This window comes from Malaya genurostris, chromosome 3 (genome assembly GCF_030247185.1).
Source record: "Malaya genurostris strain Urasoe2022 chromosome 3, Malgen_1.1, whole genome shotgun sequence".
Lineage (NCBI taxonomy): Eukaryota > Metazoa > Arthropoda > Insecta > Diptera > Culicidae > Malaya > Malaya genurostris.
Genome location: NC_080572.1, coordinates 74,981,752 through 75,053,840, shown reverse-complemented (window position 1 = coordinate 75,053,840; position 72,089 = coordinate 74,981,752). Strand labels below are relative to the sequence as shown.

Sequence of the window (72,089 nt, the reverse complement as noted above, 5' to 3'; positions counted from 1 at the left end):
ATTTTTTATTAAGGACAATAAGGCTTTCTTCAATATTAATAAATTTCCGATCTTTCCCTTCCACTAGTTTACTACGTAACCTTCACAGCATTGCTGAGATCGTTGCTTTGTTATGTAGAAAGGCATTTTGCGCGGTTTTTTTACGCGGTACGTATCCCGCCGTGTAAAAAGAGACCTCAGTGTAACTGTAATTAGTTTCAAGATGATTATTAATGCACAATTAAATAAACGAAAATGCATCTTGGAATGAACTAACCGCAAATTTTTTTATTCCATATTTATTCTATCCAGGTTTTTTCGTGAAACAGGCTTATACAGTCTGTCCGAGGATGACCGAGGATAAAATCTCAAAAATATTTAAATGAGGCTAATCAAATGACAAGAAAAAGGCATTGTCGCACTACTAGGTGGAAGGGTTTTGTAGAGCGATACTCCGGTACCGGAAGTTAAATCCAAATAATATTCACCTTTGAATCTTAGCTTGACGAAATCGATAAAGTGGTTTAAGGATTGTTTCGAAAATAACCTATCCACGCACATTTGTATTGTACGCATGTATTTGTGATGGTTTTTATGCTCAGAACACAGCATGCTGTGCGTTTGGCTGTCAGCTTTCGTTTGTTTATTTGTTTGTGCGGTTGAAATTCTGCGTTTTCAAAATGTCGCGTATTGAAAAGAAAGTGAAAATTAAGGTTCTGGACACATGGCTAAGTGAGAAGGGTATTACAATGCGAAAATTGGCGAAGCGGCTTGGAATTCATCATGCTTAACACTGGCCCATCATCAATGAGTTTGAGGAACACTATTCTTTGGATGAGCTACCAGGAAGAGGCAGAAAACCCGGTTCTTCCAAACCGATACTGGACCAGAAAGTGGTATCTCTAATCATGAAAAACAAATCAATGTCAATACGTGATTTGGCCAAAAAGCAGGAACGAGTGTCGAAATGATCCAGCGTATCAAGAGGCGAAATTACCTGAAGACCTACAAGAGCAGAAAATCTCGAAACAAAGTGTAGAACAGAAGAAACGAGCAGCAACAAAAGCACGGATATTGTATTCGCGTTTTTTGCAGTGTCCGGATGCATGCGGATACGTCCACTGTTTCGACCGGATTTATCGTCGGCTCACTATGCCAAAACCACTCTCAATTGGCTTGCGGAAAAGGGTATACATTTCGTTGAGAAAAATATCAATCCACCAAATTGCCCTAAGCTTCGACCCATCGAACGTTGCTGGGCAATCGTGAAGAGGGTCTTCAAGAAGACTGGTCCGGCAGCTTGAAACATGCATGAGTTCAAAAAAAAATTTGGGCTCAAGCGTTCAAAAAATGTGATGCAACACTTGTTCGGAACTTGATGAACAGCGTTCAATCAAAAGTTCAAAAATTCGAGAAGGAATCACTTTTTTTTTGCCCTCCACACTCCCCCGCATCAAAGAGCTCAACGTTCGGAGCCCCCTGGTAACGGACACATACAATCCTCAGCTTGGAATAAATTAAAACTTTACAAAAAAAACAACGCGATGTTAAAAAGCTGAGGGTATTACAATTAACGGTTATTACAAGCGAAGAATGCAATAAACCATTGCTACAAAGCAAGAGCACCCAGTGGAATGTACGATTCCTTTTAAGGGGCTCTTTTAAAACTAATTATAATTTACAACAAAAATTATATGCATTTATTGGAGAAGGAAAAAGCCCCCTTGAGCTGACTGTTATACCAGTACAATCTCAAAAGGGCACAAAAACCTCCTCATCTTTTCGTTACGTATGTGGAATATGTGAATAAATGGAACTTTAAGTGTTAATTAATGAGTGAGTGGATAAATAGATGAATATATAAACAAGTCAATGAATGAGTGAATGAATTAATGGTTTGATGAATGAATGTATGAATAAGTTAATGAATGAATTATGGATGAGTGAAAGTGAATGAGTTAAAGAAATAATGAACGAGAGACTTGTTTGAATACATGAATGAATAGATAAAGTTGATAATCATGAGTTTAGTAAATGCATGCGCTAGTAACACAGTTTGACATCACTACAGGTAACATAGTATAATATAATCTAATATGCATTATACGGCTGATACACTTAAACGATATAATCGGCTATCTTCGATTTCAAATGTTGTTTCAGGTTAGTTTTGAAGATGTTTATGTTTGTTATTTGTTTCAAAGTATTAGGTAGAGAATTATAGACTGTTGGGCCATGAAACATTATTCGGCTTTGAACAAAGTTAGTCGAGGCGCATGCTCGCAGTAACGAGCTAGCTTGTCTACTACTTCGATGGCGAGTTATAACCGACAGTGGTAAATTGCTGTGTGCTCCTGGTTGGTACAGTGCTTTGTGAATGAATATGATCGTTTGCATATCTCTCAGTGCCAATATGGGAAAAATGCTGTGGCTGACGTTCGAGTACAGCAAAACTGTAGGATACATATGGGGTAACCTGAATATGGTTTTTATACATCTATTTTGCAGAACCCGGATCTTTTTGAGTCTAGATTTAGACGCATGACCCCATGAAATTATGAGATATTGAATGTGAGAATCAGGCACGTACCCAGAGGGGGGGCCCAAATCGGAGTAAATTAATTTTCCCGAAATCGGAGTAAATTAATTTTCATTCCAGAATTTTTAACCACTATTTCCGGAATCTAGAACAGAAATTAGTGTTTCGGCCATCAACTAACAAGATCTGTTAGTTAGAAGATTTTACCAACCAGTTATATATATATATATATATATATATATATATATATATATATATATATATATATATATATATATATATATATATATATATATATATATATATATATATATATATATATATATATATATATTTATATATATTTTTTCCGCAATCGATATTTTTTTCGAAGCTCAAAAGTCGGTTATCACAGTGATTACAGTCAATGTCAAAATTAAAGGAAATGGTACTAGATGGCCAGAAAATGCCACAATGATTAGTACTGAGCGAAATAATCATAGTTTTAGCAAGATTCTGCGAATGAAAAAGATGTCCTGCCGCTGGATGCAGCACTTGCATACTCAGGATGAAAACGATGAACGCGAGCACACTTCGGAAGCATGTACGCCTATGCTGATGATAATGGTGTCAGTTAGTTAATGTTGATAAAGTCTAGATCCATTATTATACACCAGAGAACAGAATGATTAACCGACAATAGATTGAAATCGGCAAGAGTGCTCCAAAGCGGCCTAGGTGTGCTAAATTGGGCGGAATGGTTATGAAGTCGGTTATTTGGGTTTGTATCGGTATACTTTTCGTAGACTACGTCGAACAAAAGAAAAACACCTTCGACAGTAAATATAAGTGTGCATTATTGGAGCGATTGAAAATCGGTTTTTCAAGATAATGCACAGATACACAAGAACAGAGTGTGAGTTTCATTTTGGAGTTCTGACCGCTTCTTCCGGACCTGTTCCGAAATCGGATTCGGTTAAAGTAGCATAAAAGTCTATGAATCCATGAGAGCTTTCATTTTCTTTCATTTGTGCAAATCGTCCTAGTCATCTCTGAGAAATTTATGTGAGTTCCAGTTTTTGACCGCTACAAAGTAGATTTTTCTGTTGTTACATACTCACTCCCAATGACGAATTTAAATTTTTATACTCATCACCCTGTATAACCAAACCAGAGATGTAAACTCGAAAAAAGTCTGTGGACTTCAAGTTTTCTTCAAAGAATGATGTAAGGAATTGGTATAGTGAACCAAAATAAAAGAACGCGGCAATTTCAAAAGTCTGTAAATTTGTACAAACGTCTACAAAAAACGTGATTTTCAAAAGCCTACAAAAAAGTCTGCAACTGAAACATGTCTGCAGCTTATTTGGGACCATCTGTTCGACAAATAATCAACAAATTTTCAAACTACAAGAGCTTGAATAGTTTCAAATTATTTGCTCCGTTTTTCATCGTGAACACATAAGAACATCCTTTTTACATAAAACACACCCTTAAAATTGAAGGTTCACTCAGTTTTTCCGGATATGTGATGTGAGTACATATTTACTTGAATTTATAATTACTTGTGATCACTAAAAAAAACATACTAAATACACAAGAATCATCAGTTAGATGCATTATATCTTATTTGTGGGCCTCTCCCGAAACGAAATCCTGGGTACGGGCCTGGTGAGAATGGATACAGGCAAAATAAGAACTCATCAAAGCTTTCCTTGTAACAAAGTCGCTAACCTTTCGCAGTGCACCTGACAATGAAGTAACATTTTTTTCAATTACCTTTATATGGATATTCCAAGAGAGTGTTGAATCTAAATGTATGCCTAGATACTTAAAATCGTTGGCTTTTTCGATCACTGTCGAGCCCAGACATGGATTTGCATGATTTTGTAGTTTTTTTTCGTGGGGAATGAAACACCATGTATTTTGTTTTTGATAGATTCAAAGAAAGTAAGTTCGCATTCGATAGATTCAAAGAAAGTAAGTTCGCATAAAATTCGATAAGATTTGAAGGTCGTATTGAATCAACGAGATAACTGTATGTACGTCATTACACGGATAAAAAAGCGCAGTATCGTCAACAAAAAGCCTTGGTATACCATTCAATTTCAAATTTTCAATATCGTTGATAAAAAGTAAAAATAGTAAGGGTCCAATGTTACAGCCTTGGGGTACCCCCACATTGATTGGAAGGTAGGAGCTACAAGCGTTGCCGAGAGATACAAACTGTTTTCTGTTCGACAGGTAACTTTTAACAATGTCGTTAGCAACCCCCCTGATCCCATATCGATCTAGCTACTGTAACAGAATCTTATGGTCCAGTGTATCAAACGCTTTTCTAAGATCTAAGAACAAGACACCAACTACTTTATTCGAATCAATCTCATCAACAAGACAATTCACTAATTCGGTAATAGCTGTGGTGGTGCTACATCCCGATCTAAACCCGTACTGGGATCTATACAGGACGTTGTTAGAGTAGAAAAAGTTAAGCATTCTGTTCACCAACAGCTTTTCCAGGACCTTATTGAATACTGATAAGGTGGAAATCGGACGGTAATTGCAAGGATCATAAATATTTCCGCACTTGAAAACAGGCACAACACGAGCAACTTTTAAACAGTCGGGATAAATACCAGTGCTCAGAATTTTGTAGAAAGCTTGTGCCCAAATCCGTGCAAAAGACCATGGATTGCTTTTCAAGAGTTTAACGGGAATATTGTCAAACCCATTACTTTTGCTAGCATCTAGTTCATGTATTATGGCAATAACTTCATTTGTGGAGGGCGGACGGACAATCACTGGTTGTCTTTGTTCCATCAATAACGAGCTTAATTTGATCCGTAGGTTTAGTACGACCCATAATTTCGTTAATATTTTTCCAAACCCTCGAATGGCAAGCAGTGTTGAGTAGGTTTTCGTAGTATAACTTTTTACTTTTTCTTTTTGCAATGTCTACTTTTTTCTAATGTGCTTCAGTAACCCTTGAAGGTTTAGATCATCTGGTTTTTTTCGAACCTTTTTAAGATAATTAGATTTCTGTTGGAACAACTTAAAAAGGTCATAAGACATCCAAGGACAATAATCTTTTTTGGTATTTATTTCTTTAGCATATCTCTGGGTACATTGGAACAGCATTAAGTTATATGTTGACATTATATTTGAAATAAATGTGTTAACATCATCAATAAGCGTTAAACTGTCAGTATATTGATTGAATAAACGATTCAGTTTATTATGATTGACTATTTTTTGATAAGTACTTACTTTTGTTTATTACCGTTCAGATTTATTATAGATGCGTTTCGTAAACGCATAACGTCATCAACCTTACAAATAAAATGATCAAGGATGTTCCCACTGGCTGGTCGAGTCGGGATAGTATTTGTACACAAAAAGCCATAAGATTCTAGTAAATTACTGTAACGTGAGACAAGGTTGTTGTTTGGCATGTTCATAGGTATATTAGTATCTCACATAATGTAACATGCTTTGTTATTTTCTGCATTTGAAAGCCATGTTTCCAACAGCTCAAGAAATCGACTCGAATCGAAAGCGGGAGGCCTATAAATACCAATGATATCTGAGCTGTATCCGTTTTTGTTGATTTCAACATGGATTGTATGTAGGCCATCGACAACCTCATCTTTCAGTAAATTTTGCTCTATTTTTTTCACTGACGAACATTGCCAATCCTCCGTGTGAACTAGCCCTGCATGAGAAAATGGCAGAATAACCAGGAATCTTGTAAATTGAAGTATTGCCTTCTTTGAGCCAAGTTTCGCCAATGACGATTATATCAATAGTTGAATCGCATTGGGTCAAAAAGTATTTTGTGTTATCAAATTTATCCAGTTCGTTCATCCCCCGTATATTCCATTAAAGTATTCTCAAACATTTTTTATTGTTATCATTATAACGTGCATTAAAATCTTCTAAACTATCATGATAAATATTAACTGTGCTTTCCATTTCAAAGAGAGAGAAACAAAAATATCCCGAGGCTATGATAATGACTTAAATTTCATCCGGTTTTCATTATTCTCAAGTTTAACCTCGCACAATAAAGGATCAATTTTTAGTTTGAATGAAATATCGTTTTTTATCATAATTTGAAAGAAAAAATTGTGGATAGCTTATTTTCGATACACTCCTTGTGTGAAAATAAGGTGCACTTTTTCTTATTTTGGGCACACTTTACTCCACTATTCTGGAACCGAGAGGTCAATCCGGATAAAATTCTATAACAGGCTATGGAGCCGCTAGATAATTCATTTGAATCTAAGCTTCGCGGTCCAACAATCTCCTAGAAATTCACACACAGATATTTTGTGATCTCGATGAACTGAGTCGGTCTGTATATGAAGCTCAGCCCTCCGGGTTCTGAAGTTGATTTTCACAATGATTGCATATCGCTTCTTTATAACACCAAGAAGATTACTTTTTCGCAGTAATCAGCTGATTAGCATAAGTTACCTGCGTTTCACAAGGGTACCTCATACCTTGACCAGAAGTCACGTAAGAAATAACAGCCTTACGTTATTGCATACGTAATACACGCACGCTATTCCGGATACCAGGAAAGACATTACGCCATATTTCCCTCTGTGTGGAATGAATATTTCGGTACTGTGACAGTTATATTCGAATGTAAACATCAATGACCTGCAGCGTAAAGGCAAAGTTTCCGGTTTTTTGTTTATCGGGGTTTGCTCATTTCGGTACCGAATAAACTGAATATCGACTGTATCGGATGAGATAAAAAGAAGGTATTGCTCAAGTAAAACTTAGTACTCAATAATCGGTTGTGGAAATTGGGTTGATCTAGTTTCGTTTCAGTATCGAATGATTGAAGATTTATACTAACAAAATAAGCTCAGCATCATTTTTTCGATAAATATCTCTTTATTTGAACAAAATGACAAACCTTAGGGCCCTCAACTAAGTACCGTTGTACAAATTTTAACTGCCTGTCTACAGGACCCATTCAAACTAGGACGAATATTCATTTATCTGATGCTTGACTAGCATCTGGTGTCTTCAATAGCATCTTGTGCATCTTTGCAAAGGACGCATAACAATAAGGGTAGCATAACTCACGATTGCTTCAGCAGCACAACGAAAGCCATACAGAGATCTCAAATAGTTATAGTTTTTATGCAAAGATCGCCAGAAACAATTTAATCTTTTATTGGATGAGAATTCATTCTGATAGAAACAGATTCGACACGTCACTGCCGACTAGCACCGAGTTAGAAAAAAAGAAAATCCTGTTCAAGTATAATTGATTATATTGAATGTCCCACATTCTAGATTTTGAGTCAGTATTATAAAATCTTAGAACTTAGCCCGACCAACAGAGCTGTTTTGATATATTCAGGCCATTATCCACACAGTTGTCATCAAAACCTTAGACTCAAAACGAAAGAACGGAATAGTTTGTAGTCTACAGTAGCCTAGACGTTGGCCCCTGCTGTTCATACTAATAACCGGATGATGCCGGTCGCATGTTTTGTAGCTCTTCCGGACCACAGAAGTCACGGTACTGAATTGCATAAGGCAACAGTTCCAAACCGGTGGCAAAGCAGGGAAAACAATTTCCATTCATTTCATGTTGCATTTGAATGAAAATTTCAAAAGCATACCACTGTCGAACTGCACCGAGCAAAAAAAATCATTCCTACAATGCCCCATACACATGGTCCGTTGGAATGGGGGAAAACGCTTGCAAAAACAACGGGAAATTCCTCAAACCACACCATCATCAGAAGCCATGCACGTACATAGTCTGCTCCAAATTGAAGCTATTTTAGCATGACGTGGTTTTTTGATGATGTTTGAACTAGTTGGAAGACTGAGGTTACAACGAAAAAATAATTTCCTACACTCAGTACAGATCGCTGGAACATGACACAACTTTTAATTTATGATTATGACTTTATGAAATTGTTTTCCAGTCTGATCGCGGTGGGAAAAATTTGTAACGGATTTCCCAAGCATCGGCTAACGAAAGTAAACGAAAGCCAATAAATCGCGAAACGCGATTTGATTTTGAAACTGAATTTTCATTCTTATGTCGCGGCTGACGTTCTCTTTACCTGATATAATTTGATTTCATCAATTCTTTTTGAATCAACCTTCATCGATATGCAGAATACGTTATGGAAACATTAAAGCACGTAGTATTTCTCTTCATTTGCAAAATAAATAATATCCCACGAAACATCAAATCATTGCGTCAACCGCAGACAACTTATCCGGAAGCCGCTACAATTTGACAATATATGTGTTATTGCTGAACATTGACAAACATTGACATAAAATTCATGTGTTCGGTATTTAAAATTTACTACAATTGAAAGGTTGAAAATTACTTAGGCAAACCTGTTCTAGTATGTTTCAGTGCAAAATTCGAATAATAAGTTTAAAAGAGAGTTGTGGACCAGGACAACTTTCACTGGAAATGCCGCTGGACAAATTTCCATGTCTACCCTATGTTCTAGGTGCGTCAGCAGTTTATGTTCAACAGATAATGCCACCTAACGATTCAACGTAAACCGCTGAGCTGACGTAAAATTAAATTTTATCTTAATAAAAAGGCAAAAAAATAGTTTAATTTCACTGTTTCGATAAAAGAGAAAGCCGTTATGATACCACTAGGTGGATTAAGAAAGTTTTTTTCTTGGGTACGAGTATAGCGTGATGGGTAAGTCGACGGTTTACACGTAATCTGCATGGGTTCGAGCCCCAAACATACACGCAGAGAAATGGAACATGTTTAAAATAACAAAACTGTTAGTAGATTTTTAAATTTGATTCATAATAATTTCTAACTAGAATATAATAGTTTTTAATTAATTTAATTTTGGTCTAATCGAATGAAACAAATATTTCATACGGCTGATTTTATTTTTGTAATGAACTAACTATTTATTACATATAAACAAAAGTTGACTAGATGTTATTGGCAATGCCTATTTTGATTCAACCCTGCTATACCTTTGCATCTAAAAAAGATTTTGTTCAATTTATCTTTGGTCTGATTTGTGTAATGATACAACTAAGTTTATTGTTTAAATGAACCATATTAGTACTATTTCAGAGTGAGTATAAATCAGAGCATTTTTTCATTTTCTTTACGAAAAAATATTTGTTGCAGAGATCTTGACTAGACTGATGAAGCGCCAAACCATTGGATACTAATCAAAATACCTGAGCTTGATTGTGGTATGTGCAAAATTCGATCGTCAGTGTCAGTGTCAGTGAAATCGGCAACATCAATCGAAAGTTTGGTTTTTAAGAATTTTAAAACGAATATAAATCGATCTAGTGTTTGTATAACAGCTGATCGTGTCACACGAGTTTTAGCTTACATCAATCTACTGGAAAAAGGCACACCAGCGTATTCGTAAATAATTGAATGATTTGCGGTACGGATTAGATTACCAACCCCCGTATTTTCCAGATCTGGCCTCCAGCGATTATTACCTATTTCCAAACCTGAACAAGTTTCTCCAGAGGAGAATTTTCGTCGAATGCTAAGGTCATTGCAGAAACGTAAGCCTACTCGACCTTGAAAACAGAATATTTCAGACTTAGATTCCGCACGGTAATACCTATCCAACAAGCCATAGATTGTTAAAATCCGTCCATTTTTAACGGAAATATTGTTATTTTTGTGTAAACAACTTTTCCCCCTATTCCACCAGTAGGAGTTTGGAGCGTTGTATGAAAAAGCAATGCTTGAGAGTAACGTGAAACACGATTTTTCATACTGTTACATGCGATTGTTTCTAAGTACCCAAAATACTGTGTACAGCATACCTTTTCATGACATTTTGCCTCGGACCGATTTTAGCACGGTTCGTTTTTGGCAACATAATATTGTTCGAATATGACATATTTAAACCAGAGGCAGAATTTTCGAGTTGAAAGCAATTCCATAATTATATCGTTTTAAACTACCTACAGCAATAAATTCTAGAAGAACATATTACCCATATACCATTCGAATCAGTTCGTCGAGATCAGCGAATGCATGTGTGACATATAATTTCACTCAATTTTCTCGCAGATGACTCAACCGTTTTCTATAAACTCACATTCATACGAAAAGTCGTATGCTCCCAAACAAGGTTCTTAAATTATGTTTGGATCCGGCTTCTGGTTCCAGAATTACAGGATGATATGTGAAACGAAATTAAAATTGTGTAACTTATTTTTCTCCTAGATGGCTGAACCGATTTAAAATTCAAATGATGTCTGAGAACCACAGTCAATAACCAAATAAACTTATTTCAGTTTCATTCTAGTATCGAATCGTTTCTTAAAGCTCAATCGTTTTCTCAAAAAAGCCAATTCGAATTTCAATAACAAAAATTCAAATTAAAATAAATTTATGGTTCCATTCAAAATAATGAATTTTATACAATTCTGACATCCGATTCTGCAATTACAGGATGATGAATTTTAAAAATTCAAACCGATACAGAAGATGACAATCTCAAAAGTTTTAAACTTGGACTCAAAACTATTGCAATTCATTCGTCAAAATTATTTATGGCCATACGAATCGGTTTGGGTTATGCTGGTTCCTGAATACCGGCTCTGGAAGTACCGTAAATAATGACGAAAAACTCTAAAGTGGAATTTACTTCTCATGGAATGTTCATTCGATTGTCACACGTTTAGATTCAAATTCGATCCGATTTATAGTTTCGACATTACAGAGTAATGAGTGATTAAAATCTCAAATTGCCGATTAATACGACGGTCATTAAAATAATATCATGAGAACTAAAACACCGAAGAATATTCATGCAAAAAACACTTGCGGATTGATGAAAAAGAGGTATCATCTCACTGCTAGGTGGGTTAAGCACGTTTTTTATTATTAGACTTCTAATTTCATGTATTAGAGTTTGTTCATTTGAAACAAATTTTTCAAATTGAATTTAATGTGAAATAATTTGTCAAGAAATTGATAGAAACGCACAAGTAAAATATTTGTAATTTTTATCAAAACATTGATCGAAACAAACTAGTCCACTGAGAAAAAGTAATTATGTTTTGTGGTTTGAAGCAGTGATATTTGCTATATTAAACCAGATTTTTAATTGTCACAATTTCAATAAAAAAAATCGTTGTGTGAAGCAGAAACTTAGTTATTTTTGCCATTTTTTTCTCTGCGTCTAGAGTCAGACAGTTTTACTGGTCCAAGAATAAAAAAAGGAGGCACGAGAAAGTTTCAAAATTTCTTTTACTGTTAATCAAAAATGCAGTCGGAGATTAAAGAGGCATCATTATATGGATTGGTTGAAGAAAATAATTATAGATTCAATATTTACAGGCAGGTGAAAGGCAGTATTCAGTTCGGAAGATTTGTTATAAAACTTTTCCAGCAGTAGTAGAAAAGATATAGTGTTCAATACATGGTAATCATGATAGGAATAACATATTTAAATGCTCTAGTTGCTCAGATACGTAGCCTAGAATAAGAAGACAAAAAAATTACTCTGTTGCGAATGTGTGCTTCTATGGATATGGGCGTGAGAGAGGGTGTATAATCGTTCATCCTGGTAACGTCAACCGCATTCCAATTATTCTTTTTTTTTTGTCATTCCGGCATGCCTCAACACTTTTTCGTCTACAATTCACCACCATTGTCGCCTAAGAGTCAGCTCCAGTCGAGCATCAAAGTGAATGGCTTTTTGGATGATTTATTCGCACCTTTTGTGAAAGCTCCTACCGCCATTATGATCGCATTTTTTGCGGTTAGTTCTTCACATACGAAGTCTGAAATATGATTCCGGTGGCAGTTTCTTTGCAGAATGATTTCAAGCATACCACTATCATACCATCGCATTTTTTCAGTTCTTACAAAGATGCGCAAGCTTTCATGAAATTTTTTTAACGTGTTTGTGTTTTTTCTCTCACACTTGCATAGCTATGCAATAATTATGAATTCGGTTTCTATATCATTCGAATCTTTCATCTACATACATAGTATTAAGGTTAGTAATAGGGGTAGTTTTAATTATCAGTAATAAGTATATGACATGGTATCTGCTGGATTGTTGTGATCTTTCCCACTCCGTCTCTTCACAATCTCCATTGGAAACTAACTAGATTCGCTCGTCGAAATTAACTCAGTCGTCCCTTCTACTTTTTCTTTGTCATCCACCATCCGTTTTTTGATCACTAACCAGATCTTCATGCCGATTCTAATCCCGTCGTTTTCTCTACCTTCCATCATCTTTTTGGTCACTAATTAGATCTACATGCCGATTCTAACACCGTCGTTAGCCCACTGTCGTTTACCACCCCACCCCCTCACCAACCCTTATATAACATTGATTTAATTGTTTTAATTGTTAGTGTTAAGGCCAAATGTATCTGTTGGATCATTGTAATCTGTTGATACAAATGATGAGGAGGTTTTATGCCTGCTGGAGAGAGAGAGATTGCCAAATTTCATCTCCATCGGGCTTTTCCCTGCTCCAAAATAAATAAAATAAATACATACGTATATGCCTCAGGATTTCAGTATTTGGTTTTTGGTATGTTTGTTCTAAATAAGAATATGGTTGTTCTAGACAAATGTTTGTTGTTAGGAAATTAGAAATGTTTATTTTTACAATTTTGTTTCAGTGTGTACACACAGAATTTTTTTTTCAGAAGATTAGTCTATCAAATAAAAAAATAGTTGTTTCAACCGAGAGCGGACCATTTCGCCAAAAGTCATTTCGCCGAAAGTCGTTTCGCCGAATGCTAGATGTTCTTATTATACGGGAGGCAAAAACTTTATCTTTCGAAATATATAGGAAGCCAACCAATACAGAGCGAGTTATACCTAATATTTCTAACCATTCTCACCAACACAAAATGGCAGCATTTCACCATATGTTTCACAGAATGCTAACCTTACCCCTCAGAGATGATGCGGTAGTGAAAAAGAAAAATTTTATCTTTGAAATTGGAAAGCTCAATAGATATCCGGAGCGCTCAATCCAAACAATCCTCAATAAGAAATTAAGATCATTGAAAAAATTATCACTTACAACTTTGACCCCCCTATCGGAAAATTTGAAAAGAATATCGGTAGACTTCAACTCTAACATGGCATATCCACTTAAATCAAAATTAAAACCCTTTGGCTTGGATTTAGTGTTCAGTAGTACTAACTACCTGTTGAAAACTTTACTAGGATCTACTAAAGATCCTACTGACAAATTGAAAAAATCTGGGGTATACAAAATTTCATGTTCTCATTGTGATAAATTATACATTGGATAAACAAAGAGATCATTAGATATCCGTTTCAAGGAACACATAGCGGAAATAGGGAAAGCATCCAAGGATTTGGAACGGGGATTATCACACCATTTCAAGTCGAAAGTAGCTGAGCATGCCTTTTTCCGAAAACCATGATTTCACTACAAATGACATAAAAATCTTAAGACAAATTTCCAACCCATGGAAATTGGATTCGGCAGAAAGTCTAGAAATTTTCAAACATAATTCCACTTCTTTACTAAACAGAGACCAAGGAAATAGGTCTTCCTGGCTCTTTAAGTTACTACCTACACACAGGGGACAGACAAACATAAAAAACACTTAACCTCTCCCTACCCTGAACAAATTAGATATTTTTTTCGAGGTATTTATACCTGTTGTAGGTATCTACCTACTTCCGTTTCATATAAAAGGAACAACATTGCAGCATTCTTTCAATAATTAAAAAACCGCTAATACACTGAAGATGAATATAAATTGTATTCGAAATACGTATATGTGATGTGACGTTTATTATACATGATTTATAGTGTTGTGAGATACATAGTGAATTTGTATAGTGACGTGATATACTTATAACAGAATTAAATGGTAATATTAAATAATTTATCCTTGCACATACATTTGCCTGGTACATACACTTATGCAATTCCTTTAATGCTTAGTAGCTAATAGTCAACAAGTTCTTTATTATCTTTATCCAAGAGTACAAAAATCAATCTTTATTCAAGAAGTACAATTTTAGGTCAACAAAACGCGTGTTAACGCTATCATCTTTCATTTGTCTTTATTTTAAATCAATTCTAATTACGGTTTTAAGACGATTTCAGCATTCGGCGAAATGGCAATCGGCGAAGTGGCCCGTTCTGCGAAATATCATTCGGCGAAATAACCCTTTTGGCGAAACGGCTTTCGGCGAAATGACCCTGATCCGTTCCAAACCAATGTGCAGTAGTTTAAACCCGCAATGTGGTTGATTCAAAGGTTGACAGTTAATGAAATTTATGCAGCTAGATTGTTTCAAACAAATATTGGTTACCTAAGAAAAACATTTGGTGAGGGGGACGGGTATAGCGTGATGGGATAGTCGATGCCTTTCACGCAGCCCGCCTGGGTTCGATTCCCAACCCCGCACATAGGATCAGAAAGATTTTCTGGTCCGAAGAGGCGAATGACCTAAGATGTTAAAGCCTCTATAATTAATTGTAACAAAAAAAAATTTTGGTGATTCAAATCATAATTTTCATTGTAACAACACCATTTATGCGATTTTTTTTTCAGAGCTACCGATCAGAAAAATAAGTCCAAATGTTTTTCATAATACAATGCATCAATTGAACAACATTTTGTAAAGTTTTCGTGGAAAATTATTATAAAATAAGTCGCCGAAGAAGTATTTTAGAGGAAGCGTTTTAAAAATCATGATTTACGGTGCCCATTGTATCTCAGCGTAAAATTATCAGTTGTCAAAAATCAAAGCAACATAATTATATGGCTGATTCATCCAGTATCGAAACTATAATGATATAAATAAGGTAACCAAATGCTAATGAAAATTAAATATCATATCCACATCAAATTTTGCTTTCTTTCAATACTAAAGTTGTTGAAAGCTTGGGAATCGAAGTTGAAACCATTCATGGAATTTATTTCATCGCTGGAGCATATTTACCATTCCAAAAAAAAACTTTCATAATAGGGAACTTAAATGCAAAGCATGTCCAGTGGAATTGTAGGGAAAATAACAGTAATGGTAAAATACTTCATAATGAACTCTCTCTGGGGGGGACGGGTGTAGCGTAATGGGTAAGTCGATGCCTTTCACGCAGCCCACCTGGGTTCGATTCCCAACCCCGCACATAGGGTCAGAAAGTTTTTCTGGCCCGAAGAGGCGAATGACCTTAAGGTTAAAACCTCTATAATCGAAACAAAAAAAAGAACTCTCTGATGGGTACTATACAGCTCTTTATCCCAGTGATCCAACTTGTTTCTCTTCCGTAAAAACCCCTTCTACAATCTGGTTCTAACAGATCAAAGTCACATTTGTAGTGAACCGATTACACATGCTAACTTCGACTCAGATCATCTTCCTGTAACATTCAGGCTTTCCAACGAAGCTATAATCAATCCAATTAGTTCTATATTCAACTATCATAGAGCTAATGGGTTCGAATGCAGGTCTCACATTGAAAATCATGTGGATCATGAAATTATTTTAGAAAGTTCTGCGGACATCGACACAGAAATAGATCATTTCAATCATTACATTATCGAAGCTATTAGTTTACTTTCTTCTATCAGTAAACTTTTTGAAAAAATTATCTTGTTGAGAATGATGTCTCATATAAATGAGAATTAAATTTTTTACCAGAGCAGTTTGGATTGCGCCATGAATATTCAACTACTCATCAACTTGTAAGAGTAACGAACATGATAAAAGCAAATGTCTGATTTCCAGTTTCCTATTTGATCAAAATTATTTAACTGATCGCACTCTTCAGGTTAGCTATTCAAATTGTAAATCTGAATTGCTACCCGTACGAGCCGGTGTTCCGCAGGGTTCGATCGTAGCTCCAATGTTGTATAATATTTTCACTTCTGATCTTCCAAATCTACCCGTTGGTTGTCAGAAATCGCTATTCTGTAACGACACAAGTCTGTTAGCCACAGGTAGAAATCTAAGAGTGATCTGCAGTCGCCTACAAAGAAGTTTAAATATTTTCAGTGATTATCTGTCAAAATGGAAAATTAAACCAAATGAAGCAAAAACGCAATTAATTATCTTTCCTCATAAGCCAAGAGCTTCTTTTCCTAAACCAAACAATAATCACATTCTCAAATTGAATGGCTTGGAATTGACATGGTCTGATCAAGTAACATGCTTAGGTTTAACGTATGACAAAAAACACACTTTGAAGGATCACATTGAAGGAATCCAGACAAAGTGTAATATATAAATATCTAAAGAACAAATTAATTTATCAACAAATTTTCCGACCAGCCATGCTTTATGCAGTACCAATTTGTTCCACTAGGAAGAAAACGCTTCAAAGGATGCAGAATAAAAATATGAAAATTATTTTGAAGCGTCCTCCCTGGTTTACACAGACAAACAAATATAGAACCATTAGATGTAATGTCACATAATATTATAAGCAAATTGCGATAAAAATCGGTGTAATCTTCAATTGAATCGATCTGCTCTCTGTATTAGTTAGTAAGTTAGTATATAAGTTCCTTTTCCTCATTACACAATACAAATAGGTAATAACCAAATTATATATATATATATATATATATATATATATATATATATATATATATATATATATATATATATATATATATATATATATATATATATATATATATATATATATATATATATATATATATATATATATATATATATATATATATATATATATATATATATATATATATATATATATATATATATATATATATATATATATATATATATACACATATTAAGGCGGATTTCCGAAGCTGCGCGGTTTTTTTTACGCGGATTTAAGAACTTACACGGATTTCCGAAGTAACGCGTTTTTTTCACGTGGTTTTCTTGTTTTGTCTTAGAAATGTATGTATTTTGTTTAGTCAACTCTCTGACACTTTGTGACACTTTGAAAATTTGTGATTCGAAAAAAATTTCAGATTACGTCAGATCTGCACGTTTCATGCATTTCTAAGACTTTGTGCATCAACTAAATTATTTCTTCAATTTTGCGTTTTTTTTCTACGCGGATGTCCAAAGTAACACGGATTTCCGAAGTTACGCGGTACGTATCTTCGTAAAATGAGACCTCAGTATATTCTCTAAGCTCTAAGATCAAATAGCTGACACTTGCCGTTCTGGAAAGATAAACGTACGAATAACGTAAACTAAAAACCGCACTTTAACTATTCGCTAGATTTCATCGGAGATGGCTGTACTGATTTTTATCATATGATGCTCATTTGAAAGTTATTGATCAAATTCTGAAGCCTAGAGACGACGATTTCTGGATCCGGAGGTATCTTCTGAGTGACGTAATAGACTAACCGCACTTTCTTTTTTCCACTCCGTAGACCTGTTTTTAAAAAACCTCAAACTTGTTTGAAAACTACTGTTAGGTTATTTAAAAAGATAATATGGTCCATGGCTAATACTTCTAACATTATTCTGGAAATATAACCGTATAAATGACTGACAAACCGCGTTTCTTCCATCCGCACCATTTACTCAAAGCTAGTTAAACATATGTAGACAAATTGATCAGTAAGTCATTTCAATAAGCAAATTGAATCAAATTAATTATATTGTAACCAAAAATTAAAATTAAATTTTTCTGAGTGATTTTACGAATTCTGACCCAATAAGTGACGCAACCAACAAACTTACACTATTTTCAATCCACACAATTGGTTTAAATCTGCAATGGGTTTATTGATCAAGTTCAACCGTATTAATATATCGTAATATCTTTTAATACGTAGAAGAGCATTTAATAACGAAGTAAATGGCCAAGTTCCCCAAAAAATGCAAGCCATTATTGAAAGGTTCCTTTCAGAACCACCATTATTTTATCAAAAAGAACTATACTGGTTATTTCGTAATATTTAATTGTGTGTCAGAATGTTTAATGTAACTAATCTGTACTTTAGTTTAGGAGTATCGTTTCAAATTCTAGTAGTGAAAAAGAGGAAAGCTTGCACAATTCATACCATCGAGCAACTAATTGATATTCGAAAGTATAAAAAAAGAGTGTCAGTTTTATTCGTATTCACGACATCCAGTTATGTCTCTGACATTACACACCCGTTCTTTTTTTGGATTCGTCTTGCCGTAGGGAAACGAGTGACGTCGAAATGAGTTCAAACAGTTCATGATCCGAGAACTTATTCTCATGGTATTATTTTATTTTGCTCATATATAGGATTACAGTTTTTGCCGTACATTGATATTCTCTTTTGCCAAATTGAAAGATGAAGATGCTTCCTCTCTCTTCCTTTGTTTTAAATGGGATCATTTACGAATGAGACGATGTATGATAGTATTCTTTCATTGAAATACATAACAATTTTAAACTCTACACAGCAAGCATACACTGTTAACAGAACTAGTAATACGAGTTTCCGAAGAAGCATTGTGAGTGCATTAAAGGGCTATTCAGGACGATGAAAAATTAAATGATCGAAGATGGAACTATTTTTCCGTGAGTTCAACTAATTTAATAATCTTTTATATTTGAAACAATCCATTTCAAGCGTAGTGCTTGTGAGCCAATAAAACCCGTCATAAACTAGCCAGCTCATAAACAAAACCCGCCTAGGAAACTAATTTAGCAACTTTCCTCAAAATAAATACTTCACTCAACCAGGTGACTTTTCTTTTACCCATGCCTGTGGAAAATGAAAACCCACCTGAAACGGATAAGAGGATGAAGAATAATGGAACCAGTTACTTGGCATACCAGACGGGATGCGCTTGAAAGCTTGCCTTCCAATTCAATTAAATGGAGCGAGTTCTACCAACATTTGTGAAACGCGAGCAAGCAATTTATCGTGAAATTCAATTATGCAATTAATTAAACAAAAGAAAAGCGGAAACTAAAATTGAATCAGTTTTCAACTCTAAAAAGGCTGTAGTAAACTTACCAGATTCAATTTACACATCCAATATATTGCAACAGGTTTCCGTCAGAATGGTTTCGATTGTTTTACTCATTGCCCACGATGCATTTTCGTTGCCCACAAAAAATAAAAATTTGCAATACATCAAAACATATAAAATCATCATCATCGTATGTTGCGTGTCAGGCGCACAAATGGTTCGTTGACACGGTTGAATGTTTAAATTCGTTCGAGACGTCAGGTTAGACGTTACACTTCATGTGTACAAAAAAAAGTGTCTTGCAAATAGCATTAACTTTACGTCTGCTCAGCGGATTATGTTGATCCGGGGGTTTGCGTCAGCATAATCTGCTGACGCACTGATGAGTCGAAGACGAAACGTAAACTTAAGATGTTTAAATTCGTTTTTGTTTGTTTTTATAGTTCGCCTCCACATAGTAGATACATAACTTAATTTCAGGACTGCTGTTTTGTGTTGCGACATGGTTAGCACGAATTGTCGATATATGATAGTCGACAAAAGGTTTATGATAAAAAGAGGTTCTACATTTAAAATTTAATCTAGTTCTTCTACTAACTTTCCACATAACACATGGATCAATAAGTCCCGAGACTAACAATGGAAACAACATTTTTTTTGCAAATTTTTTTTATTCATCAACATAATCACCTTTTAGGGTGATACAATGGTTCCAACGTTTTTCCAATTTTTCAAAATAAGCTTCAGTTTCAGCGATGACCTCCTCATTTGAGCCAAATCTTTTTCCCTGGAGCATTTTTTTAAGATCAGCAAAGAGCCAGTAGTCACTGCGGGCTAAATCTGGCGAGTATGCGGGGTGGGGAAGCAGATCAAAGCCCAATTCGTTCAATTTCGCCATTGTTTTCATCGACTTGTGGCAGGGTGCATTTTGTTCCATCGAAAGCAATCGCGGCACCCACTTGGAAAAAACCTTTTTCATGCTCAATTGTTCATGAAGGATAGTAAATACACTTCAATATGATATCTGTGTCATCTCAGCAATCTCACGGAGCTTCACTTTACGATCTTTCATTATAACTTTTGTCACTTCACTCACATTTTCCGGTGTAACGGCTTCCACAGGTCTACCCGAGCGTTCCGCGTCATTTGTGTCGGTACGACCACGTTTAAACTCGGCGAACCACCGACAAATCGTTGCTTTTGATGGACAAGAGTCCGGATAACATTTTTCAATCCATTGTTTCGCTTGCACGGTATTTTTACCCATTAAAAAACAATGTTTTATCAAAACACGAAACTCGGTTTTCCATTTTTTAAACAAACTACAAAACGACTTTACTCCAACCTCGATAACTCAGCTGTTTCTGGTCGGATCGACTTAAAATTTTGACCCGTTTCAAGCAAAGGTAAGTACTCTAGAAAGACGTGGTTACTGGTTTACTATGAGCGCCATCTCTGCTTTAGTCTCGGGACTTATTGATCCATGTGTTACATAATGAAAACATTCACACAGAAAAAAATGACTTCCATTCCATTTATCACATCAACAAAAACCGAAAATCGCACGCAAAGCCGCAAATATTCCACCATCAGTAAACATTGTGAACCAATAAACTATTCCAATAAAGAATATATCTCCCGCACCCTCCCCCAATCACGTCATTGCACTACCAGCACTAAGAGACGATTGCAAAAAAAACGAGCTGCACATCCTGCCGTAAACTCAATTCGAGAAAAATCAATTTAAACGATAACGTAAATCAACATAATCACCTTTTAGGGTGATACAATGGTTCCAACGTTTTCCAATTTTTCAAAATAAGCTTCAGTTTCAGCGATGACCTCCTCATTTGAGCCAAATCTTTTTCCCTGGAGCATTTTTTAAGATCAGCAAAGAGCCAGTAGTCACTGCGGGCTAAATCTGGCGAGTATGCGGGATGGGGAAGCAGATCAAGGCCCAATTCGTTCAATTTCCCCATTGTTTTCATCGACTTTTGGCAAGGTGCATTTTGTTCCATCGAGAGCAATCGCGGCACCCACTTGGAAAAAACCTTTTTCATGCTCAATTGTTCATGAAGGATAGTAAATACACTTCCATATGATATCTGTGTCATCTCAGCAATCTCACGGAGCTTCACTTTACGATCTTTCATTATAACTTTTGTCACTTCACTCACATTTTCCGGTGTAACGGCTTCCACAGGTCTACCCGAGCGTTCCGCGTCATTTGTGTCGGTACGACCACGTTTAAACTCGGCGAACCACCGACAAATCGTTGCTTTTGATGGACAAGAGTCCGGATAACATTTTTCAATCCATTGTTTCGCTTGCACGGTGTCTTTACCCATTAAAAAACAATGTTTTATCAAAACACGAAACTCGGTTTTTCCATTTTTTAAACAAACTACAAAACGACTTTACTCCAACCTCGATAACTCAGCTGTTTCTGGTCGGATCGACTTAAAATTTTGACCCGTTTCAAGCAAAGGTAAGTATTCTAGAAAGACGTGGTTACTGGTTTACTATGAGCGCCATCTCTGCTTTAGTCTCGGGACTTATTGATCCATGTGTTACATAATGAAAACATTCACACAGAAAAAAATGACTTCCATTCCATTTATCACATCAACAAAAACCGAAAATCGCACGCAAAGCCGCAAATATTCCACCATCAGTAAACATTGTGAACCAATAAACTATTCCAATAAAGAATATATCTCCCGCACCCTCCCCCAATCACGTCATTGCACTACCAGCACTAAGAGACGATTGCAAAAAAAACGAGCTGCACATCCTGCCGTAAACTCAATTCGAGAAAAATCAATTTAAACGATAACGTAAATCAACATAATCACCTTTTAGGGTGATACAATGGTTCCAACGTTTTCCAATTTTTCAAAATAAGCTTCAGTTTCAGCGATGACCTCCTCATTTGAGCCAAATCTTTTTCCCTGGAGCATTTTTTAAGATCAGCAAAGAGCCAGTAGTCACTGCGGGCTAAATCTGGCGAGTATGCGGGATGGGGAAGCAGATCAAGGCCCAATTCGTTCAATTTCCCCATTGTTTTCATCGACTTTTGGCAAGGTGCATTTTGTTCCATCGAGAGCAATCGCGGCACCCACTTGGAAAAAACCTTTTTCATGCTCAATTGTTCATGAAGGATAGTAAATACACTTCCATATGATATCTGTGTCATCTCAGCAATCTCACGGAGCTTCACTTTACGATCTTTCATTATAACTTTTGTCACTTCACTCACATTTTCCGGTGTAACGGCTTCCACAGGTCTACCCGAGCGTTCCGCGTCATTTGTGTCGGTACGACCACGTTTAAACTCGGCGAACCACCGACAAATCGTTGCTTTTGATGGACAAGAGTCCGGATAACATTTTTCAATCCATTGTTTCGCTTGCACGGTGTCTTTACCCATTAAAAAACAATGTTTTATCAAAACACGAAACTCGGTTTTTCCATTTTTTAAACAAACTACAAAACGACTTTACTCCAACCTCGATAACTCAGCTGTTTCTGGTCGGATCGACTTAAAATTTTGACCCGTTTCAAGCAAAGGTAAGTATTCTAGAAAGACGTGGTTACTGGTTTACTATGAGCGCCATCTCTGCTTTAGTCTCGGGACTTATTGATCCATGTGTTACATAATGAAAACATTCACACAGAAAAAAATGACTTCCATTCCATTTATCACATCAACAAAAACCGAAAATCGCACGCAAAGCCGCAAATATTCCACCATCAGTAAACATTGTGAACCAATAAACTATTCCAATAAAGAATATATCTCCCGCACCCTCCCCCAATCACGTCATTGCACTACCAGCACTAAGAGACGATTGCAAAAAAAAAACGAGCTGCACATCCTGCCGTAAACTCAATTCGAGAAAAATCAATTTAAACGATAACGTGAATCTGCGTTTGGCAAATAAATTTTCAACTAGTAACCCGCAAGATCCCACCGACCTCCATGGAACAATACAACTTCAGGACCTATTTGTCACCTGCAGATCGGCTACGATTAGGGATAGAAGGTAGAAATTGTGAAAACTTTGAAATCTGTCGGAACAATGCTATGTAAAACTATGTAAATCGTTCGGCATTTGGTGAATTGGAATTGGAACTTTAGATGTTGCATTCACTTTTAGAAGGATTTTTGTGACACAAAACAATTCCTATTATGGTTCTTATATTTTCAGTATAATACGGTGTCATAGTTTAACATTTAGTCTGAATGAATATATAGAGTAGAGTTAAGTTTCCTCAAAGCAAAAGTTCGTGGTTACACACAATTCACTATGTTAATGGCATTGCCATGTTCAAATCTAAGTAGTTTTGTTCATGGATCACAAGTGCGACTACATCATATTTCAACCGCACCAACAGTTGCTTCGCGCGACAAAACGGCAAGATTTGAATTTGATGTGATTATTTCTACCATATAATAGCGAGGATTACAAAAAGATTATGTTGTAAGCTTTGCCATGGATACTTGAAGCATGTTCAATGCGAAGCACTACATAAACTTCCCCATCGCATCGCTTGGTACGATGATGCGAAAATGCATCAGACAAACTTTGTTTCCTCGAGTGCAGTTGTGAGTACTCTCGGTTGGATCTGTACGCGAAAGGAGAACAGTACTGCGTTTCCAGTTGCCACTGCATACGTATGTGCACTGCAAAACGTGGTATCCGGGTTTTGCTATGCTGACACAGCAACAGGGCACATTTACATTTAGCGAAATTCGCATGCAACTTTTGAACGACAGAAATCGCTTGGAAAGCAACAGTATTTTTGTTTCGACTATAAATTCCGCTTTAAACATTGGACACAAGAACAAAGTGACTACACAAACATGAGAGAGAACGATGTTTATATCACTGGAAAAAGTGCCACTGATCGTTATCCCTACATTATCAATGAATAATGTGGAAATAAGTTCTATGTTATCAAGGATTATTTCAGTGCATGCTTTTATGTTTCCAAATGTCTTAGAATGGACTTCGATTTACCAGTCAAGTTGATCAAAAATCATTTTACACGATTACAAGTAGGCTATGAAAAGTTAAAGCGATGATTTCATAAGTAGTAGTTTGTACTAAGTATTCAAAGCGGTTAACTCCAAGTAAAGTGCAATGAACATCTGAAATTTTCATTTCGAGTCCGCTTTCAAACCTCATTCATGACAGTCGTCACAACATACAACAAACAGTAACCGGCCGGAATGACCTAAGACAAGACCTGACAACTGGTTTCTTATTTTTCCTTCCGGATCATACTTCTCGTCATTTTCGCCCTGTGGAATAAATACCAACGCATCGGTCATATTAACAGATACTTCAATAACTTTATGCTAAGAAAAAAATAAATATTAAATTTAAATTTTTAAACTCGGTTTTTTATTTGAAATAAACATGAAAAATCTTTGGTGAATGCATTTTTTTAATATATATTTAAAATATATATATATATATATATACAAGGTGAGATGAAAAAACTGCAACCAACTTCAGACTGCTGTCATTTCTAAACCGCTCGTCCCACAGCTGTCAGATTTATTCTAGTGACAGCTCATTATATTATTTACAAGCGCACAAAAGCATTTTGGTGGGAATTTTTCAGAAAAAAAGTTATTTGTGATGGAATTCAAGTGTGATAGTGTGATTGCTTTGCATTTGGCTGGAAAACCACAAGTGGCTATCGTTAGAGCCCTCCAGCATTTAAAAGTGAATAAATCTTTTGTGTCTCGTACCATCGCTCGTTACCGTGATACTGGTAGCGTAGCCCGACGTCAAGGAAGTGGACGAAAAAAAACAGCAACATCGGCAGAAATGGTTCGAAAAGTGAAGAAGCGAATTGAACGAAATCCGCGTCGCAGTGGCCGAAAAATGGCTCGTGAGCTGAACATATCGCAATATGCCATTCGGCAAATATTGAAAAATGAGCTTGGACTAAAGCCATTGAAGTTCCAAAAAGTGCAAGATCTTACTGATGCGCAAAAAAAAGTTAGACTCGAAAAAGCTAAAGAGTTGCTTCGCTTGGCCGAAAGTGGTGAACTGCCGAATTTGGTTTTCTCCGGTGAGAAACCATTCGTTATCCAGCAGTTTGTAAACAAACAAAATGATCGTGTTTACTTGCCAGAGAGGTCAGCTGAAAATTTGCAACTTCGGTTGGCCACCAGAACTCAAAAGCCGGCCATGGTGATGGTGTGGGCCGCCATAACAGCCGATGGTCGCTCGCCGCTCGTATTCATCGACCGTGGGGTCAAAATAAATGCGCAAATCTATCGCGAAAATATTTTGGAGGGAGTTCTGAAGCCCTGGGCACGCAAACATTTCGGCCGCAGACCTTGGACATTCCAACAGGACTCAGCACCATCGCACTCAGCACGCGCCACCCAAGAATGGTTAAGAAATGAGGTTCCTCGCTTCATTTCCACCGCACAATGGCCACCAAAATCTCCGGATGCCAATCCGTTGGACTATTGTGCCTGGGGTATTTTGGAAAGCAAGGTTGGCACTAAAAAATACCAAAGTGTCGATCATCTCAAGCAAGCGCTTCGCCGAGAATGGGACAAAATACCGCAGAGCCACTTTCGGGCAGCGTGTGATGGTTTCATTGGCCGTTTGAAGGCCATAGTTCGTGCCAAAGGTGGCCAATTCGAACAAATCTAAACCGATTCTCAAATTTGATGTTATTTCCGACATTTTTTGCTTTCATTCAATAAAATTTAAAAAAAAAGAATGAAAAAATTATGGCGTTTTACTTTGTTGCAGTTTTTTCATCTCACCTTGTATATATATATATATATATATATATATATATATATATATATATATATATATATATATATATATATATATATATATATATATATATATATACTAGCTTACCCGTCGAACTTCGTCTCGTCAGAAATTATGTTTTTGAATCTATCTTCTCGAACAGCAGAACTGTCAAACGTTATTATTTTACTGATTACTTGGCCTACAATAAACGAATTACGACAAATTCACATTTAATGTATTAACCTCGGTCCGAAGGTCATCAAAAATTATTGTGAACATGTTAAAAGCTTTTGTTACGCAAAAATGAAACAAATGCACCGATCGACATCTCATCCTTCGAGTCAGTGCATTGAACAGAGATGGTAGATATCTCTCAAACTAATGGTTTCGACATGAAGCGTGGAGCAGAACTGATCAGGATGAATACATTAAATTGATGATTCTGCAAATTTCCAAAAACTGCCTTCGCGACTTGTTTGTCATTGCAAGTTAAGGCTTAATTGTAGACTGAAGACGTTTAAAAATTTAATAGTAAATCCTTGGGATTATCGGATAAAATTGTTTGGAGCGATTTTCCACCAACTGCTTCACCGCTAGTCTGATGATATTACTTAGTCGTGTTTGATGAATGTTCGTAGCATGACAATTACAGGATTAATTTTCAATTAACAATTTACCGATAAAATTAAACATTCTTCTGTCCATTCTTGTGTCCATTAACTTTTACATGAACACTGAATTCGTTTAATGATTGTATCAATAGTTGTCTCATTAGTCGAGTCACCACATCATTTTGCTTAGTACTCGATCTACAATTAACGAATGGTTGAGTTCGGTCCTGTTGAACCATATCAGACAAAATTATATGAAAAATGTGCAATTTTTCTGTTCTGGCGGAGTGAACATGAGGAGTGACTATACCAGTATTCTTCTTATCGTTCAAGCCAATGAATAAAACGTTTCTCCTTCACATTTACATTTGGTAATTGGTCAAGTAATGCAATGTTCTGAAAATGGAATGATTTGGCTTAAGCAGTTTACAAATGTAATGAATAGTATCCTAAGCAGTCCGCTTTTAAGTAACCCATCCTTGAAAATGTACCCGAAGCGACTGAATGAACTGTAGCATGCTAAATGAAAAAATCTCTATATTTTACCTCATTATTTCAACAGCAGAATCCTATCTTTGATTCGTATGATAAATCGTTCTATAATTTGATTTATTCCACTCAAGCCCACGATGGCCAACATTATTCATCTAACTGTTTACATTGCACACAATTAATCTACTGGTAAACGATATCAGAATGTTTTATCCTGCTTACGGTATAGCAAGAACAGTCATATGCGTTCCACGATTAAGTCATTTGGCAAGCAATAATTTTGGTATCCAATTAAGCAAGTGGCTCGAAATGATGGATCGCATGGATCAAACATGCAAGTCTCCACCCAAAACTGCTCATTGCGCGCCAAACGATTTCCCAATGATCTAGTATTCTTTTCTTCAACAGCGAAATACTGAGCATTTTGTTGCGCGCCAAACATCAATCAATCTAGCAATCATTGGCGACTTTTTCAGTGGAAAATTCCATTGTCCATACAAAATAACTTTATTGGTTTTTCCCACTTTTCCGGTAAGTTTTCCTAATTATTTTGATGTACGAACCCGGTGGGGGTAAAAACTGATCAAACAAAAAAAAAGCATCTCAATCCGTCCATCCGTTCTTACGTGATGCGATTACAAAGAATGATCTCTGCATTTTTATATATATAGATATATATATATATATATATATATATATATATATATATATATATATATATATATATATATATATATATATATATATATATATATATATATATATATAGTTGGAAACCGGAAAAAGTCAAGTTTGGATAGAAATGCTTAGTGCGACCACAGTGTGGAATACAACAGTTAATTCTTCTCGTAAAACTAAACACACTTTCGAGTTCACTTGGGTTCAAATGAAAAGTCTTGTAGTCCCATACAAAATTCCTGAAAATTGTTTGGATGCGACTTCCGGTTCCGGAGTTATGGGGTAAAAGGTGCAAAAAAGTACAGGTGTGTAATGTCAGAGACATAACTGGATGTCGTGAATACGAATAAAACTGACACTCTTTCTTTATACTTCCGAATATCAATTAGTTGATCGATTGTGTTAATTGTGCAAGCTTTCCCATTTTTCACAACTAGAATTTGAAACGATACACCCAAACTACAGTACAGATTAGTTACATCAAACATTCTGACACACAAATATTACAAAATAACCAGTATAGTTCTTTATGATAAAATAATTTTAATTTTCGATTTACAAAGAAGCAATCTTTATAGTTCTTTAGGTAACATTTAGAGCCGTTAGAAGGGCTAATTTTGCATAATGTTCCACATCGTTGTCCCTTTCTCGTTGTATTTTGCTTCAACGCAAACGACCACCAACAGGATGATGTAATCGATCTTCTTCGAAGGGAAACTGGCACTGCGACCTGAGCGTTTGAGGTTTTGTACAACGCTAAAGGCCTGCTTTCATTACTAGTGACTGCTGCTCTCGACGATAGAAGTCCACATGAAATCACGTTCTGAGCGTTTGACGCAGAAGGTCTGCTTTCATTGACGACTGCTCCACCTGATGGCTGAAGTCCAAATGAGAGCACGACCTGAGCATTTGAGGTTTGGTACCACGCAGAAGGGCACTCTCCGAAACTGCTGGTCCCACGACGTCTGCTTCCGTTCTACGCACAAGAATAAATAATCGATTTTTGACCACGGTTCCCCTTTTATACGCAGTCAGTTTAAGATATGGGCCTGACTACCTCAAAATCGTCGTCCTTGCGCGAAAAAGCCAAGCAAAAGTAAAGAGTTTTCCGCGTTGTGTTCAAAGTTTGAGCAAACTTAATTTTTGAGTTGTTTGTGGTTATCTCACGCCGTTCAAAATATTATCCTAAATTCCTGATCATATTTTTGATGAAATGATGAAAGAATTATGTTGCTACCGTTAATACAAGTCGAGATATTCATGATTAAGTTCTGCCCATTCTTCCATATGGCTAATTTTGAAAAGGCACCCCATAGTAAAGTAAGTCGTATTCACGACAAAAATCAAAATATGTTTTCTAGCATCTTGATCCGAATTTCTTCTGATCCGAATTCCGGATCCGGAAATACAAGGTAAGGTGTGTTAAAAATTGTATACCATCACTGAAAAGGGCGAAAACCCGTAAAAAGTTTTCTAAATCGACCTCAAATCTTCTCCAATTAATAGTTTTTATCAGTAGACGGTCAAACAAACCGATTTCGGTTATTCTTTTCAGGAATCGAAGAAAATTATTTTGAAGAATACCACAGTATTATATATGATGGTATGATTGATATGAGAAAGGCATCATTACACCACTAGGTGGATTAAAACAGGTTTTTCTTTCCACAATGTCCGGGTAACAACATCAAAATCAGCCAATTAGAAACTGGTCCACTTTGGAACAAAAGCAGCACCTCAGTTGTCAGGTCTTGTCTTAGGGAATGACAGAAGCAAAGAACAGTGTACACACTAAACTTCATTCGGTATTTTTTCATTTTTTGACGAGTTTAGAACTACCGAACATTCTCCTTCTACTGATATATCAGCACAAATAAACTATTGTTGACAGCAGTACCTTAATACCGCTGACAGACATGTGATTTCGCTGTACGCGTACAACGATGAGGTGACAGATATGTTTTGAAAATAGAATAAAACAAAAAATTGAATGGAGGAAATATGAAAGGTTTTTAGAACTAATTTTCGGAACACTAGCACTATATTTTATGCAACAAAGCTGATTTCTACCAAAAAAGTGATGAATCACCAAATTTTGTTTCTAAATCATGCCTACTTTGCAAAATCATAATTTCTTTTTTACTTGCATATTCACGATAAAAATAAGAGCGCATAAACTGTTAACAGCTCAAAAAAGAGCACATAAACTTTTGAAGCTGATTTTAAAACCTTGTTGAATTTGAAATCATTCCGAAATAGATTTGACATAAGTTTGATACTTCATTTTTCTTCATAAATCTTATGAAAAATGGTCTAGCCTACTATGATCTCATAATGGTTTTATTAGTATTTTGAGGAGTTTAAAGTTGTTATGCTATATTTATGAAGTAACACTGAAAACTACTACAACTATTTATTAAATTTAATACGTGTTCTGCTTCAATTTACCCACACTGAAAAGCATGATTTGCTGTTCTCTATTCACACTCAAAATAAGACTCTTTCTAAACAATTTAAAAACAAGTTTTCTTTCTATTAAACGGCATTCAGCTCGATGAAAGATGAAAGTAATAAGAATATTTAGAGTTCCCAGCAGTGAATATAGGGGACCTATGTGATAAATAGAATTTCGATTGGTCATCAATAAACAGGATGATTTTACCATTGGTTTATTCATGTATTGGATATTTATCGTTTATTATTACCGCATGTTCAAGTTTTTAAATCTATATCAACAATAAATTTACTTGTTATTGAATAGAAAACAATTGCTCAATAGTGCTGATTTTATTAACAAATATGAATATATTGTATTTCAAAACTTCATAAATTTAATCAACATTTCTTGGTTTGACTGCTTTTTGAAAATGTGCTAAAACGTTGATAAAGTATATGAGCTTTATGCTGCTTGTTAGCATTTTTCCGAGATATTTTTCAAAATAAAACGATGGTTGTTTATCATTTGAGGCTCAGAAGAAGGAAATATTGTTTCATGAGTTCACCATCGCTCGCCAATGGCGCTGGTAGCAGTAAACAGTGATGTGATTTTGCACAGTACAACGATAAATGACCTTAGTACGGAAATCGCCGTTGTATCATCATGCTCGCGTAATACCACCGTGATTCAGGGTGACAGACACGTGATTTCATGGTGTATAGTGATTCCGATATCACATGTCTGTCATAAGCATAAGGTACCGCTGTGATGAAATGTTATTTTTTTCTGAAAAAAACAGCTAAAAAGGATTGAACAGCTGACATCGGTAATCTACATAATTTAACAGATCGGCTGAAAAGTTCGTATCGTTTCTATGAGAGGGCGCCACTAGAATTAAATCCATACCATTTTCAGTTAGTACCAACCTTCAAAAGATACGTGTATAAATTTGACAGCTGTCTGATTATTAGTTTGTGAGATATTGCATTTTGAGTGAAGCTACTTTTGTTATTGTAAAAAAAGGGAAAAAAAGGAATTTCGTGTGTTGATGAAACACTACTTTTTGATGAAAAAAAGTGCCGCCGATACCAAAAAATGGTTTGATGAGTGTTATCCAGACTCTGCACCGGGCGAAGCAACAATTCGTAAGTGGTTTGCAAAATTTCGTACTGGTCATATGAGCACCGAAGACGATGAACGCAGTGGACGTCCAAAAGAGGCTGTTACCGATGAAAACGCGAAAAAAATCCACAAAATGATTTTCAATGACCGTAAAGTGAAGTTGATCGAGATAGCTGACACCCTAAAGATATCAAAGGAACGTGTTGGACATATTATTCACGAATATTTGGATATGAGAAAGCTTTGTGCAAAATGGGTGCCGCGTGAGTTCACAATCGATCAAAAACAACAACGAAAAACCATGCTGAAATTGAACGAATTGGGCTTCGAATTGCTCCCTCATCCACCGTATTCTCCAGATTTGGCCCCCAAAAACTTTTTCCTGTTCTCAGACCTCAAGAGAATGCTCGCTGGTAAAAAATTTAGAAGCAATGAAGAGGTAATCGCTGAAACTGAGGCCTATTTTGAGGCAAAGGATAAATCGTACTACACAAATGGTATCGAAAAGTTGGAAGGTCGCTATAATCGCTGTATCGCCCCTGATGGCAATTATATTGAATAATAAAAACGAATTTTGGCAAAAAAATGTGTGTTTCTATTAAACGATACGAAATTTTCAGCCGAACTGTTAAGTGTGTAGAATCGTGAACAATAATACAACTTCGAAATGAGCAAGACTAGAGAAAAAAAAACGTTTTTTAATAAACTTGGTGGTGCATTGATGCTTATCTCATATTACTTATATTTCCACATCTCTATAAGATTTTCTCAATATATTTTTTTTCAAACTTGAATAAAATCAAAAGTTTTCTTTGGGTATATTCTACCAAATCCATTTCAATTTGTAAACAGTTATGTCAAGTTAAAACAGATTTAAATGCGGCAACTCACGCACCCTACTAGGCGGTGCTGTTTTCTTCTTCCGTACCAGCACGTATCGATGCTTACCAGTTTTGCAGTTTTGACACTCATCGCCAACTAATTTCGGAACCGAAAGTCGAATCTGGATGAAATTGCATAGTATCTTTTAAGACAATGAAAGTTTTTATTTGAATCATGATTTGTGAAAATCGGTTTAACCGTTGCTGAGAAATCGAAGTGAGTTCCTATTACCTGCCAATTAGAAAATTAATCTAGTTTAAGTGCTTTGACTGTTTGTGAATGATAAAATTGACATTTGAGTTAGTTTATAACAATTGATTTTTTAACCCTTCCTACATTTTGACGTAGGACTAAGTCATTCTTTACTATACTCACCTGGGTGCATTTTCAAAATTTCACAACACGAAAGTGTAACGAAATTACTCCAGATTTGATTTCTCAATAACTTTTTCTCTGCTTCAGTATTCTCTCTAATTCTTTCACAAAACGAATGGAAGAAGGTGTACGATTGTAGACCAGAAATACCGTATGGCGCGTTATCAAACGGTATAAGGAAACATTGACGACGATTCGGAAGCCTCAAGCCAATCGTCGGAGTGGAACTGTCGACCGGAAACTGCGTGGTAAGATTTTGAAGACGATCATTAGGAATTCTAATCTGTCGGACCGTGATTTGGCCATAGTACCGTGAGAAGAACTCAACTCCGGAAAGGAATCGAGTCGTATCGAGCTAGCAAACAGTCAAATCGGACCATAAACAGAATAGTGTGGTCAAAATTCGTGCTCGGAAACTATATGACCAGGTGCTGACCAAGTTCGACGGGTGTCTTCTGATGGACGATGAAACCTATGTCAAGGCTGACTTCGGACAAATCCTAGGTCAAAAATTTTACTTGGCAACGACTCGGGGGGATGTTCCAGCCAAATTTAAATTTATTTTTGCCGACAAATTTACAAGAAAAATTATGATTGGCAGGGCATTTGCAGCTGTGGCAAAAGAACGAAAGTTTTCGTTACAAATAAAACAATGACATCGGAACTATACCAAAAAGAGTGTCTCCAAAAACGAATTTTGCCGTTCATTCGATCCCACGACCATCCCGTAATGTTTTGGCCAGATTTGGCAAGCTGTCATTACAGCAAAGTGGTTCAAGGATGGTATGCAGAGAAAGGGGTCCAGTTTGTTCCGAAAAACCTTAATCCACCCAACTGCCCCCAGTTCCGCCCTATTGAGAAATACTGGGCAATCATGAAGAGGAGACTCAAGGCAAAGGGAAAGGAGGTTGTCAAAGATATCAATCAGATGACGACCTGGTGGAATAAGATAGCTAAAACGAAGAAGGTGTGCGCCGCCTAATGAGCCGTGTTACAGGAAAAATTCGAGAATTCCTTCGAAACCGTGACGAATAATTTTATTCGTATTTTTTCTTAAAAGTATGAAGAAAACGCTACATTTGTATAAAAAAGATCTTGAATACAATAATAAATAACTAAAATACAGGCAATTGTCTTTGTTCCAATTCTATCTGGATAAAGCTTTATTAATGTTGCTTCTTTACAAATCGAAGGTGAAAATCATCAGTTTGGTGCAAATCTAGAATAATTTGTTTAGCTTTGTGCACTTTTCGCTGTGTGAAATTCGCGCCAACCGAGTGCAAATAAATCCAGCATTTAACTGCTTCGCATTCGAGAAAAATGCTTCGAACAGCGTTCAATAACGTAAAAAATACCACCTTTTCAAAGCCCGAAACGAATCACACGATTACATCATTCAGTTACTGGTCCGACCCGAAAAATGAAAAATGATAATCCGAAATTCTATATGTTGTTATTTTTGTAGCCGTTAGAACCGCTGTTTTGTTCTTTTGATCTACTATGTTCATCGTTCACTCCGTTCGCAGTGCGGCTTTCAAGCAGATAGTTAATTGAATTTCCTCATGTACATTAATTTGATTTTACAAAATCGAGTTTCAATCAGAATGAGTGTCGTCACTAATACGTACGACGTCCAACTTTATGGGCGCTACGATTCGGTGCGGAACGGAAGGGCATACAAGCAAGTGGCAGATTTACTTTGTGTGCCGTTCGCCAAACAAACTCTTGTCAATAGCAGTCCTACGCCAATCTCGCGTTTATGTCTCTAAGATTACCTATTAAAAGTTTTTTATTGTAAAGTTTTTGAAATATATCCTTTGACTGGAAGTAATAGATGATGACTTCAAAGTTATTTAGAAGATCAATTTTCGATACAAACAGCCTTAAGATGTAAACCTGGACAAAAAAAAAACGATTTAATTTTATAATGATAATTTTCGAGAAAGAAAACGTACAAACATTATTATTTTTATAAACAGTGAATCGATTTAAAAGAAGATCTCATATATTTTGATCGAGAAGTGTTGAATCAGTAACCGGGAACCAGTAAACTCAGTAATAGTGTAATTTGATTGATCCTTCGGGAAAAAGCGTCGATAATCTTCGGAAAAGGCGAGTAAATACTATGGCTGTTGCCATAGTATTTACTCGCACTTTCCGAAGATTATACAAGGAAGAAAACATGTGAAACAGTCCGCACAAAATAGTTTGTTACTTCCATTGATTTTTACTTTGACATACTAAGAACCACTGGATACACAACAAAAAATCCGCAATTTTGTTCCTATTGTAACATGATATTATTAATACATGAACGAATAGACGCTCGTTTTTTATGCAAATGATAATTGAACTGAAGCTGGCTGTAAACCAAGTTTTTCGAGGGTTCCTATTCAAATGATACATGTAAAATCTCAGATCACCTTATCTTAAGTTTATATTTGATACTATGTGATGTTGCATCATTTTTTATATATGTCAGTCTGTGCAATTCATTTGTTTAATTTGCATTCATTAAACTGAAGAAGCTGCTTTAAGATAACTTTCAGAATTTTATTCCGAATCTTTTGAAGCGTTTTAGTTGGTACTGCATAACGATTTATTGTTCTTGTAACACTTAGTTTGGATTTCACTTGATCAGACCATGATTTGATTTTCTAGCCATTTAATTACATTTAATTACATGATTATTTTTTGGATCAATAATAGTAGTTATGAGCCAATACTAAAAGGTATTTAATTATGTTTTTGCCATTTCTAAGAAAAAAGAAGTATCTACGATTATCTTCATAACACAACTTTGAACAGAATCCATTTACAAGTCACCATATCACTTGTAATGGACGAGTGCAGTGTCCACACGACCCCGTCAACAAATAAATCCATTTTTAAGCGTACAATATCGAAGTAATGTATTCGAACCAAGCTAGATGTAGCCCGTTCATCAACATCAACTATCGCCGAAAGTTTTAAACTGACCTGTTAGTCACCGAAATATCAAAATCTATTAGAAAATCCAGCCAACGTGGTTTGATTTATGTTTATGTAGAAATCGTAGAATGAATTTTCAAATTCGAAGAAGTGGGGTTTGGGCGCTGTTTTCAAATCTGGGAAATCCTTAGTTTTGCCTTTCTCATATAGGCTATGCAATCACTGGGAAAACCGACTTTTTAACGGAGGCCCGGAGGGCCGAATGTCATATACCATTTGATTCAGCTCGACGAACTGAGCAAATGTCTGTGTGTGTATGTGTGTGTGTGTGTGTGTGTGCGTACCATTTGATTCAGCTCGACGAACTGAGCAAATGTCTGTGTGTGTGTGTGTGTGTGTGTGTGTGTGTGTGTGTGTGTGTGTGTGTGTGTGTGTGCGTGTGTGTATGTAACAAAAATATGCACTCACTTTTCTCGGAGATAGCTGAGCCGATTTTCACAAACTAAGATTCAAATGAAAAGTCTCATGGTCCCATAGTCTGCTATTGAATTTCATCCCGATCCGACTTCCGGTTCCGGAGATATAGGATGATATGTACCAAAAAAAAGTGGAAAAAATATGAACTCACTTATCTCAAAGATGGCTGAATCGATTTTCACAATCTGAGATTCAAATAAAAGCTCTTATGGTCCCATAGCCTGCTATTGAATTTCATTTGGATCCAACTTCCGATTCCGGAATTACATGGTAATATGTGAAAATTTGAGAAAAAGTTTGCACTTAATTATCTCTGAAACAGATCAACCGATTTTCGTAAACTAAAATTAAAATGAAAGGTCTTATAGTTTTCTAAACATTCATAAACTATTTTATCTGGATCCGACTTCCGGTTCCGGAACTAAAGCGTGATAAGTGGAAAATTACCAATTTCATTAGGATTTTTTCACGAACGATGGTCAAAAACAGGTACTAATCCCTTAAAAACTATCTGATAAATTCTTCTAGTTTGCAGAGTTTGTTAGTTTGTGGGCCTTTTCCTTTTCCGGAAGCACGGAAAGTAGTGAAGAAATGCGATGCTTGAATCGATTTTCACAAATCTTGATTTCAAGCAAGATTTGTGAAAATTATTTTTCTTCTGTTGACAGAAGCGAGATAACCGTTAACAGTCCCTATCAGTCGAAATCCCATAAGCTCTGGGTCTCCTATATCGCGGTATTCCGGCAATAAGGAATCCGGTGCAAACCATTGCCGGTAAAGACGAATCCGCGTTGTACGAGACCCCACTGTAAATTTGAAACGAATTTTTCACAAACGTTGACTCGTTCGGTTTGAATCAGTCGACATCCACAAACTTCGACGCCTAAATTCTGTTTTTTCCGTTCAGCGCGAAGCAATAAATTCGGCCGGAAACTTTTGTTCTCGCCTTAAATCATACGCAAGAAAATAATAATAATAACGATGATGCACTGGTACGATATTACATACTATTTCCCCGCAGCACCGGCCGACACGCCGAACCGTTCTGTTGTCTTTCCGTTTTCAGCACATTTTTCAACGATTCACAGTTCGTTAGTTTTTGGAGCGCATCCAGTAGAGCGAGCAACTTTTTGTTCAAAAGATATTTCCCTTTTCTATCGACTTCCTTGGGAAAAAGGTGGTGGGACCAGAAATAACTGAAAAACGGGACATTCGCCTTCATTTTGTTTGCTGTGAATCAGTTTTCCAGTCATTATTTTCTTCTCACTTGATGGAACACAATTCAACAAATGCTTTCTGGTTTTATAGCAAAGCGGATACTTACCACAATCTCTTTCGGGTGGCTTTGATATTTGCGCTAAATTGTTTTGAAACAATCCTAAGCTTTTCATGTGTGAGATTTTCAAAGGATGAAATGGGTTGGGTGATTGTTGAAGCACTTTTGAGGTAAGCGACAATTTATCTTGTGTTGTGATCGACATAGAGACTGACTGCCAAAAAAAAGATCAATTGAGAAATGAACAATTTATGAGCTCATGAATTGTAAACTTACTTTGGGACGAGCGACTTTAAATAAACACCGTAAGATGGACAAACAAAATCCGCTGGCGTATTTGAATCCAATCAAGATCGCCGTATAACCAATGTCAAGTGGATTGGCCCCTGCTGCATTCACAATATTACAAAAGAAGTAAGTAAGTGGGACGCACGGAGAGACAACATACAAAAAGGTCTATGTCAAGTGATTTACTATTACCGACCAAATCATTTACATATATTTATTGACACACAGTGCACATCTTTTGGAAGGTACTACTGGCCGAATTTTGCGTGCTCAACGGTACATTCCAGGCCAAGTTGTTGCCGAGATAGGGCAGTAAGATTGGAACATACACTAGCAGAGGAAACTGCTGACGTGCCAACCAGGATTCACATGATGGACTCCGGGCTGTGCCTGCATCTTGCAAATCCTGAATATTTTTAGTCAGTTCCAAAACTTTAGCATTCAGTATTTCCATCTGTGCCATTAGCTGTTTGACATTGTATGCGGAGGCTTCACAATCACCGTGAATCGGATAAACATAGCCATTGAATGGACCGAGATTCAAACCTTGGTTTTGATCATTGCGGTTGCTGTTTGGATTCGTGGGAGCGGGAAGCTGTGGGAATCCGTTTCGATTAGATGCTGTGGGGGCAGCTATCGGTGGTATCAATGTTGTAGTTGGGCGCTGAGTAACTGGTACTGTGCTGGTTGTACGGGCAATACCCACGGTACTAATAGTACTAGGTATTGCAGGGATAATACGTACCGTTGAGGAACTCACGGTTGTCGGTCGAGCAGTCGTAGTCGTTGTCGTAAATACAGGCGTAGGTGGTGCAGTCGGATGCTGCGTTGTACTTGCTATAACGGGTGTTGATGTGGCGGTAGTAAAAATCACAGATGACGTTGGTGAACTTCGTGGCGGCGTCGCTGGACTCACAGGTTGAAATCGTGAAATGATATTACTACTGGCCGAACCTTGAGCTACACTACCATTCTTCGAAGCGTGAGTGATAGTGAGTATGTCGTTGAGCCTTCGACAGGACTCCGGTAAAAATAGGTCATTCCATGCAACAACCTTTTCGTCAAGAGTCTTACCCTTCAACTGATCGTCGAGCTTATCGCTGTAGAGAAGAAAGAGTGCAAAAAACATTAAGATTAAGATAAAACAAATTCAAACCGCATAAGAACTTAAGCAACATAATAACTAAACAAAACTCGCAACAAAAGAGTGGTGGAGAGCTCAATTTTTAGGAGTCCCTTGTCACCTCGAAGGCATGCCGGGTGACGCTAAACGAGCACCCGTAACTCCCTTCTACATAATCAATATTGATTCCTTATTTAGAGTTTATAAAGGGTGATTTTTTTGCTGGTATCTTTTTGGCAACACTGTGTTTGACAGATAACGCGTGAATCATGTCTTGCTTTTTCAGTTTGGTCTATAATTGAATCATGAATCGTCATTTGGTCTATTAATTAATCCTGAATGGGCGCTGGAAAAGTATAAGAAAGATTCAACTTTTTATCGAAAAATTGTGTTCAGCGACGAATGTGTCTGGTTGAATGGACACGTCAACAAGCAAAATTGCCGCATCTGGAGTGAAGTCCAGCCAGAAGCTACAAATACATCCCAAATAAATTACTGTTTGGTGTGGATTATATGCCGGAGGCATTATTCGTGAAATACCGACCGATATGTTAGAGAGAGAGTGCAAAAATAGGACCTTGCCATGTAAAGCGGAGCCACGGCAAACATTTGCACGAAATCAGCTTCAAATGTTAAATTATATTGATCATTCTATCGATTCCCATAAAGAATTCTTAAATTCCACTGGAAATGCTAAGCATGTCCAGTGGAATTGTAGGCAAAATAACAGTAATGGTAAAATACTTCATAATCAACTCTCAGCTGGTTACTTTACAGTTCTTCATCCCAGTAATCCTACTTGTTTCTCTTCCGTGAAAAACCCGTCTACAATTGATCTGGTTCTAACAGATCAAAGTCACATTTGTAGTTAACCGATTACTCATGCTGATTTTGACTCAGATCATCTTCCTGTAACATTCAGACTTTCCAACGAAGCTATAATTAATCCAATTAGTTCTATTTTCAACTATCATAGAGCTAATTGGTTGGATTACAGATCTCACATTGAAAATCATGTGGATCATGAAACTATATTAGAAAATTCTGCGGACATCGACACAGCAATTGATAATTTGAATCATTATATTATCGAAGCTAGAAATCTTTCAGTTCCCAAAGCTCAAACTAAATTAAATTCTCCTATCATCGATGACAATCTTCAACTGCTCATTCGGTTGAAGAATGTTCGTCGACGACAATATCAACGTTCTCGTGATCCTGCTATGAAAAACATAGTTAAAGATTTACAAAAAGAAATTAAACATAGATTTACTCTTTTGCGAAATGAAAATTTCGCTAAAGAAGTTGAACAAATTAAACCATATTCCAAAACCTTTCTGGAAACTTTCTAAGGTTCTTAAGAAACCTCAGAAACCAATTCCTGCTCTCAAGGAAGGAAATCAAATACTTCTTACAAATGGTGAAAAAGCTCAAAAGCTAGCTCAGCAGTTCGAGAGTGTCCACAATTTTAATTTAAACGTTGTGAGTCCTATTGAAAATGAAGTCTCACTGAAGTATGATCATATTTCAACCCAAGTGTTATCACACGATGACATTATTGAGACGAATTTTGATGAAATTAAATCAATTATTAGGAAACTCAAAAACATGAAGGCTCCTGGTAATGATGGAATTTTTAATATTCTTATTAAAAATCTTCCCGATGTTGCCTTGAGACTCCTGGTTAAAATTTTCAACAAGTGTTTTTCATTAGCTTACTTCCCAAAAAGATGGAAAAACGCTAAAGTAATTCCTATCCTAAAACCTGATAAAAACCCAGCAGAAACATCAAGTTATCGCCCAATTAGCTTACTTTCTTCTATCAGTAAACTTTTTGAAAAAATTATCTTGTTAAGAATGATGACTCATATAAATGAGAATTCAATTTTTTTACCAGAGCAGTTTGGATTTCGTCATGAACATTCAACTACTCATCAACTTGTCAGAGTAACGAACATGATAAAATCAAATAAATCTTCTGGGTTATCCACTGGAGTTGCTCTTCTAGACATAGAAAAAGCATTCGACAGTGTTTGGCACAAAGGTTTAATAGCAAAAATGTCTGATTTCCAGTTTCCTATTTATTTGATCAAAATGATTCAAAATTATTTAACTGATCGTACTCTTCAGGTTAGCTATCAGAATTGTAAATCTGAATTGCTACCCGTACGAGCCGGTGTTCCGCAGGGTTCGAGTGTAGCTCCAATCTTGTATAATATTTTCACTTCTGATCTTCCAAATCTACCCGTTGGTTGTCAGAAATCGCTATTCTGTGACGACACAAGTCTGTTAGCCACAGGTAGAAATCTAAGAGTGATCTGCAGTCGCCTACAAAGAAGTTTAAATATTTTCAGTGATTATCTGTCAAAATGGAAAATTAAACCAAATGCAGCAAAAACGCAATTAATTATCTTTCCTCACAAGCCAAGAGCTTCTTTTCTTAAACCAAACAATAATCACATTCTCAAATTGAATGGCTTGGAATTGACATGGTCTGATCAAGCTAAATACTTAGGTTTAACGTATGACAAAAAACTCACTTTCAAGGATCACATTGAAGGAATCCAGGCAAAGTGTAATAAATATATTAAATGTTTATATCCTCTTATAAACAGAAATTCTAAGCTCTGTCTAAAAAACAAATTGTTAATTTATAAACAAATTTTCAGACCAGCCATGCTTTATGCGGTACCAATTTGGTCAAGCTGTTGTTCCACCAGGAAAAAACGCTTCGAAGGATTCAGAATAAAATTCTGAAAATGATTCTGAAGCGTCCTCCCTGGTTTAGTACAAATGAGTTACACAGACTCACAAATATAGAACCATTAGATGTAATGTCACATAATATTATAAGCAAATTCCGACAAAAATCGATGCAATCTTCAATTGAATCGATTCGCTCTCTGTATTAGTTAGTAAGTTAGTATATAAGTTCCTTTTCCCCATTACACAATACAAGTAGGTTTAGAATTTTCCCTACACAAAAATCTCAGAATTGCGGAAGCAAATGATGTCTTCATGGTAATAACCAAATCATATATATATATATATAACAGGGCTGAAAAGTCACCACTTGTGGCTGAACACCCAATTTAAATCCTAATAATTTAATTTTAACTCATATTCCAATAAATAGTTATTAAAAAAAAAAAAAAAAAAAAAAAAGAATTCTTAAATTTTTTCAATTTTTTTTTAACAAATTTTATATCTCTTAAAAAATCACCCTTTATGACTAGCAAGGGATCGGTTCGATAAGGGAAAAACGAGCGGGCAAAATATGATTAAACATAATTCCAACCCATATTCCTCTCTCGGTAGCCGGCTGCCTTGGGATTGTTTTAAATTTATAACTTTTAAATTCATAGGTGTTAAGTTAAGCTAAGGTGATACTGTTCACTAATTGAGTACAAATTGAATAAAATAAACTAAATGATATGACTACTCAGTGCTTGAACGGAAAATAGTTATAGAGCGAGAAGACTAGTGTTGGATGAACAGAGAAGATGTTTGGATGTACCTTATGATCAAAAAAGAACCGGAATTTTAGTAAAAAACGCAAAATTTCAATTTTTAATAAATTTCCTAATTATCGCCTCCAAAGTACTCTCCTCCTGCGCAATACATGCATGCCAGCGCTTGATCCAATTTTCCATACAAGTTTTATAGGCCGACGAAGGTATGGCCTTTAGTTCACGCAGCGAATTCTCTTCTATGGTCTCTAGTCTCAAAACGCGTTCCCCGCAATGGCAATTTGAGTCTGGGGAAGAGGAAAAAGTCACACGGGGCCATATCTGGAGAGTACGGTGCTTGGTTGATGATATTGGTTAAGTTTTTGGCCTAAAACTGCGACACAACCAACGCTGTTTTTGAATGAAATTCAGCTTTTTTGGCACCAGCCGAGAAACGACGCGTTTCAAACCCAAAACATCAGTTAAAATGTGTTCGGCTGATCCATAAGAGATGCCCAACAACACAGCAATCTCTCTAATCGGTACAGAACGATTTTGCAACACGATTTGCTTCGCCGATTCAATGTTTTCTTCAGTAACAGATGTTGTTGGGCGGTCAGGGATCTCATCATGATCCAAGCTTGTACGACCACCTTTGAAGCGTTTATACCACTCGTACGCCTGTGTTTTTTCTAGAGACGATTCACCAAAGGCCTTTTCTAACATTTTCAACGTTTTGGAACACTTAAATCCATTTGCAACACAAAATTTGATGCACGCACGTTGTTCTAAATTTTCATCCATTATAAAAATCGCCACACGAAAAATTTTCAACTTCTTTGTATAGACGCCAAACAAAAACTAATCGTACGATATGCGTCAAAATTTAACAGAATGTGTATAAAAGTGTTGCCAACGTTGAGAGAATAAAAGTTTGCCGATTGGACAAGCGCGGAAATTTTAAAATCAAAATTCCGGTTCTTTTTTGATCATAAGGTATGGTACCGATCGCGAGATGGCTAGGATGTAGACCATGTTCTATGTACGCTTTATCATGCCTAATCGTGTGTTAGAACTATGTCTATCACAAGGCTTAGGGTAGCAAAATGGTAGCGCGTATGCACGGTATGCAATGTATCTTTTTCCGAAAAATAATCTTTTGTGTAAGTTTTTCATTCATTTGACACCAGCGTGTAAGTTTCATGTCTACACTGACGATGCAGCTGGCGAATACCCCATAAAAAGGATAGCGCACTACTCATCAGTGTCAAATAGACAGTGTGAGTGTGAGTGTGCGTGCGCAAGTGAACTACATTCTCCTCGCAAGAATCGCTCTCACGAGCCCCAGTATTCACTGGTGCGTGCACTGGTGAGCGAACACTTTTGTTATTTTTTTAATAATTTATAGAGAGTAGAGCTGACCTTGCTATGAAAATATTTATCGCACGCAAGGAAAATCGAAAATTTAACGATAAATTGTATTGCTACTGAAAATGCGTGCCCCACGTATCTCTTATGCGAACCATACATCAGAGTGCACACGGGCGTGTGAAAACAGCTGCGTCCCCCTCAGAGAATTTGAGAGCTTTGCTCTAGCACTTTGGTGTGATCCGGTGCTAAAGGTGAAAGAAAATAAACACGCGCTCTCATGATGCGTGCACACCTTATAGAACAGTGGTGTGTACGTGTAAAAGAGAAGAGCTCTCGTTGTTGTAGTCAGTGCGAGGGGAGAAATTACATTTGCTCTTCGTCACACAGAGGGTATAGACGTCTCTGCTCATGAGTGATAAATATCGTACTGAAGTTTCATCGCGTATTGTTCGATTAACGATGAAAGGAGTCCAAACATATTTGTTACGAACAAAAATTGATTCAATTCAACTTAACACACTTTTTTATCGTGCATTAAAAACTTAAAAACTACAAGGATCATCCCCATGGAATAGTTCGAGCCATTGATGTGGAACAAGGCAAGCAAAATTTCTAATGATCTACAATCAAAAAGTTCAATCAATCGTCACACTTTTGAATCTGCAATTGCACGAGAGTCTGCTTAGATTGATCTTGATTAGGAACCAACACCGAACATCGTTTGTCTTGATTTGTATTTGTTTTATAGCCGACGAAATTACACCAATATCCCAAATGTATGCAATTATTTCTTTGTACACATTTGCAATACGTATTTCGATATTTAAGCTTCTCTTCGTCAAGCTTGTGTTCAAGTTTTGTATGCAAGCAGTTATTTTTACTGCGTTAAGTTTCTCTACCATTCTGCGATTTCGGTTTAAGCAATAAAATTTTTCTCATTATCAATCGAGTTCATCTTATATAAATTAGAACTTAATCTCAAGCAATTAAAATGTATCCTGGGGTTGTTGTCAATTTCTCAGGCGAAACGACATAACATGGAAATTCATCCTAGCTTGCATGACACAAGATCAGAGCATACCATTTAAAACTTCAAATCGTTTTACGGTACTTTTTGTCTTGCAGTCTAGCAACAACCTACCTCTAGCATGCTACGCGTAGGACTGAAACGTTACCTATAATTTCGCTTATATTAATAGATTCGCGTGCTTCCAACAGCTTTGCTTTTGCATCGATAGGCCAATCAGAACGATGCTTTCCCTTTGATATATCACTTACTCCTTCAAAACCGTCGTCTATGGCAGGGAAATCCTATATGCCTAAGGTTTTTAGCAGACAAAACAGGACACTGCTCGCTACTATTTAAAATTTCAATCATTTATAATTAAAAATACGTGACCTGGTACATTCAAATCGAATCTTAGAAATATTTCCTATCAAATGATGAAATAATATTAATAATTGATACGAAATAGGCTGAGCTGTAAGTGTTTAAAACCTGACCACATTTCTACGTGTAGTTTTCCTTGAGTTTCTGATTCGCGCCCCTATATAGAAAATAAATATGTGTTTCACATAAAAAAAATCTACACAGCACTTTTTTTTTCAAATGTGAAATGTGAAATCTTGCTCGTGCATAGCAAATCCAGATCTACTTTTCCCTCCCTAATTTGGCTAAATTGTTAATTGTGACCAAATCAGTCGTCACTAACATAATTAAAGTGTTCAGAGAACGATTGTCATAAGCTAAGATGATGGTGAAGAGAAAATCGAAAACCGAGGGCTGCAAAATGACCGAAAGGTGTGGCCAGCTGTTTTAACCTTTCCTTCCGATATATTTAGAACCCAAACCTTTTCGTTCGAAATATCACAAGTAAGCGTGCATCGAGCTGAAAAACGATCCGGACGATCGTGTTACAACTGGTGATTCTAAATCGTGACGATTAGCAAAACAAATCGGCCCCAATATGATCTCAAACACTGACGAAATTTGATTGAACAGAATAATGAAACTACTTCAAGACAGGCAGCTGCATTGGATGGCAGAGATATTCAGGCATACTAAACTGTCGAAGTTTAAAAATAATATATCGTGGCTCATTTTTGTGGATTAGAAAGCTACATCTAGTTTTGTGGATTAGAAAGCTACATCTACATCACGATCGAAACCACCAACCAGGAAATTTGTGTACATGAGCGTCTGTTGTCTTTCAACACAATTGTTTAAAAGTCTTCGACCGTGTTCCCTGCCAGCTCGCGTTGGAAATTTTAAGGCTTTGCGGATGTCCTTATTGAATAACTAATAGTATTTTTCGTAACTCACGGATCGTAGCTCCTCTGTACGAGTCGGAACTGCTCTCTCTCTCTCTTTCAATGTGACACCGGATATTCTGCAAGTAAGCCATCTAGGACACTTCTTTTTTGTGCTATTTGTGAATGTGTCATTTCAAGAAAGGTTTTCAGATGATCTCAAAATCCATGTACAAAATCCAGTTTTGTGAATTTTTAAACTCTACAAATGTGCATTAAGAGAGTCTTAGATTGATGTGACAGAAACGGTCAGACGGTGCATGTAAAGAAAAGTGATTCGATAACCTTCTCACGGGTACAGTCAACAATTTTATTTGAATATTCAATGATGGCGGCTTCAGTTAAGCGAGTTGCGCCTGTTAAAGACTTGGGTATAACTCTCTTACGTAAGCTCCGCTTTATCGAACGGTTTGCTTATGTTACAGAGAAAGCCCATGCTGTTGTTCCGTTTCAATAGTGAATACCATCTATTTAATGCCAAAATCTGTGTTGAAATAGGTTGACTCTAATCGAAGACAATAAAGAAACAAATCACAGTTGTTCTGTTCTGTTTTGGTCGGATTTGGCATCTTTTCATTACGGAAAAAAGACCATGGAGTCACACAAACCAGAACCCCGTCCTATAGCAAAATATTGGGCCATCATCAAACGGAACCTCAAGAAGACGCGAAATGCTGTTCAAAGCAAACTAACATTCTGCGGTGATAAAAGAGGCCTTGCAAGACTTCATGAATGAATTCAAATATATGGCCCAAAAATTCATATTGTTCTTGGGTTCTGTTAGCAAGAAAAAGAAAAAGGGTTTAGCTTTCGATTGAAAAAACTGACCGACTTTCACAAACTCTGGTTTGGCAAAATTTTTATTGTAACACCCTTCAACCACAACACATCAGCACTAGTTCTCTTCGGTTTAGCATAACTGATGAGAAATGGTTCGTCAAATAATGTTTATGTTTCCATGATCACATATAAAAAAATTTTGTATCGGATTAGAGAAGTTTATTTGTTACAAGAAAAAGAACTTCAAACAAAATCTAAAAATGATAAAAGTAGCATCCTAAAGACTGTCCCAGAAAGTATGGACGCAACCAAAAACCGCTGCCATTTCGCAATGGTTCAGAATCTGTCAGTTTTTATGGCTGCGTCCTGTAGTTCACACTCTTCTCTAACCACTTGTGCAATTGTTTATTCGTTTTCATTAGATTGTTTCGAAAAGCGTGGACTTTCAGCAGAACAACGTCGAAAAATTGTGTACAAATGGTGCACAGAAGGCGGACTGTCACTGAGAAAGCTAGCAAAAATGGAAGGAGTAAGTGAAAAAGCCGGGTTGGCGGTTCAATGCATAGGACTCTCCCCCGGGTTGGCGGTTCAATGCATAGGACGCTGGTCTTACAAGCTAGTTGTCGTATGTTCGAGCCCCGACCTGGAAAGATTCTTAGTATCAGTAGGATCCATAGTACTAGCCATACAATGATTCTGTACACTAAGAATCGGCTGCGAAGTCTGTTGAAACAGAAAGGCCAAATTCCACAAAATAAATGTAGTGTCAAGACTTTGACTTTGCTCAAGTGAAAAAGTCGTGCGAAATGCAATCAGGACGTTCGGTGAGGATAAACCGAAAACGGGTCGAACAAAAGGTCCTGCTAATCCTCAGTTGGATAAACGTATACTGAAGGCGTTCGAGCAAAAGAAGGAGGTTTCAGTTCGGGATGTGGCCAAAAAGTGGGCACTTCGAAGTCAAATGTTCTTCGTGCTAAAGAACGTTTGAATCTTCGAACCTATAAGAAGCAGAAACAACCAAAGCTTAGTCCGAAACAAGAAGCATCGATCAGGCCGAGGGTTCGAAAGGGGTACAATACGATTCTTGCTGGAAATTTGAGCTGCATAATCATGGACGACGAAACCTACGTGAAACTCAATTACAAATCCTTGCCGGGACCACAATATTATACGGTGCGAGAAGGGCAAGTGTTAAACCAGTCCGAGACATCGATCGAAGTCGAAAAATTTTGTAAGAAAGCTATGGTATGGCAAGCAATTTGCAGCTGCGGTAAGATTTCGAAACCCTTTATCACCACTGCTTCAATGAACATTTCGCTGTTCATATATCAAGGAATGTTTACAAAAACGACTTCTACCCATGATTCGAAGCCACAAGGATCCTGTTGTCTTCTGGTCAGATCTTGCTTCTTGCCACTACTCGAAATTAACGGTAGAATGGTAGACTACCAAAAATGTCACTTTCGTCCCAGAAGACATGAATCCACCAAATTGCCCACAACTACGACCAATTTAGGAATTTTGGGCATTAACGAAGGCACATCTTAGGAAACATGTCTCGGCAGCCGAAACCATTCAACAGCTCGAAAAAGATTGGAAAAAGTGTCCAAACTTGTCGCCAAGAAGCCTGTACGGAATTTAATGAGGAACGTTCGCAAGAAGGTGCGCCAGCTAGTCTACAGTGGCTAAGTAGCAAATGTTGAGAATAATATTCTGCTATTGTAGTTACAGCGAAATCAAAGTGCGTCCATACTTTCTGGGACAGTCTTTACACCATTGAACACAAATTGAAAATAAGTCGTAAAGACACCGAAATGCAATCGCACGACTCTGCACGCATGATGAAAGCTCGAACGCAAGAGCCCACGAGGGATTACTGGGCTGCTCGAAGCGCCTCTACAGGAGAATTGCTACTTTGTGATTGCTGTTTAAAACAACCGTTAAATTTCTTAAACAAATTGAAATCTCTACTTGGATGTTTGTTCTCTGTGGTGCCGCCAGTCGAGAACGAAGCGTAAACAAAATTAAAAACGGTTTTACCCTAAACACCAAATTAGGCTAATCTCCAAATGGTCGTAAATCTGGTTGTATCAATATTTTTGAATACAACAATAAGATTTCTTTATATATGACAGCTAGCGTTTAGAAAATTTATAGCCATTATATTTGAAACTATTTTTACAAATTAAGACCAGGTTCCTCTAAAGAACGTTTATTTTTAAATTTCACTTATATTGTTTAAACAATATATAAAAACTATACTTTGTTCAGATAAAAGTACATATGCTAAACTTCATCAGAAATTGTTTTTTTTTATTTTTCTATGAAAACAGCTACTCGAATTCGTTCGATTTGTTGGTGGGATTCATCATTTCGTGAAAAACAATCATCGGAAAGCAAAACAGTTTCATCTTCCGTATCGAATTAGCTATGGTCGGAACTAGAATGAAAAATTTCCACCGAGAAAAAACAGAATGGTGGCCATTTTTCGATTTTCGACCCTTTTTATGCCCTTCTAATTATTAATAACTTTTTTAAATAACAAATAATATTTTTGGTTGTAGTTCCGGCCATAGAGAGACATCTAACGAGTAAAATGCTGTTTGGTTTATGTTGATACGTGCAATAATTTTGGAATACGAGTGACACTCAGTTGAAAAATGTGTTTTCAAAAAAAAGCCGAACAAATCTTTTATTCGCTAGTAATCGTGCTTGGGCGCGCACCGTCTCCCTTTTTTCTATCAACTTCTCGGCCATGTGTACCCTCGGAACTAATTCTATATCATTTCTAAAAGTATTTTCTAGCAATTAACGGAAAAACTTATCTCTCGATTTTTTTTAAATTGTTTTAAGGAACCTGACCTTAAATCACTTTAACTTGGGAATGAATTGTGTGAACAGATTCATTTCAGAATCGGATAACTTTTGGAAAACCAGATTCCAGTATATTTTTCAAAAGACACATTCCGGTATTTTGGTGCATCGAATGAAAATTGTCCGTACCATAGTCGGATTCTTCGTCGCACATATTTTTGAGAAACATCTTCAGTGCAATAGCATTGAAAAAATTTCTCAGCATATGTCATTAAAAAAGGGCAGAAATCAAATAAATACGATTAACCCGATTTTGCGCATTTTCCTGTTCGAGTCTTGCGCTTACAATGTTTTTAAACACATTTGCCACTGACAAATCCTAGTCTTAATTTTACAGCTGAAGTTTTCATTCGGTATGTTACCAAAATAGCCTAAAACAAGTTACGCTTATCTGATTCCTTTTATCAGTTATTTATAGATAAATGATTGAACCAAATTCAGTAAACAACAAAATGAAAATACAAAATATTCATCAGATAACCATCACTTCAATTGTACTCACATGCTATTGGCAACCCGATCGGTAAAAATTTTTGTTGGTCTATCGGGCGTCACTATTCTGTACCCCTGACGGTCGGCCACGTAGTAAACCAATTGTTTCTCGTTATTCGGATCAATATAGCCGTAGCATCCATATGTCACATCGTCCGGTCCCTTCACCTTATGCTGAAACTGATTGTTTACATTTTCCACCTGATAGCCGTAATTGAACTCATCTGGAAGCACAGCATCTAATTTAGAGTCCTGACGAAAACGCACACTTGAGTCAACACTTACTATTTCTCATACTTTGCTCATGGTACACTTGGGCATTCTGTTGCACCACATCAATGTTGAAATCATCATCCGCTCCGCTTACGACACAAGCGAAACTGGAGAAGGCCACCAGAATCTGATGATGCAAAACAAAATTAATTTATTACTTCTACAATTATATAATTATCCCGAAATGGTCACTCACTGCTGTGAACACGCTAATCATATTGCCAAACACTTCCGCAGCTATGGTGATATCTTTATTATTGAAATCCACTGTCAATTGACGATCCGATATGAAGTAAATATGCCCCGAGCTAGTTCACTACAGCAGATCTCATACTTTCGGTTTAGGAGTTAAAGTTCCTCGAGCACACTTCATGAGCATCTATTGAATAGACTGATGACCAAATCAATTTTGCAGATGAATTTATGGACTCCCGCGGTATCGCACCCATGCACAGCATTTTCGGCATTTCACATATTTGCCATTTGGCACTGAGAGTGGACGACTCACCCGTGTAAAAGTAAACTATTAGCATACCGAACATAGTCGGAAGAAGCAACTCATAAAGCCCATCGCCGCTAGCTTGTCACTTCACATCTCGAACCGGAATGCAAAACCGTGACAGCCCTTGAAATTCGATGCATTTTAGGTGTTCGGATGCCATTGACCATATTACAGACGAAATATCACAGCTTCGCTAATTAAATACTGTTTTTCACAAAACACCTTGAACTTACGGTGGACTCACAACCAAGGTATCTATGACTGCAGTAGTTACTAATTCTATCGAAACTGCATGCCATGCCTGAATCCGACAACAGTTACAAAGGTCAACCATAAAGCAAATAAAGCTAAAGACCCGAGTGAAATAGTAATGTCATAGAGCGATCGGTGACACCAAAGGTGCCGTCTGGTGAAAAAATGAGTACGTAAATACTCCTAAACAATGTATGTAGTTGCCTACGCATTTTGCACAACCGCAGCAGGTATTTGGGGAAAAAATACATCCGTTTTTCACGCACATCACTGTCAGTATCAGTGGGAAAACTAGATTTACTTGATTTATGGGTTGATCTTACTCAAGAAAGGTACTTGTGCATGTGCGTCATGAAAACTCTTGCTTTAGCTCTGAAATGTTATCCCCATTTACGCAATAAGTTTAACTCGGTTTTACCGAATAAAGAGATTATAGAAACTTCACGCACATCCTGAAAAAAACATGAAAAGTGAAAACCAGATATCGTCAAATAACGCTCGAGTGTAATCGAATTTGTCGAAGCACAGTTCTGAATGTTCCAAGGCGGATTTGATCTCCATTGGCGACGATTCTATTAGCAAGTTTGTGGAATGCCGTCGACAGTAAAATCCGTATTGCCACCTTGGGAGAAGTCGATGGCGATGACACAATCCATAGAGAGAAATTCAATTTAATTTTTTTTTCTAAGTATGGCAACAAAAGCGAACTCATAGACACGTGCGAAATTTTTAAACCGGAATTAACGAATACTAACAGTGTTAACTATGTCGCTTTTATTTGTACGGCACTTGCGGATGTTATCCTATATATCACACTTTAGAACTTGGTTGACGCTTGTTTCAAGTTAGAACATAAACTGATTTCTGTCATAAATGGTTTATTTAATTTGAGTCAACATTGTGATCACAGATAACAGATATACAGACTCGAACAAAACATTTTCAAAATCCTGTGTAAATTTTAAATTTGCTATAGGGGAGACCGGGGCTGGTTGGCCGAACCGCCGTTTGGCAGAGCAGCTTTTCTGAAACGGCTATTGTGGTAAGTGACGACATGTACAATGATTCTGGTGGACCATTAGGTCACCCATGTATATACCGACGTGATTTTAGGTGTTTCTGTGTTGTCGTTTGTGCAGGAGCACGTTTTTTCTTTTGTCTTGAATCTGGAGAAGGGCTCCATCACCATGAGTCAACTGAAAACGATAAAATAGTTCTTTCATATAATCATCGAATGCCAAAGTATAAACCGGTACATCGGGATACCACACAGAACACGAACTGTTTGAACTACGGCCATGGAGCGAGGAATTATCCACATGAAAAGTCGATGCAGGAAATCAATGCCGAATCACACAATACCAACGATTGCCTACATGGATGCACTCAATTATTCCGAAAATATCGACAAAGGCATGGTTCAGGGGACTGGATGTGAGTAGAGATTTCATTCGTGTGATGTCCAGACTCATGTCCAATCACTACACGTTAGATGCACATCTCCTTCGAATTGGGCTCTCCGAGACTAATCATTGTGCTTGTGGCGAAGGTTATCGAGATATTGATCATGTCGTTTGGACATGCGTGGAGTATCGTGATGTCAGATCTCAACTAATAAATTCTTTGCGTACCCAAGGTAGACTATCCAATATCCCAGTTCGAGACATTCTTGCTTGTCGTGACCTTTCATACATGAAACTTATTTATCATTTCATAAAGAAAACTGGAGTTTCAATTTAATAAAGGCCCCTTTCAAGACTTAGTTCTGATCCCAGCTGCGTCTATGAGTTCAACCAATAGCTAAATTAGAATAAAAATAATGTAATGATACAAACAAACTCGAAACAGTTTATGAAATTATTAACAAAATGTCTGAAAATAACAGCTTATTTTATAATTTATAGAAGTTAATCGTTTGGTTCAAATAATATTTCCGAGTAGATTTCATAATTAATGACGAGTTACCTAAGATGATATTTAAGTAATAAGAGAATATGTTTTAATAAATGCAAAACGTTGTGACTATGTTAGAATTAAATTAGGATAAGAATATTATGTAAAAGTGATGCTACGGCGAAGAAAAACTTATGTAAACTGCCTTAAGAAATAAACGTATTTATGAAAAAAAAAACGATTGCCTACTAGATGACATCGCTGTGAAATGTATGAACTGTGATGGCGACCATCCATCTACTAGCAAATCGCTGGATCACAAAAAGATTCTTCCTCCGGAGTCCCTTCTGGGTGGGGCAATAATCAACCACAACCAAAGGATGACTCTGGTGACTTATTCTCTGCTGAACAACTGATCGTCATTTTTGAAACAATGACAACAAAACTACGAAACTGCAGAACGCGGTTAGATCAAATCAACGCCTTAGGCAAATTCATCATCGAATATGCAATATAATGAGTTGGTTGTAGTAAATTGGAATGCTTGCTCACTCAGGAGCAAAACTGCTGAATTATCCGACTTTCTTCAAGAAAAGAATGTCGATATTGCTATTTTAACTGAAACTCATCTTAAACCCGAAATTTTCATTTTTATTTCCAATTACAGGATTCACAGGCTCGACAGGACAACTACCGGAGGAGGGGGAGTTGCCATTGCCATTAAACGATCCATTCAGCACAGGCTTCAGCCTGCCTTTAAATTGCAACTTATAGAAGCAATCGGAATTGAGATTACAACGACGATGGGACCTATCATCATCATTGCAGCGTACTGCCAAAAAAAAAACAAATCGTCGAGATGGTACTTGTGCAGCATTGAAGTGAGATCTGGCTATGCTCACTCGACGACAGACCAAATTCATCATTGCTGGGGACCTGAACGCACGGTGTTGGGGAAACAGAAGACAGAATCGAAACGGATTCCTACTTGCCGAAGATTACGAAGCTGGACAGTACAACATCCTCGCTCCGGATCAACCAACGCGACTTTCCAGATCGGGAGTTCATTCCATTTGGATATATTCATCAGCAACATCGCCATAGACAGCTCTCCGGTTGTCTTCAACAAGCTCTCTTCCGACCACTTCCCAGTAATATTGACGTTGGGATCTTCATCAGAAACAGTGCTCATTCAACCTCGGAGGAACTATTATCGCACCGACTAGGTCCAATTTCAACAAATCGTCGACCAACTTATTAATATCAATGTTCCACTAGATTACCCGATGGAAATCGATGCGGCCCTATCTTCCTTCCAGCTTTCAATCACAGTCGCTCGTGATAGGACGGTTCCAGTACAACATATGCCGAGTTCCTCTCTTCAAATTGACAGTATCACCGAGAAACTCATCCGACTTCGAAATATCTACCGGAGGCAGTATCAACGAACTGGCATCCTAGATAAGAAGACTTCTTATAACAACTAAACTAGGATAATCCAGGAAAGGATATCTGAGCTTCGCAACAGGAACTTCCAGCAAAAGCTTCAAGAAATTCTTCCACATTCAAAGCCCTTCTGGTCCTTAACGAAGGCGCTTAAGAAAAAACCGAAGCCTATTCCTCCTCTGATGTCACCACAGGACGCAGCTGAAGGAATACCTTTAATCACACCAGTAGAGAAGGCAAATGCGCTAGGCCAGCAGTTTGTGTGTTCTCACAATTTAGGACTCAACATTGTTAGTCCACATGAAAGAGCCGTTGCTGGTAGCGTAGCTGAGGTTGACCAATCAGACAGCTTGGTTCCTGAGGAAAGTAGAGTCACTGCGAATGAGCTGATGGCTATTGTGAAAAAATCCAAAAATATGAAGGCCCCCGGTTTCGACAACACATTCAACATTGAGCTGAAACATTTGAGTATTCGCTCATTTGTTTTCTTAGGTAAACTTTTTAAAAGGTGCTGGGAGCTTGGTTACTTCCCTTCAATGTGGAAGTTAGCTAAAGTTATCCCAGTTTTGAAACCGGGAAAAGATCCTTCCTTTTCCAAGAGCTATCGGCCCATCAGCTTACTCTCTGTCCTAACCAAGCTGTTTGAAAAGTCAGTACAAAAACGAATTCTTGCTTTCGCAGATGAACAGGATATACTACTGGAAGAACAGTTTGGGTTCCGGAAAGGAAGATCCACCATCCACCAACTCACAAGGGTTACGTCATCCAGCAAAAGAAATCAGTGTAGAAAAAGGACTGCCATGGCAATATTGGATATTAAAAAGGCATTCGATAATGTGTGGCACGATTGCCTGGTGTTTAAACTGCATCGGTATAATTTTCCGATGTATCTTATTAAAATGATCAAAAATTATCTTACAGATAAAGCACGTTTAGGTTTCTCTTGAATAATGCACTTTCAGAAAGATTTATTATTCCTGCTGGTGTACTTCAAGGAAGTATCCTAGCTGTGTATTCGCTTAGTTGTAGAACAACTAAACTGTGCCTGAAAAATCAGATAGCTGTCTATAAACAAAATAACTACCCCGCAATTGAACACGCAGTCCCTGTTTGGCGAGGCTGTGCACGAACGCACAAACTTAGGCTTCAGCGCATTCAAAGTAAGATCTTAAAGATGATTCTAAATCTGCCCCCTTGGACAAGAACTAGTGAAGTATATGAGATTGCCGTCCTGGATATACTAGAACAAAAATTCGAACAATACTGCACGAAATTTGAAGAGAGGTGCTCAATCTCTGTAATACAAATAATTCAAAATTTGTATTTTTGACAGCTTCATTAGAAAACATCATTGTTTAAACAACAACGCAATCTACATGTCGAACTGTCGTTAGAAGGCCACGCTTGTCAAAGGCTATAGCAGGATAACCATATGAAATCTGCCCCCAAAGGGAATTCATATTGTTATACCACATTCGAAAGGTCATAGACTGGAAACAATTTTCTCAAAGTTTCAACCCTTTAACTGCCATATTGACGGAGCTAGGGTGGTTCTATTGATTTTTATTTTATTTGATTTTTGAAGAAACTGCTTCTCCGAAAAATTTGAAAAAAATCAGGCATGTTTAAGGCATTATGGGGATGCTTCACAATTTTTTTCAAAATTTTTGAAGATGTATTTCTTTTATTAAAAAATACTAGAAAATTTTGAAACATATTTTTTCCCTCTTCCAATTTTTGCACCACCCTGGATTTTTTAGTGATAAATAAAGAATTTTTGGACATGTTAAAATGGTATGTTTTCATATTTTTTAAAAATGTGGACGACCAAAATATTTAATTTTTTCTAAAAAATCAACAACAGTCGACCATGCGTTCCCATCATATTCTGAGAAAAGGAAACGCATGGTGCTTTATCTTAGCAGTTTCTAGTAGTAGTCGACCATGCGTTCCCATAAAGTTCTCTTAAAACGGAAACGCATGGTGCTTTGTTCTAGTAGTTTATGATGCAACTCAAGCGCAGAGCTTAGAAATCAAAGTAACGAAAAGAAGGAAATGAGTATCAACCTTTGCATAATACATACACGATCATACTTCGGGTACAACCTAGAAAGCTACAAAGCGAGAACTTACTGGTATGTGGTTTATATATGAATGGTAGTAATATATGAACGTTGCGAGTATCACACATATGCAGTTCGGTTACGGCAGTCAAGAACTAGAGCGAGTGTCAGTTTTTTACGTGTTGCTGATGGATGTAAAGAAAGAATAATGAAAGAAAGAATGAAAATTTCATTACAGTGTCAAAAGTTATCATAAAGATATGTTATCGAGGGATGTGTACAGTTTTCTGGAAAAATGTATAATAAAGATAAAGTTGGAGTTTTGTGTTTGAAAACTTCAATCGAATATCTTTATGATGGTTTTCATGGTTTGTAGACTGAGAGCGCTGTATATTTTTTTTATTTATTCGAAAATTTAAAACAACAACAGATATAAAAAATAGTGATGCGTTATTTTTCATTTTTGAGTTATAACTTTTGCATAATTTCAAATCAAGCATTTATCGACCATGTCTATTAAAAAACTTGATTCGCTGAATCGATCTCTTTAATTTTTGGGTATATTGTGTAGAAAGCTCCATATTTTCCAGAAAATATCTGAGAATACATAATTAACTCAGTAAGTGATTTTCATTCTCAGAGGAACGCTTCCAGGTTTTTACAGGTTTAATAATTTTGTTCAAATTGCGAACGGGAAGTTCTAACAAGATAATATTATCAATCCGAGAACGAGAGCAACAAGTATCGGAATAGAAGCTTTTGAAAAGGATGTTCTGCCAAGTAATTTCGGATTTAAAGCTTTATCACGAGATGACCCAATTGAGACACACAGATCACAAACAAGCTATTCAGGCCGGTAATAAGTCTCATTTTTAAAAGCTTACAAGTACTATATCGAGTACACTACAAATTCGACTGGATATTTGGGAATCCAGCGCCGTTGCTGTGAATGCGTTTTTGGCAATAGAACTGTTGGTTGCTGTTCACACGAGGCCGCCATTATTCACTACCTTTCCTTATGCTCGGTTTTTATCCAGAATTGTGAGACCGGCGAAAATATTGTCAGAAATGCTTAAATCAGAACAGCTACCAAATGACGATGATAATTCTATAGAATGAACGAAAAGAATCAGAAAGAAAATGTGTGCATTGAAACAGCAATGTATTTTTATAACATTTTTATCCCATTTCCTATTTAAATGAAAAATACAGTCAATAATTTACAGAAATTTTTTAGTGACCTTTCTTACATGAAACTTCTTAATCATTTCATAAAGACAATTGAAGTTTCAATTTAATAATTGACCCTTTTGAGTCTTAGTTCTGACTCCTACTGCGTCCATTAGTTCATCCAATAGCAAAATTTTATTAAAAATGATGTGCCGATAAAAAAAATCTCCAAGTGGGTTATGAAATCAACCACAAAATGTATAAAAATTTCAGCTTATTTTAAAATTTGTAGCAGTTCATCGTTCATATGCTTTATTAAACTCAAATTGATGTGACTATATTAGTATTATATTATGATAAGAATTCTATGTAAAAGTGATGCTACGGCGAAGAACAACTTATGTAAATTGCCTTAAGAAATAAACGTATTTATGGAAAAACAATTCTAAGAAATCAATTCCAACCTTCATCAGTGGCCACTTTTGTTTGACACCAATATAAAAAAGAAAAAATTATATTCACTGCTGTTTCAACTCGCTATGTATTTAGTGAAATGTACAGAGCTGGCAAAAAGAAAACCGCGTTGTACGAGACCCAACAGTGCAAATCGATTTGACCTTTTCATGAAACACTATCGAATCATCGAATTATATACAGTCACTCGCTCTAGTTCTTGACTGCCGTAACCGAACTGCATATGTGTGATACTCGCAACGTTCATATATTACTACCATTCATATATAAACCACATACCAGTAAGTTCTTGCTTTGTAGCTTTCTAGGTTGTACCCGAAGTATGATCGTGTATGTATTATGCAAAGGTTGATACTCATTTCCTTCTTTTCGTTACTTTGATTTCTAAGCCCTGCGCTTGAGTTGCATCATAAACTACTAGAACAAAGCACCATGCGTTTCCCTTTTAAGAGAACTTTATGGGAACGCATGGTCGACTACTACTAGAAACTGCTAAGATAAAGCACCATGCGTTTCCTTTTCTCAGAATATGATGGGAACGCATGGTCGACTGTTGTTGATTTTTTAGAAAAAATTAAATATTTTGGTCGTCCACATTTTTAAAAAATATGAAAACATACCATTTTAACATGTCCAAAAATTCTTTATTTATCACTAAAAAATCCAGGGTGGTGCAAAAATTGGAAGAGGGAAAAAATATGTTTCAAAATTTTCTAGTATTTTTTAATAAAAGAAATACATCTTCAAAAATTTTGAAAAAAATTGTGAAGCATCCCCATAATGCCTTAAACATGCCTGATTTTTTTCAAATTTTTCGGAGAAGCAGTTTCTTCAAAAATCAAATAAAATAAAAATCAATAGAACCACCCTAGCTCCGTCAATATGGCAGTTAAAGGGTTGAAACTTTGAGAAAATTGTTTCCAGTCTATGACCTTTCGAATGTGGTATAACAATATGAATTCCCTTTGGGGGCAGATTTCATATGGTTATCCTGCTATAGCCTTTTGACGAATGCCTGCGAAAACACACTCCGTTTGGTTAAGAAACTGTGCCAAAAGTCCAGCTTTGTAAGCAGTCTGCCAACCATCATGAACAATGTCTATGTTCTCGGATCGTGTGTTAGACGTTCTTCGAATATTTACACGAAAACTGAGAGCTTTGTATTGTGAATAAGGATCGATCGACGGATATTGCGCTCATACGATTGCACATAATAAAGACGTCATGAAGTTGTTATAATGACAACGGATTGGTACTGTTTGATAAATAAAATCGTGTAACAGCTCGTGTTTTTCAGCTCAAAATTTTATGTATTTTCAATCCAAAACTTTATGTATTCTAATCATTTTAATTTTCTGGATTCCAACAATCTTTCTTCGGACAAAACCAGCTGGCAATGAAAAGCCTTTTAATTATTTTCCAATACAAAAATTTCAAATACACTACAGTTTCTTTTTCTAATTTTCATATAACGGTAATTCTTTATCTTCATTGATATATTTGTTAAAGTCCATTGTTTTTTTTTATCAAAAAGCAATGCTAACCCTGGAAAAAAACGTTCGAGAGATGATGACTTTGACTATCAGTAGTTTCTTGAAAACAGTAGCATTTGACGAAAATTATTTATATATAATAATCGTATTGATTTTTTTGTTGTTGAAAAAGGTGACCCAAATAGTGTAGCATGAAAGGTGAATGTTCTGTTTGGTTTGGAACGGAAGCAACAGCAAATGACAGTTTCTCTTTGTTTACTTTTTCTTTCGCGAATTACTTGATAGATTTTATATTAGACACTTAACTCTGGCTCCGTAATAATCGAAAGAGGATGTGAAGGAAGACTGTCATTTTCAGTTGGGGTCTTTTATCGTGGGACGATGGATATCTTCATTAGTCCATTTTCTATATTTTAACTCCAGAGACTCCATTCAGATAATGATGTTGAGCTTAAATATTTAAAACGAGTTTCAATGTTTGCGAACACATGAAATAATATCGATATCAATTGAATGTATCACGATTTTGTACAGTCAATAATTCGAACAGCTAAGGGTATTTTCACTATCAAGAAAAGATCTATTCGATCATTTAATTTTCTTAGAACCAGTTCGAAAATTATGTTTGTTCGGTTTTGTATACTTTGAGTTCAAAATCTACAACACTGTTCGAAAATAAACTAAAATCTGCTGCTTAAATGACTAAATAGCAACACCATGCAAACATTGTGTTTTGTTTAAACATACGCTATTACAATCAGACATTGAAGGATACTAAGAATAATCTACAGTAACGTTGAGAAAATATATATATTTACATGTAACATAATTTCATTTATACACGCATCGCTCTTTATTCGGCCATCGAAGCCTATTGGACTAACAGAAAAATAGGTATTTGTGCATACTAAACATTACAGCAAGACAAATACACAAAAAATAAAAACCAATGTCATGAAATTGTAAATATCAATAGTAAATGTGCGCCATATAATGAGAATTTGAATCGAATACAACAAGCGTGCTTTATTTATAACTGAATACCAAACAATACCCACAGCATCACACCAAAGGCTATAAGCATAGATTCGATTCTACTACTGTTATTAGTCAACAAATTAAGTTTAACGGTGTTGTAAGCTTTAATTAAAAGAAAAACTAATTAGCCTTATAGTTACCAAACTATCGAGAGAAAGAGAGATACAATTTAATTTATTTTACAAACTAGAGAAGAAAAAAAAAACAAGTGTTAAAGAATAACAAATTTTTATAAAATAATTATTCTAAACAAATCAAAACAAATTATTCTCCAACCAGTGTATAGTGCTCTAAAACTATCCGATATGATTCCATGATCGAGTGGAGGTTATCACCTCTCCCGGGGTCTCCTGGCCAGTGGGACAATCTCCACAAGTTTTGCATTAAGGGGTAAGGGGGATAATCTCCACAAGTTTTTCATTAAGCAGTTCAATTTGACAATTGTTATTTGATTCAAAGCAAATTAGTTTTGTTTCTATAATCAGGCTTTCGTGCGATTGTGTGCGATATTTTTTTAAACTCAATAAATTGTTATTTAAATAGAATTTTTGACTAATTAATAATTCTTATTTATAATTGAATGCGCTCAACTAAGTACGGTTGTGGTATTGACTCCTATGTACCCTTTCGTTCAATAATTTTCAAAAGCTCTACTGTGAAACCGACGACACGACCAGACACTCCGAACAAAAAACTTAATGAAAAGTTATTCTTCTCCAGTTACCACAATGTTGAAAGACCCCTTGTTAATGACAGAATAAACATTTCCTGCAACACTTTTCTGGTTGCTACAAATTCGTTACCAAGGAACCTTTTTCTAACACAAATAAACAAAAACAAACCGCTTTGCATTTCGTGCCAATATCGAAAAATAGGTAAGTAAAAACCTTGGTTGAATAATCAAGAATTGTAAATTGTTTTGTTCATCAATGCTCACTTATTACATAGGATTCGATCATCTGCAATACAACAAATCACACATAGTTCAGGCGCAACCATAGCAGGACATTAGTACACGTTGCGTAAGATGTACCCAGCTATAAAATCTGTTATCTGACCGTTCTATCGTGCCCATAAAAACGCTGAAATTAAGCTTAAAACTGGCAAACGTAGGCACTCCAGTTCCTACATGAAGTAGTGCTCCTGTATTCGTTCGGTAGAATGCTAGACGCTCCCCTTCATCTGATTGTATACGATTGTTACCCGTCACGGAATGAGCACTACAAATGGTACATGCATGTCAAAAGCTACGAAAGAGATCGACGTGACTCTCAGTATCGTGAAAATATGTTTTTAGGATGACTTTAGAGGTTGAAGTTTTTTTTTAATTTTACGGTAGTGACAAATTGTATTAATTGAGCGTAACATCGCTGTTGAATGAATATCTAGCGACAGAAATATATTTCTTCAAATAACGTATTGTAGAAAAATCGATTTCAAACAACTAAAAATAAATGCTTTCTTGAAACTGTTTCCGAAACATACGGGATCGACTTTACGCCCTTAATCATCGTGTGAAAACTGCTCCATTTGCTTCTACACAGTTATTTTATCCAAATGTTTCGAAAACGCCTTTTTAGCATATAAATTTTTCTCGGTGAACAAGATTGGACCTACGGTTTATATCGAAATACCTACAATGGAAGGGAAGATAGAAGGGTCTCAGCAATATTATGATTCAAAGCGCAAATGCCATTTTTTCCTTCATGCTGAACATTATTTATGCAATTTCGGGGTTTACTGGGCGATTTAAGGAGTCTTCTGGTCCATAAAACAACGGTCCTTCCGACATTTGTATTGACCAACCGACCATCGTTCTTCTGATTCACACAAATCACATTTGATTTCATTATAGACAATTTATATCTTATAGATAGACAACAAACGTAACCAAGGTTATGGTAACTGTTATTCAAAATCAACAGATTTCGGCCTTTGTTGCCAGTTTTAATAGATTTCCAGGCAATTTCGTTTTGACATTACCAGTTACTGAGGGGTAGTTAAATTTGCGATACAGTTTTTATAGGCGAGTGGCAGGTCGTGTCGTCGGTGAAACCGTTCACTGGATTGAATACAATTGTAAATTTCCTGTACACAGTTACGTACCCAGAGGGTGTGTGTGAATATGTGTGTGTGTGTGTGTGTGTGTGTGTGTGTGTGTGTGTGTGTGTGTGTGTGTGTGTGTATGTGTGTGTAAAAAAACCTCACTAGGTTTTCTCGGAGATAACTGAACCGAGTTTGACTAACTTAGATTCAAATAAATGGTCCCACGGTCCCATACGGAATTCCTGAATTTCATCCGGATTCGGCCTTCGGTACCGGAGTTATAGGGTAAAATGTGTTAAATATTGTACACCGGCAAAACAAAAAACATACAAAATTTTCTAAACTGGTCTCAAAACTACGCAAATTGATAGTTATTAGGGTAACAGAGGTATTTTAGCCACTTCATATATTTTGGCCCACCTAACAAACTTTATCGATTTTATCGGATTTAATTGATGTGAAGTAACTCATGTTAAATAAATTTGAAGGTAAACACATTAAATTACCTATTGCGGAAGGGTTTTTCAAAGATATTACAACATTTGGTGGATATTTATTCAAAGTGGGCCAAAATAAAATCAATCCTAAAGTGGGCCAAAATGGGCCTCTGTTATCCTATTTGTAGACAACTAAACAAACCGATTTCGGCTATTATGGTTCCCGGTCTCCGGTTTCGGGAGCACCGGAAATAGTGGTCATATATTAGAAAATGGGTCTCACTTTTCGCAATGATGGTTTAACCGATTTCTACAAACTTAGATTCAAATGAAAGGCCTCTCGGCCCCATATTAAAGTTCTGAATTTCATCCGGATCTGTTTTCCGTTTCCAGAGTTATAAGGAAAAGTATGTTCAATATTGTATACCGTCACTTAAACCGGCGAAACAAAATTTTCAAACTGGACTCAAAACCGTTGTTCCCTATCTTGGAGTCGAATGAAAGATCGTATGGTATACAAAAAATTACTGCATATTTCAGATACAACAAAAATTGGCCGTACCAACCCACTTCGATTATACCGGTTCTCGTGTTCCGGTACTGGAAGTACACATAATAGTGAACCCCCTTCGTTTCCTAATGGATGGCTAACTGATCATAAAACTGTTTCATGCTTTCGAAGAGAAACATTTTGAATAGAATACCACAGTATTATATATTAGAAAGGCATCATTACACCACTAGGTGGATTAAAACAGGTTTTTATTTGAATCTATACTACGACAAATTCGATTCAAATACATTTAATGTACTGTAACATGCATTTGAATGAAATAAATGTTTGAGTTGATTCAATAAAATAGTTCAAATATTCACAAATCTCCAAATAACTAGGGGAACGTGCCATATGAGCCAATTAGTTCTGATTCTGATCTGATAATTCAAGAAACGTTTTATATGATTTCAAACATTTGTTTGAAATTATCTTAAAGACTCAATTTATTAGAATCTAATTTGTTCTTTAATTTTTCGTTTGAGTGTTTGAACAGAATGATTTTACAAGGATAAATTTTTAAATATTACCATTTAATTCTGTTATAAGTATATCACGTCACTATACAAATTCACTATGTATCTCACGACACTATAAATCTTGTATAATAAACGTCACATCACATATGCACATTTCGAATACAATTTATATTCATCTTCAGTGTGATAGTTTTGTTTAGTTATTGAAAGAATGCTGTAATGTTGTTCCTTTTATATGGAACGGAAGTAGGTAGATTCCTACAACAGGTATAAACACCTCGAAAAAATTATCTAATTTGTTTAGGGTAGGGAGAGATTAAGTGTTTTCTATGTTTGTCTGTCCCCTGTGTGTAGTACTGCGAGTACTGTCCCAAATAAACGAATATTTGAAATGACCGTTAAAATGATCAAAGATTCCAATTTCAGTGTCCTATCTGTTTGTCTGTGCTTCTATCCTCTTTAATACATCGAAGTGGAATCAGTGCTGTAAAACTTCATTCAATTCAATTGAAACTGAATGTGGAACACACTGACGATCTCTCTGATGCAGTAAACTTCACTCTCTGACACACACAATGTTTGCTGACGGCCCGAACGGGCAGCATTCAGTTCATCACTCGTTTCTCTCGAGGGTCAGTTTAACCACCGTCAGTTGATCTCTTGAAGTAACAAAATATCTCTTTCAATAGTGTGATAGCGGCCTTCAAATGAGGTTCTGTAAACATTCGTATTGGTTCAAGATAATAGATGACGTTCAACGGTGGTCCTTCGTTGGTCTAATACGTTGGATCATTGGACTACAGTTGAACGTTTTTTCCTAAGAGGGCAGTACACTGGCACCAGCATGCTGGTAGCCAGCAGAAGTGTAAACGGGGCATAAACCGAAGGCGACAGACGCGAGAATCTGAACCGAGCTGGTGACTGACATTGTCCAATCCACGTCTAAATAACGGACGGATCACGAATTGAAGAGGCGACAGGGTTTGGTATGTTCAACAATAATGTTTCGGCCTCATTTAGGCTTCAAGAACCTGCATCTGTTTATATAGCAGAGTTAGCAGCAGTTCATTATAGCTTGAGGTCACATTATCTTCAAACCATTATTTCCTCTTCACAGATAGTCTGAGTGCAATCGAAGCCATTTGCTCAAACATGACTGGTAAGAATGAACCGTTTTTTCTGGGCAAAAAAACAGAGCCTGAACGAAATATTGAATAATAATTATCAAACCACTATAGTCTAGGTTCCGAATCATTGCTACATTCCAGGCAGTGAAAGAGCCGATATATTAGCCAAATGTGATGCTATTGAGGGTGAAATTTATGAACAACTGATTGCTTTCAACGGATTCTTTAGCGCATCTCGCAAAAAAGCTTCTTGGGATAGAGATGATCTGGGTTGGTGGATGCACACAATCATTCCTAAAATATCGACAAAGGCATGGTTCAGGGGACTGGATGCGTTCCTGCGTTCTTATGCATTTCGTGCTACCATTTCGCCACCCTAAGCCTTGTGATAGACACAATTCTAACACACTTTATAATCACTTATTGCCTTTTCTATTGTGCCAATCGCTGGCTTATTACCGTCATCGATAGACCCCTATGAAGGCTGTTTGATAGTCTGCTCTTTTCTACCAGAAGCAGATTGGTACGGAAAATCAAACCGTCATTGTTTTTAACGATTTATTCATTTTTGTTGATTTGACGTAAAGTCGCCATAACTAAGTTCAGTTTTTGCAATGACTGAGTGGAAACCAGCTCCCTGCTAGGAAGTCATGTAACTGTGGCCAGCATCATTCTGCACAAACCAAAACAAGTTTCTCATTCATTTGGCTTCTCCACTATATGGTTCCACTCAGTCATTGCTACTAGGTTTTGCACGAACATAACATAACCTTACAAAAATGAATCAATTTTGACAGCTATCATTGGTTTGTTTATGTGTTCATTGCGTTCATTCTAATTTGAATGCGTGTTAATAGATATGTAAACAAATCACTGATAGCTGTCAAAAGGTGAACTTGATTCATCGGCAGTTCATTGGTAGTTCATTCGAGTGGTCATCGAGCAAAACCTAATTAGGTTCTACACGAACATAACATAACCTCACAAAATGAGCAGAATGAACTTTTTTTGACAGCCGCCGGTGGTTCGTTTACTGTTTAAAAGTTCATCAAAGGTTCATCGATTAAATTTAAAAATTGCAAGTCGCCTCACACTAAACAGATTTTTACAAATATCGCTCCCTGATGTCAATTCAAGGCGACTTGTGGTTTGTTTACATATCTATTAACACGTATTCAAATTAGAATGAACGCAATGAACACACAAACAAACCACTGACAGCTGTCAAAATTGATTCATTTTGTTCATTTTTGGAAGGCTATGTCATGTTCGTGCAAAACCTGAATGATTTGAGGGGGTTGGTTATTTAATAACGAAAAAACTGTTTATGGCAAGGTTTATGTATTATTGTTTTGTTGAGGTTCCTTGAATGGTAATGTACGAGAAAATTTTATTTGAACTTGCCAAGGGGCCTGGTCGTGTTGTCGGTTTTGCTATAGCACGTTTTAGTGTAAAATTGTCGCCTGAATGCCCGATCACTGCGCTACATTCGAACCAATACTGTACTCAACCTGTGCGATAATCGGAGCGATACGAGTCGACATAATTCACTGGTGTAAAATGTAGATTTATTTTACTTTTACCCCAATCCGAAAGATTCTAATATTAGGTAATTGTCGTCAGCGTGTATTGATAACATTGTAAAACATCGCGAGAATTGTCAAAAGAAATATTCAAATCTATACACTCAAAAAAGAAATCACGTTACTTCTACCTGAATACATACATGAATCTCATCCACCCAACTTTTCACATAAATTCTATTAGGTAGATATATGAATTGTACCAGATTGGTCATATATCATGCATTTTAGTCGATAGGTAAATAATATATCACTTGTTCGTTAGAAGCAACGTGAGTTTCCTATATTTTTTAAATGAAGTTCACGTCATAGTTACATGACTTGAGCATACTTGTTGAGCATAGGAAAATCACATAACAATTTCGCTCATTTCGACCAGTGACTGCCCATGATTGCAAAATTAAGTAAAATTTTTCTTCAAACGACAAAATCTCTATAATTTTCTATTTGTGATTTCTAAAAATATAAATCAATTCATCAAAAATTCTTACTTTTCGAAACCCCAATCGATCCCTGTAGGCTGTAAACATTCCCGAAAATCTTCGATTGATATTGTCAAGAGCTCGAACCAGCCAATATCGCATTCTATTAAAAGTAAATGTAAATTTGTATATCGAATACTACACAAGTTTTGAAACTGTACTTACCTTTAAAATCTCCCAACAAAGAATGTGGAATGTTTAAGTCTGCCACTAACATGTCAGCCATTTTGTTGTTTGAAGTTTTCATACAGGAAATTCATTTAACTTCGGTCATGGAACTTACCATATGAAGATTATGTGAAAATCACATAGCTTGTACTGGGTTCCCAGATGTTATTTATAGGCATCACGTAGAATATCAAAAATAAATAAAGCACCGCATTTACGAGAATAATCCTATAAAACTAATGTGAATTCTTTTTTGAGTGCACGGTCGGCACTGCGACGCACAGCGTTGCCAACTAAACCGATTTATCGGTACTTATATCGATTTTTGTATTCGATACAGGAATACAGATAGGCTCTCCTAAAATACCGATAATGCAATTTTCATACAGATAAATACCGATTTTCAGTTTTTGTGTGTGATTCCATAGGGTTAAACCAAGTGGAGTGACCTTTTTTTTGCTCGTAAAACTAGATATTTTTTAAATTTATTGGTGTGTCAACTGGACAGGGCTGGAACATATGGAGATCTATCTCGCCCGTTAGGTTATGTGTTCGATTATGTTATTATTTGCGATTATTATATTCGATTGTAAAAGGTTTAACAGTGACTCCCAATGATAGTTTCGCGGCGTAGCAACACTGATTCACTCCAGAACGCAAAAATCGCGAGAAATACACAAAATTTCATCTCATTAGTGCGAAGCGACATGCATACACATTGAGAGCTCCTCCGGAAGTGCTAAATAGATTTTTTGAGATAGATATTGTACAGATTGATTTTTCCGCCAAATACTGATTTTTGAAAAAAAAAATAGTTGGCAGCTCTGGCGACGCATTGCACAGCACCAGCGATGTCAGATCTACGGAAATCTCCGTAGATCTACGGATTTGAACATTTTCTACGGATCTACAAATTCGTAGACAAAATCTACGGGAATTGGTTTTTTTCTACGGAAATCTACGGAAATTTAAATTTATTAACGGAGAACTACGGGAACAAGTTTTGTCTGGCGAGCAAAAAAAAAAAGCTTTTCACCGTGAGCGTTTCCGAGAAAAATTCCAATCTACGGAAATGACACTACTACTATCTGGCATCGCTGCACAGCACATGGTTACTTCTGTGAAGTTACCGACTAAAAAGCTCACCGACCAAAAAGCTCACCGACCAAAATTCTCATCTTTAAAAAACTCTCTCTCAGAAAAATGCTCAGTGGGAAAAAGCTCATCTCAAATAAATCCCTATAAGAAATATACCCAATGCAGAGCCACGCACCCTAGTGGTGGGAATCGTAAAAACTGGAAATCAACGACCAAAACGGAAATTCTATTAAAAGCATTATTTTTGAAAATAAAGTAATCTATAGCATGATACCAAGTATTTTCATTTAAACTAGAAAGAAATTTAGTTATGTTTTTATACCTGAATTATATTTTAAATTTCAAATATTTTAATCCAGTTGAAGATCATAGGTAGGCGTCACATATTTTAGAAACATACTATGTAAGACACCAAAAATACCCAAGCTGGCATACTGCTGAAAAGGTTTCTGATACATTCAGCTAACTTCAGGTGTAGTAGTTGCTCTGGCAAAAGGGTCAGAGTCGTGCAGTATGCTGGAGAGTATGGGTAAGTATAAACATACTAAATTATTTCGATGAAACGACATATGAGACACCAAAAATACCCAAGCTGGCATACTGCTGAAAAGGTTTCTGATACATTCAGCTAACTTCAGGTGTAGTGGTTGCTCTGGGAAAAGGGTCAGAGTCGAGCAGTATGCTAAAGAGTATGGGTAAGTATAGACATACTAAATTATTTCGATGAAACGACATATGAGACACCAAAAATACCCAAGCTGGCATACTGCTGAAAAGGTTTCTGATACATTCAGCTAACTTCAGGTGTAGTGGTTGCTCTGGGAAAAGGGTCAGAGTCGAGCAGTATGCTGGAGAGTATGGGTAAGTATAAACATACTAAATTATTTCGATGAAACGACATATGAGACACCAAAAATACCCAAGCTGGCATACTGCTGAAAAGGTTTCTGATACATTCAGCTATCTTCAGGTGTAGTGGTTGCTCTGGGAAAAGGGTCAGAGTCGAGCAGTATGCTAAAGAGTATGGGTAAGTATAGACATACTAAATTATTTCGATGAAACGACATATGAGACACCAAAAATACCCAAGCTGGCATACTGCTGAAAAGGTTTCTGATACATTCAGCTAACTTCAGGTGTAGTGGTTGCTCTGGGAAAAGGGTCAGAGTCGTGCAGTATGCTGGAGAGTATGGGTAAGTATAAACATACTAAATTATTTCGATGAAACGACATATGAGACACCAAAAATACCCAAGCTGGCATACTGCTGAAAAGGTTTCTGATACATTCAGCTAACTTCAGGTGTAGTGGTTGCTCTGGGAAAAGGGTCAGAGTCGAGCAGTATGCTAAAGAGTATGGGTAAGTATAGACATACTAAATTATTTCGATGAAACGACATATGAGACACCAAAAATACCCAAGCTGGCATACTGCTGAAAAGGTTTCTGATACATTCAGCTAACTTCAGGTGTAGTGGTTGCTCTGGGAAAAGGGTCAGAGTCGAGCAGTATGCTGGAGAGTATGGGTAAGTATAAACATACTAAATTATTTCGATGAAACGACATATGAGACACCAAAAATACCCAAGCTGGCATACTGCTGAAAAGGTTTCTGATACATTCAGCTAACTTCAGGTGTAGTGGTTGCTCTGGGAAAAGGGTCAGAGTCGAGCAGTATGCTGGAGAGTATGGGTAAGTATAAACATACTAAATTATTTCGATGAAACGACATATGAGACACCAAAAATACCCAAGCTGGCATACTGCTGAAAAGGTTTCTGATACATTCAGCTAACTTCAGGTGTAGTGGTTGCTCTGGGAAAAGGGTCAGAGTCGAGCAGTATGCTAAAGAGTATGGGTAAGTATAGACATACTAAATTATTTCGATGAAACGACATATGAGACACCAAAAATACCCAAGCTGGCATACTGCTGAAAAGGTTTCTGATACATTCAGCTATCTTCAGGTGTAGTGGTTGCTCTGGGAAAAGGGTCAGAGTCGTGCAGTATGCTGGAGAGTATGAATTTTGATATTTTTCCCGAAAAGTCGTTTTTTAAAAACAAAATCTTTTTTCGAGATGACACGAAATCTCGACGTTTCATGCAATTCTAAGCCTTTTGGCATCAAAATTTTTCTTTCGATTTCGAAAATTTCATGTACTCCCCCCTATGGTGATTTTTCAAGATATATGAAAATTCCACTAAGTGGACTAAGAAGGCTTTTTTTAAATTACCATCACTGTTCTCATACAAATAGGCAACGCAAATGTCAAGCACTAGTTTAGAAATATAATGCTGACTGTGTGACATAAACACTAAAGCATGCTTTTGTGAACTACTCGAATCAATCTGCATCAATTGGGGTCTAAAATTATTTAATATAAGTATGAAACATATTTTCATGAGACTGTTATGAAAGAAGAGAAATGCATTATCACACCACTAGGTGGATTAAGAAGGGTTTTAACACTAACCTTAAATTTTCTATAGTTTAAACATAATTGTATTCCCCATTCTTTAACTCTCCCACCAACCTTATATCAAAGATAAACTCAAGATGGAATAGTCTATGATTTCTCATGTACTATTCAAATACGACCCCTCGATGATTTCGGTTCACCGTCAGTTGTAGCTCAATTATTATTTGAAACAAAACAACAAGCGTCGAATCGCTACATGCGTCGTTACTATAACAATGTTTGTTTATGTAGTACCAATCCTAAGCTGCAATATGAAAGAAATCTCGGTATTTTGCTGCATGACGAGTAAATCTTGGAACTTGAAAAATAAATTAAATTATTACTAAGAATATATTCAATTTGTTATAATCCTATATTACGAAGCATTAAAGTGAATGGAAGTAACAAAATATTTTGTATGATATGTTTACAAATGTTTACCGTCATTTTCAAATGTTTATCGGCGCTCATTAACGAAGGGTCAACCAAAGTACACTATTACTAAGTTCACTGGTTCACGATTGTACGAAAAAAATACAATACAGACTTTGGCACCTCTGAGCTAAAGCTATGTGCCATATCAAATAAACGATCTGAAAAAAAATCACTGACAAAAAGGAAGTTAAATCAAAATAGATTATAAGGTTATTTTGAGGGTGAGAGAGTGGAGTAAGTGCCCCGAACATGGAAAGTGTAAGAGAAAATTGATCGGTTTTACGACAGATTGATACTTCTTCGCGAGTACTGTATATTTCTAGCAACTAAGTGAGGTTCACAAAAATATTCACAAGAGGGAAGGGGAATAAGTAATCTCAACATTGATCTGAATTGACGAAATCATACAATCAATGTGCATTTTATCATGTAAATTGAAAAA

At 36.5% G+C, this 72,089-nt stretch overlaps 1 protein-coding gene across 1 annotated transcript; it reads right to left on the bottom strand.

Moving 5' to 3' along the window:
- Window positions 1-37,976: 37,976 nt before the first annotated feature.
- Window positions 37,977-50,808, bottom strand: LOC131439008 (uncharacterized). The gene is made up of 4 exons (XM_058609479.1): window positions 50,647-50,808; window positions 50,463-50,577; window positions 50,188-50,401; window positions 37,977-38,878 (listed from the first exon to the last, which is right to left on the bottom strand). Exons 1-4 carry the CDS (start codon window positions 50,665-50,667, stop codon window positions 37,993-37,995), a joined length of 1,236 nt encoding a protein of 411 aa, XP_058465462.1. The 5' UTR covers window positions 50,668-50,808; the 3' UTR covers window positions 37,977-37,992.
- Between the last annotated feature and the right edge of the window lie 21,281 nt (window positions 50,809-72,089).

Bases quoted from the DNA above. Each gene is read 5' to 3' on its own strand.
- LOC131439008 (XM_058609479.1), bottom strand. From the start codon at position 50,667: ATGATTAGCGTGTTCACAGCA. The intron at 50,402-50,462 runs GTAAGTGTTGAC...CTGTGCTTCCAG, and splicing joins TGAGCAAAGTATGAGAAATA to ATGAGTTCAATTACGGCTAT. The intron at 38,879-50,187 runs GTGAGTACAATT...TCTTCTCTACAG, and splicing joins GATCGGGTTGCCAATAGCAT to CGATAAGCTCGACGATCAGT.